The 72089-nt window shown below is 40.4% G+C and overlaps 2 protein-coding genes across 2 annotated transcripts; one reads left to right on the top strand and one right to left on the bottom strand.

Moving 5' to 3' along the window:
- Positions 1-28268: 28268 nt before the first annotated feature.
- SARAF (store-operated calcium entry associated regulatory factor) lies at positions 28269-41930 on the bottom strand. Its single transcript, XM_012784150.3, has 6 exons — positions 41664-41930; positions 36464-36642; positions 33505-33922; positions 31721-31862; positions 30907-31061; positions 28269-29073 (listed from the first exon to the last, which is right to left on the bottom strand). The coding sequence occupies exons 1-6, from the start codon at positions 41764-41766 to the stop codon at positions 29048-29050; spliced, it is 1023 nt and encodes a 340-aa protein (XP_012639604.1). The 5' UTR covers positions 41767-41930; the 3' UTR covers positions 28269-29047.
- A 7107-nt stretch (positions 41931-49037) lies between these two features.
- LEPROTL1 (leptin receptor overlapping transcript like 1) lies at positions 49038-59067 on the top strand. Its single transcript, XM_012784154.3, has 4 exons — positions 49038-49311; positions 55304-55379; positions 57711-57897; positions 58750-59067. The coding sequence occupies exons 1-4, from the start codon at positions 49296-49298 to the stop codon at positions 58864-58866; spliced, it is 396 nt and encodes a 131-aa protein (XP_012639608.1). The 5' UTR covers positions 49038-49295; the 3' UTR covers positions 58867-59067.
- Positions 59068-72089: the final 13022 nt, after the last annotated feature.

The following is a 72089-nucleotide window of genomic DNA, read 5'->3' as shown; positions in this document are numbered from 1 at the left end:
TAGAGATTAAGAAAGCTGGAGTCAGATAGACCTGGGCTTAGTCTTGGCTTCTGTGTTCACGAAAAGAAATTCCTGTGGTCTCAGCAATTTACTGGGTAACCCGGAAGTGTTCCCAAAGCAAGGAAGCGGTAGCCAGAACAAAGTGATTGTCTAAAAAGGTAGCTTTATACTGGGCTCTTGGAGAGTATAAGTAACATCCAGTTGAGGATTTGTGACAAAGATAAAAATTCTAGACAGGTTTTGGTCTCTTCCTGAAAGTTTGGGTTAAAGCCACCAGAACAGTCATAAGACAAATTTGAAATCCCATCATGCTCATGGCCGTAGAATTTAAAATTAATGATACAACTATCAAATATCTCCAAATACATGATATGGGGATAGAAATACAACCCAGAGAATGTTTCAGAAAGAGCCAAACCACTCAAAGGCAGAACAAAGAAATGTCAAGTACGTCCTTGAAGCAGTATAGACTATGGTTCAGGGACAAATAAATCAATCTTGGCAAATAATATTAATACTGTCATAAATGGTTTTCCAGCTGAATTTGTATGCAAATCAATTTGAGAGTAGAAAGATAAGGAAATGAAGAAATTTCACAATCAAAGTAAATGCAAAGACTTCATAATGATAAACATTATAATAGAAATAAACCCCTGGTGAAATACTTTTGGTTCAGCATGTAAGAATATGCATTCCACTTGCCACCAAAAACATTAAGGTCATGGCAAATGCAGTAGGAAACTATCACTGCAGAGTGAGCTGAATATCTGAGCTGGAGTTCCCCTTAACATCATAGTATAAAAATCGATATTGGTTATACCTGGGAGAAAATAAAGCTTTGTTTTCTTTTCCTGGACTAAATTCCACTATTTGCCGTCAGAAGCAGCATTCAGAGTTCTAAGCTGCCCCTCATACCTTCCAATTCCAGCCTTCTCTTTTTGTCCTTTTTCCTTCTTCTGACATCCAACATTTTAAAGAAGGAAGTCACAGACAGGATTGTTTCTGGGCAGACTGTGGTCTTACGAAAGGGCCTGGATCTTTTCAAAGTTGTTTTTATTGCCCTTAGATGACACCCTTGAAAGCTTGCTGGCACCCTAATGCTGGAAGGTGGATCGTGGTGGGGGGTGGGGAAGAACAGGTGTCCCCAAGACCAAACATGAGTGTGCATCAGAGGGAGAATTTAGACGGGAATGTTTTCTGTAGGGAGAGAAAAAGGCATCAAGATAGCTGGCAGAGATAAATCAGGTTAAATTAGTAAATTTAGAAGAAACTAAATAGAGCAGGCAGACCTTGTAGTAAGAGACAGGGGGTGGGGAAAATGAAAAGGCAAAAAGCAAAACTGTAGAATGATTTGCATGTCACCTCCAAAGTTAGTAGGGGATCCAACTAGGGCTGGACTCTGTATGTCCACTGCCAATGGCCCTGGTAGCCCACTCCCTTCTTTTGGCAATGGCATAGAGTAAGAAAAAAGCACATTCCAAAGAAGAAAACTGTAATGAAGTCTGGGCTGCATGCAGATTAATTAGCTCCATCCTGGAGGTGAAAGACTGAAAGAGGCATGTGGGGGGAATGTGTGTTTTAGACAAATAATGAACATGATGAATCTGATGTGTGTACTAGAGGGATGATGCGGACTTCTGAGGGCTGTTGGCTTGTTATTGCTCCTGCTGGCCAATCAGGGAACCCAATCATGTAATTACACATCCACATCCTCTTTCTGCTGTACACATCAGCATCACAGACTAGAAGGAACTGGGGGAAATGGTGAAAGATCATGCTTCCGGGGGCTTAAGTAAAATGGCCTGGGTGAGAAACAGTCTACACAGGCTGCTGTTAGATTGATTGCACTTGCTTTGTTAGGAGTTAGCTCAGAGTGATCAACAAACAGACCAAAAAGAAAAAAAAAATGGCAATGGCTTCTACAAATCCAAGGAAGTGACCCAAGTTTCACGTGTGGTTCCAGTGACAAGAACTCAAGCTTCTGCTATCTTGTTGCTCTCCCAGGTGGGGTCTTGACCTCCTGGTCCACGGTGGCAGCATCTGCCTTCCAAGCAGCAGGATGAAGAAAGGTTCTCAACATCTGCCACCGGATATTTCCACTGATGACCCTTTGGCCAGAATTCAGACACAAGGCCATCTGTGAAGAAAAATGAGAAGTGCGGTGTTTACTCCAGACAGCCATATGCTGAGCTAAAGATCAGAAGAAGGAGAGAATAAATCTGGGAGAAGATTATCAGTAAGTGGCTGCCTCCACCTGACCTGACTGTGATCCAGATGGAATGGAGGGGACAATAGGGAATAAATATACGTGTAGCAGCAAATGTATTGACTCTAGAGACATCAGTGTCCAGACTGGAGCTTAGAGGGTTGGCCCAATGTATATTTTAATTTTAATCATTAAAGTAGACCAAGAACTGATCTTTGAGAAGAAAGGCATGTCTTGGCCACCAGCCATAGCGGCAGGAGAGTGGAGGGCAGTAACCCAGGCAGCGAGAGGGAAGCAGGAGGGTACAGGGACCCTGATAAGGCCTTAGGCTCCCAGGAGGCAGAGAGGAGAAAAGAAGGGAATTGAGACAGATGTCAACAACAACACCATCGACACATTTGCATCACTTGCAAAACTGCTCTGAGAGTCTTAGATTCCCCATACCTGGTTCATTTTAAGCTCCACCGCAGGCATCCTTACCTCTCAGAAGCTGTTCCCAGTGACCTTGAACACCAGGCTTCCCCTTTGAGGCACCCCAGCAAACGATGTGAATCTGAGAACTGAAGAAGAAACCCAGCTTGATGAAGGCTTCCATGGCCGCAGACCAGGAGAGGACTCCTGTCATCTCCAGTGACTTATGGGTCACACAGCAGTCTGTTCTTATTTCCACCACCAACCTGTGTACCTTTGAGGAAGTCTCCTGGCTTCTCTGAGCTACACTGTCCTATTTACATAAATAGGAATACTATTCCTGCCCTCTGGCGGTACCCAGATCACTCTAAGAACCTCACTCTAAGAACCAAGATAGTCACACTGGTCACAATGGTCACCATGGTCACCATGTTGGGGCTCCAATGACTTGTATATATCATCTCCATCCCTGCCCTCCCCCATCCCCCATCCTACTCCCAGAGCCCAGACCAAGCGTCTTATAGACCCTTTATGTGGAGCCAAAACACCTACGACCCAAACTTCCAAGGAGAGGAAGCATTCCATATGCCACCAGATGCTTTCCATGAAAAGTGATCAAATATGGAAACGCATCTAGAGCAATCAAAGCTGACCTCTCCCTCTCCTGTCCTACCTAGGACAGCAGCTACTGCCCAAGTCCCTGGGCCGTGCCAAACTTTAGGGTTACAAATCCATGGCTTGTTATTTAAACCTCTGAGGTGAATGGCATGAACACGTGCTGAACACTACATCAAAAGAAGAGGAGAGTGCCATCCAAAAGCTTAGAATCAGGTTAGGAGAAGCAAGGGTGGCACGCATTTCAACAATAGAGGAAGAAATAGCATCATAGCATGTGACGGTGGAAATTCTGCAGCACAGGCTATAAATCAGTGTTTCTTTGGCATGCATCCAAGCAATTAAAAAACTCATTTAAAATGCAGACTCCTGAGCCTCACTCTGATATTTTTATTTAGTAGCTGTAGGGTAGGCTTGTGATATTTTTAAGAAAAATCCCAGGTGATTTGATGCTACAATGCCAAGGATATAGTGCAAAGACACAGCATAATACATATCACAGATTAGTTAAGGTTTTCATTGCAACTACCAAGTTACAACTAAAACTATGTAAGCTATCTGTTTTCTATACTAGCCAGTTCCATCACTATGCCAGGCACTACTCTTACCAAAAACCAATTGCTCTAACTGGCCCAAAGTATTTTTCCATAATTTAAAGACATCTGAAAAGGGAAGAAAAAAGCGAGTTGTCTTTGGGAGACTTGCTGAATTTTTTGGTTGACACAAGAGATAATGAGAGGGCACTTTTGGTGGCTTGCCATCTTGATCAATCTGGCTTAGCCTCCAGGGCCGTCAACCCTAAAGCCAGAAACACTTATTTGCCAGGCCAAACCTGCTGCCCTGCCCTCACCCTGACCCCAGCAAAATCTGGTGACCTCCCCCTAAACTATGGACAGCTACGTGTGAACTCTTGCCAATCCCACCTGCCAGGAAAGAGCCATGCAGTTTAAAGATGGAAGAGATCGTAGTCATGATTTCACACTTTACAAACCTTTTCACTTTACAAGTAAAGAAACACATGCTGAGAACCAAGGGTACAGAATTAATGCCACCTCTCCCAGAAGTCAGATAGGGAGAGGCCTCGTGCCAATCAAAATGCAGTCATTCCCGTTCTCCCTCTTTGGGAAAGAGGGTGACAGATAGGAGAATGGAGATTCCCGTTGTCACCCAACCTTCTCTGCGTTTCCAAATTATCCATCAATCCATTCAGCAGTTTGTCGTAGCAATATTTAAGCCCTGTTGGGGGCCCAAGAAACTTGTAGATGAGAGGGAACGGGGCTAATTGGCTTCTAAAGAGTGACAGTCACTTCCCAAGAGACAGAGGACGGAAATGCACATTCATGGAGTCACTGTCCCCCTGCACCGAGCTGAAGCTGAAGGGCAGAGGGAAGGCACCTGCCAAAGGAAAGCAAGCAGGTCAAGTTCAAGTTTTTCTTTAGAGGGGTTGTTTAGTTTTTCTTTAAAGCAGGTTGCAGGGGAAGAGGAGCTCACCGAAAAAGAGGGGAGGAGATAGATGCTTCATCTACATCTAAAAGGTGGAACACCCCAGGTTATTTCTCAGGAGCCCAAGTGACACCCAGAGTAGGTCTGGGCAGTCCCAGGCAGGCAGGGCAGGACTGGGAGGTGAGGCTGGCGTGGCTTCCAGTGCCGGAGTCACGGGCAGGCCGGCAGGGGGAGGCTCTTCCGGCTGCCACAGGCCCCCACCCTGCAGCTGCTCGCCCCTCCACTCCTACCCTTTTCCTGGTTTGGGTTGAAACCTTAGCAACTAGCTCCAACAGATGCGAGCACCTGCCCACTCAGCACGCTGGCGCCCAGTCAAGAGCCCGGCTGCACAGTCTACCGTTCTGACACAGCACCTTTTGTCGCAGCCAAGAAGTTTGAGAGGGAGAGAGGGAGGACACAGCCCAGTGAACCGGCTCCTGGAGACGTGGCTGCCTCCTAAGCTCACATTTGCATTCGCTTCCTCAGCCCCGCGGAGCAGCGGAGCGCGCAGAAACAGGTGGCAAGCATGGCGCTGGCAGATGCACCCGCGCCCGGAGCAGAGGCGACGTCACTTGCCTTGCAGGTTTCTGGGCACCTTCTGGGCTCTTCTGGAGCCAGCGCCTGCCTCCCTGGAGCTTGCTCCCTGGGGCCGGATCCAGCCCTTCCGCATAACCAACGAGGCTCTGCCGCGCACCTAGATCACAAGATCTAGGGTGTGCGTTTTTCTAGGTCACAGAAGCTTCTGCCCACCCTCCCTGTCTGCAGCTCGGGCCGGACCACAGAGCCACAGAGTCGAGGGAGGAGCCCAGCTAGGAGAGCCTTTGCGGAGCAAAGTCATCGGCACCCAGCAGTGGCAGAGACAGATTCTGGGCCTCTGAAAACCAGAACTCCATAACTAACCTCTTCCTCGCCCACTCTGGACAGGCCAACAGTGGCCCATTTTGACATGGCTCCCTCCACGTTCACACAGGTCTGATTGGTTAAGAAAAGAAGAAAATTGGGGGGAGTGCTGAAATGGCTACTGAATGTTAAATTCGAAATCACTAAAACTTCCTGTGTGTGAAATCAAGTGCCTGATCTCAAGACACCTACATTCTTTTTTTTTTGAGACAGAGTCTCACTCTGTTGCCCAGGCTAGAGTGAGTGCCGTGGTGTCAGCCTAGCTCACAGCAACCTCAAACTCCTGGGCTCCAGTAATCCTCCTGCCTCAGCCTCCCACATAGCTGGGACTACAGGCATGCGCCACCATGCCCGGCTACTTTTTTCTATATATTTTTAGTTGGCCAATTAATTTCTTTCTATTTTCAGTAGAGACAGGGTCTCTCTCTTGCTCAGGCTGGTTTCGAACTCCTGACCTTGAGCAATCCTCCTGCCGTGACATCCCAGAGTGCTAGGATTACAGGCGTGAGCCACCATGCCCAGCCCAAGCCACTTACATTCTAATAGGGAAAATAAGGCAGGCAGCTATGGGTAATAAATACATGTAATGGGTCCATGCAGCTCCGTGACACTGGGGATATAAGAAATGCCTCTTTATTTCTTTAGTCCAATTGAATCTAATGAGACCCTATTTTCCAAAGGTGATGGGAAGTCCATCATTTTGGGGGGTTCTGTCCCCTTCTGATAAACATAAGAACCCACATGGCTTACATGATCCAAAGAAAGAGAAGAGAACTGCTTTGCTCCTAGTCTGGGATGTGTGCTGCATGTGCTCAATGGCAGGCAGTTGGATTCCCTCCGTCCCAAGTTCAGCCACGAGTGAGAGTCCCTTAGTGACCAGTACTTGGGCAGCTCAGCAGCCCTTGCCTTTGGATGTCTTTCCAACCCTGAGATGTTGGATCCAAGGGAGCTCAGCTCTAGTCTCTCTGCGTAAAGCCATGCCTACAGCTTCCTTTTGAGCCAGACTTGCTTTTGTGGGTTCTTCCCCTCTGCACACTCAGCTTCTACTCTTCTCCAAGTCCTCCTCGTAGGCCTGGGGGTCTTGCAGCCCTCAGTTCATGGAGCTCCGTCTAGCACGCTATGTCTCGCAAACCTACCATATTTCCTTCGTAGAACTGACCACTCTCTGAAACAATCAGATTTATGGACTACGTGTTGGTTTGCTATGTTCTTTGGAACATAAATTCTATGAGAGCCGGATCCTTGCCAATTCTATTTCCTGATATATATCCAATGCCTAGAAAAGTGCTTGGCACGAGTTGGGGAAAGTATCTGTTGAATGAGTAACTTGATATGCCAAGTCTCCAACCTCCTCCTTTTCTTGTACTATTAAACATTCTTTCCCCAACAAACCCCGTTCCCACTGGACCCAGATCTTTAAAAACAGCCTATCTCAGGGATGGAGAATGGAAAAATGTCTATGGTTCTTTCAAGCCAAGTCCATAGCAGAAGAAAACTCAAGTTAGTCTTTAATGTCTTAATATCTATATAATGTCAAGGATATTTTTAGGGAATACTGTTGATCAGGGAATGAGCTGGACCAGATCGCAGAGCTGCTCTGAATTTGATAATTTTTAGACTAGGCTTAAGGTTGCTTTCACTTCTGTTTGCTACCCAACTAGCACATGAGCAGTGAAAAGAATATACAAGAAAAAGCAAGACATGGATGAGTAGACTAACCCTTGCTGCCTTCCTAAGTCCTTACAGTGAAGCCCCCAGAATTCAATGGCTTTAGCTCGTCATGTAGAATAAAGGAAAGACCAAGACAGAAGAGCCCATAATCTCAGTTCTTTGACTTTCGTAGGATCTTCCTGTACCGCTTGGGGAAACGTCTGTTGAACAGAGGTACATATTTCTGTGTTCTATTTCTAAATGCCCCAATGGGCTGGCTTTGGGGACCAAGTCCTGGCCTTAGTCCATGATAGGGATTAAGGTACAGTACAGCCTGGTATCATAAAAAAAAAAAAAATTGAAATAAATGATTAGGCTATTTGAGTCTTGATCTATAGTTTAAATGAGGAAAGTAATGTGCTACAGAAGACAGGTGGAAGAAGATGCTTTCAAACATATGCAGAGTTTTGTTTAAAGAGTTGGAGGAGAGTAGAAGTTGAGTGTGCAGAGGGGAAGAACCCACAAAAGCAGGTCTGGCTCAAAAGGAAGCTGTAGGCATGGGTCTACACAGGGAGACTAGAGCCATCTGGTGGAGAATTTTGAAAATAACCAAGAATAACGATCAGTGAAAAATCTTTTCGTGAAATCAACTCCCAGAGTGGTGACTGGAAGATGCTCTTTATTTTTACATATGATGAAATTGAGATTCAACCAATTGAAGTGACTTGCCTTAAGCTGAAAGAGCAAGATAATGTCATTATTAAATAGGTCACCCTCAGATATGATTTCAATCCAGTAGGAACCTAATAGGGGAGAAAGTGATTTTTTAAGAGCTTCATTTATCAGGAAATTTAGACTTCACTTTGAAACTTTTCAACTGCTGCCTCTTCCTGAAGCTGAGAGTCTATAAAGGATCAATCATGGCCTCTTAGTCAGTCTTGATTCTCTTTCTGCTTGGTGTCCAACAGCACACAGCTGTGTTCCCAGCTCTTTGTCCCACATGTCTGTTTGGTTATGAAACAAACTCCTCCTAGGGTTAGGATTGCATTCTAACCACCTGCTTATCATTGGTGGCAATAATGAGATTTCAAATAAACTTCTCTTTGGTCAAAGATTATATAAGACTTTCCTGCCTCAACTGCCCAAGAATGACAAATATTTACCTTGTTGTGTTGGACCTGAAACTTGCAGAATAGATTCACTATAGACAAGCTTGTGTACACATGTGAGCTGAGGCTTGTTCTTAACACAAGCAGAGCATACCAGCTATTATGCAGACAGAAGTAAACACCATTGCTTATTTCAGTAAAGATACCCTCCCTGAGGCCCAATCTCAAAAGCAGATACAAGTGACCAAAAGAAAAACAGACAAAAAAGAAACAAAAACACCCAGGATTCTTAGCTGGCACCCGTGAAATCCACTCAGACTCATCTAAGCACAAAAGGAACTTGCTCAAGGATGACAGCTCACACAATTGCTGAGAGGGCTAGAAAGCCAGTCATGCCAGCTACCTGGGCAAGAACAACACCTAAATACATTGTTTCCAGTGAACTATGCCAGCCCCCACTGCTCAGTCCCTATGCCCCTTGAGACACTAAAGAGCAGGGGTCCTCAAACTACAGCCCATGGGCCACATGCGGCCCACCAAGGACATTGATCCAGCCCACCAGGTGTTTTTGCCAACGCTGCCTGTCCTGCTCAGCAGCCGACTGGTCCCAGGCCCACAGTGCGCATGTGTGGAATGTGCGCCGCACTCTCCAACGGCCCTCCAATGGTCTGAGGGACAGTGAACTGGCCCCCTGTTTAAAAAGTTTGAGGAACCCTGCTACAGAGCTTTCCTCCAGGAACTAGCCCTCTGTCCCCATGCTAGCCAGAGGATCAATTGCATTACGTAGCAGAAACTACTGTGCATTCACCAAAACCCATGACTAGATCACACTTCCCAGCCTCCCCTACAGTTGGGTGTGACGTGTGTCTCAGTTCTGCCCAACAGAACGTAGGTGGAGGAGAAATGTACCAGTTCCAGGAAGAGCCAGTAACAACCTCCTACTAGTCATCTTTTCTTGCTTCATTCACTGTCTGAATGGAGAGGCCTCTGAGGACCTAGAAGAGGGCAGAACAAGAAGATGAAAAAAGCCAAGCCCTTGAGCAACTGCATGGAAGGCTGCATTACCAGAAACTCCCACATCAGACTCTGAAATGAATGACAAATAAAAGTACATTGTGTTTAGGGTGGAGAAGGTGAGATTGACCTGCTACAGCAACTACTATTACTCACCCTAAGGATACTAATCACAATGTTTACTTCCAAATTAAGCCTTACATGGGCCCCCCTGATTGGAATAATCTAGATTGTATGCTGCACCCTAGCTGCAAGGGAGCCGGGGGATGAAAAGTTTCTGACATCATTCTTGTGAAAGCAAGACTCTGAACATGGACAGTTACCAAGATGTAGAGAGAATATTTGCAACAGCACCAAATGAAGCATGATCCTTACAGAAAGGAACAAACAGTTCACAGAAAACAGCCCAAATAGCCAGTAAACATATGAAAGGATTGCCAATATCACTAGTAATCATGAAACAAAATTATACCCCAAGAAATAGATCATTTTATAACCATTAGGTTACACAATTTTTAAATCTTATAAATTTGGTAATGATTTGGAGAAATGGGCCCTCTCATATCATGTTGCTCACAATGTAGATTATTGCAACCATTTGGAGAGCAAAACTGGACACTATATAATAAAGTTGAAGATGTGCCTTGAGATGAAACCCAACAAATCTGCTTCTAGACATGTATCTTAGCAGTGGGAGTGTCTCACAGCAACAGTTAAATGCCCACATGTGACACACATTGCTTTTACTCACAGCTCACTAACTACAACTGGTCATAAGGCCCTCCAACCTGTTCAGAAGGGAGAAGAAAATTGGATATCAGTTGGTACTAGAAATCTCTACTGCACTTTTTTAAAGAACTTCAATATTGAAGCCTTTCTTCCATGAATTGGCAAAGAAAGTCTCATTACAAAACTGTCTCACAATGCAGAGACTTGTTGCCATCAAAGGATTGCAAAAACTTTTCCCTGAGACAGAATCCATAGTTGATGAAAAGGAAATTTTTGTAGAGCTAAATTTGGAAAGGTAAAAGTCAATTCCAATGATGAGGTCAGAGTGATTCATCCCTTCCCCAACTTACAGACTCAGATAGGCTGTGATGACATCCTGCCATCTGCTGTGTCTGAGAGTCCTCGTATTAGATGTGAAAGCACCTCTCAAGAACTGTCGGTCAATAGTAACAGCTCCTTGTTTGTTTTGTCCATCCCAGGAGGCATCTTGATGTCCACACACATTGGAAAGCAGTGAACAGTTAAGTGGTGATTAGGCCTATTATGGGTATAGATACAATTATCAAAATAGTCTAAATTCAGACAAGTCTGCATTGTTGAATCACACAATCTCCCGGACAATTCAAGCAAAGAAACAAACAAAAAATCTACTGCCTTCCACCTCTGTAACAATTCAAATGAAGGTGCTATTTTCATGGTGGGTTCTCACACCAGCACCTAACTAAACACCTGGCACATAGCCACCTGATAAATGTCTGTTCAATAAATGGAACAAGGCATCAATCGATCTGGATAATCATATGCATACCGTTGTTATCTGTTCTTCAAACTAAATTGCGGGATAAACATGCAACCATAAAGTCACTAGCAGAGCTAGATGGTTGTGTATGTAGCAGGAATTTTTGTCCAATTGCCAATGGGAGGCGGAGGAAGGAGATGGGAAGCATCCCAACTGGCATGACTCTACGTATCCCACTGCCAAAAAAAGCACAGAGGCGGAAACAGATCTTTGAGCCAACTCAGTGAATTCAGAGGCCAGGACATCTCATCTCATCTCTGTTCATGGATAACTGAGGCATAGCATTAATCCTATGTCCCTGCTTTGCTATCATTGACAAGCAATGTGGGACAGAGGAGACGAAGTTCTGATCAGTTTCTCAGACATGCAGAAAGATATTATCTTGCTGGATAATACTGAGATTCCACCAAATTTTTTTGCTTAACTTAGAAACTGAGATAAAGACCCATGCAGAAGAGAGATCTCAAACTTTCCCTTGTAAAGCATATACACACTCCCAGGTGTAAGTCAAAATCCGTCTTGATCCTTGGAGGAAGCAATCCTTGAAAATAATTTTTTTCAAATAGCTAAAACTCCCCAAATTGATCTATGGATTTGATTCAATCCCTATCAAACTCTAACAGCACTTTTTTTTTTTTTTTGGCAGAAATGGACAAGCTGATTCTAAAATTCATATGGAATTGCTAAGGACCTAGAATAGCCAAAATAATCTTGAAAAAGAAGAATGTAATAGGAGAACACACACTTCCCAGTTTCAAAACTTACAACAAATATACAATAATCACAACAGTGTGGTACTAGCATAAGGATAGGCAGATAGATCAATGGAATAGAGTTGAGAGTCTGGAAATAAATTTTTGCATCCATGGTCAATTGGTTTTCAACACAGGTGCCAAGACCATTAAATGAGAAAAGAATAGTCTGTTAAATAAATGGTGTTGAGACAACTTGATATCCACTTGCAAAAGAATGGAATTGAAGCACTACCTCAGACCATATATAAAAATTAATTCAAAATCAATCAAAGACCTAAATATAAAAGGACTAAAACTATAAAACTTTTAGAAGAAGACATGTCTTAGTCTTCATTGCCTTAGACGAGGTTTCTTAAATATGACACTCAAAGCACAAGCAACAAAAGAAAAAATAGACAAATTGAACTTTATCAAAATAAAAAGCATTAGCACATCAAAGGAAACTATTAAAAAAGGGAGAAAGATAACCTACAGAATGGGAGAAAATATTTGCAAATCATATATCTGATTAGAGTCTAGTATCCAAATAGATAAATTCTTACAACTCAAAAACAAAAAGACAAGGACTTTGGTAGACCCTTCTCAGAAGAAGATAAACAAATGGCCAATACGCATATAAATTAATCCTCAATGCCATTAATCATTAATCATTAAGGAAGTGCAACTCGAAATCACAATGAGATACCACCTCAATCCCACTAGGATGGTTGTAATAAAAAAAAAAAAAAGGAAAATAACAAGTTTTGACAAGGATATGGAGAAACTGGAACCCTCATATGTTACCGGTGGGAATATAAAATGGTGCAATCATTGTGGAAAACAGTTTGTCAGTTCCTCAAAAAGTTAAACATAGAATTGCCATACAACCCAGCAATTCCACTGCTAGGTATATATCCAAGAGATTGACAACATATGTTCAAAGAAAAACTATACACAAATGTGCACAGTAGTATTATTCATAATAGCCAAAAGGTGGAAACAACCCAAATATCCATTGATTGATGGATATACAAAATGTGGCCTATCCATACCATGGACCATTATTCAGTCATATAAAAGGTATGAAGTACTGGTGAAGGCTACAAGGGAATGAAACTTGAAAACAAGTGAAAGAACCGAGACCTGAAAGGCCACACATTATAGGATTCTATTTATATGAAATATCCAGAGTAGAGAAATCTACAAAGACAGAAAGCCAGTTAGCAATTGCCAGGGGCATATAGAGAGAGTAAAAGGGGAGTGACTGATTAACAGGTATGAGGTTTCTTTTTGGAGTGTTGGAAATGTTCCAGAATGAGATAGTGGTGACAGTCCCACAACCTGTGTATGTACTAAAAGCCACTGAATTGATATACTTTAAAATGGTTAAAATGATGAATTTCACTTGTTCACATAAGTGAATCTTATCTCAAGTTTTAGAATGTTATATGCTTAGTAAATGTCAGCAAGAAAGAGAAGAAAAAAGAAAAAAAAATTTTAAATGTGTGTGTGTGTCATAGGATTATGTTACTCAAATTATGAACAGTCCATTTAACACCCAGCTCCACCAGCTATTTGAATGAAGGCAAAAAAACCTAACGTCTCCAAGTTTCAGTTTCTTATGTAAAAAATGGGAATGATAATAATGCCTGTCTCGTAGAGTTGTTAGAATTAAATGAGCCGATGAAATTAAAAGAACATATCATAAGCTCTTGAATATAGTAAGTTCTCAATAAATAGTGCAAAACATAAATAGATGCACAGAAAATAGGTAGCTATGTAGATAAAGGCAGTGAGAGAGAAGAAAGAAATAGATGCCTACCAGGAAGAATGTGCTAATCAGTCCAGAGGAAGTTTCTTGTCTTCTTGAAACTTAACTAGTGGGAATTTTGCAAATTATCAATCATTCTCTTTTAGATTTGCCTAGCATGACTCAGTCCCTTAAGGGCAAAGCACCTGATAAAAAATGGCAAAATAAAGTGATTGAATTGAAATGTTGAGAGCCTGTTCCTTCACACACACACACACCTGAGAGCCTGCCTGACATGACACACTAGTTCATCTTTGAAACAGCTTCAGCGGTGACATGGGGAAAGCTATTTGGTGCAAGGGAAGACAAGAGTGATGAATTTCACTTTGCACAACGCATTTGCTACATACTTCTCGGGCTCTTCACCCATATAAATCTTTCCAAGGCCAACTCAAATCTCACTTCAATTAAGCCTTTCCAATCACCCCAGCAGAAGATACCTTCCAGATTCCATTGAGCTTCTTGGAAAAAAAAAGAAAAGAAAAGGCACCAATTAAAAAACCTAAGTTTCCTACCATCACCTGTGGACTATCAACATCACTTTCTCCATTTCTTCCCACACTGGGTACAACAGTGGTTTGACCTCATCAGCATCCCAAATCCATTGACTCTTCTACTTAACATTTTATGCAGCACGTCCCCTGCTCATCAAACTGCAATTCCATGGTCTAGCAATGCATTTTCTCTCTTCAAATGCCTTCAACTCCTTGGCCTTCTCCTTCCAAAGCAAAACCCTAACTCTGCACAGACCCCTTCTCCACCTACCTCCTCTGTGCCCGAACCTGAAACACTAGTTCTTGCTCAAGAAAAACACCCAGTTAGGCAGAATGGTAATAGGTCAAATTAATAGTGACCAATCTCAAAAGTATATTCAACCATGTCCAGAAATTGTCCTAAATTTCTCTCCTACGCCCTTCTCCCATTCCCCATTGTTATTTCATAGCTTTCTGTGCTGTGCCTTCATGAGGAATATAGAGTCCATCAAGAGCAAAGCCAGCTTCATATTTCAATAACTGGTCCTCCATTTGCAGCTACTTTCTTCTTTTTCCTTCTATTATGCACATGTCTTTCCCCTAATAGAAGTCACATTTCTCCATATCTTCTCCGGACTGAATCTTCTTTCCACTCAAAGGCCTTGCTGTATACATCAAGCTGTTAATGTGTCTATCTCAGAGTAATTATGGGTGATCTGGGTTTTTTTCCTCTTGTTTCTCTTTAGTACAGAAGTTGCTATGAATAACTTATATAATTTTCTTAAGGAAAAATTTAAGAGGAAGGTATAATCCATTGTCATCAAGAAGTTCTGACTTTAGGCTTAGAGAGACTCTAATACCCTACTGTCATTCAAGTCAACATTCTTTTGGGTGTAGAAATAGAAACGAAATTCTGGCTGGCTCATGGCCCCAATCCCAACATTTTGGGAGCCCAAGGTGGGAAGATAGCTTGAGGCCAAGAGTTCAAGACCAACCTGGGCAACATAGCAAGACCCTTGTCTCTGCCAAATATATGTGACTTTTCAGGTCATGTTGATGCACACCTGTAGTCCCAGCTACTTCAGAGGCTTAGGCAAGAAGATTGCTTGAGCCCAGGGGTTTGACTGAGCCCCTGCACTCCAGCCTGGGTGACAGTCATTGTCTTAAAAAAATGAAAGAAAGAAACCAAATTCTACCTACCCAAGAAGCTGGGTGAGCCAAAGTTTCAAAGCGATCATATTAAGGACCACAGAATATAATAACTATGTCTTGACAGGCCATATATCTCAAGCCTCTCCCATAGCCAATTTAATTGTCACTAATTTTCTAATTTACCGAAATCATGAAAACTGAATAGGAGAGGCTACCTAATAATCACCGATCTCCAAAAGAGGAGTGAATTCAAAAGGTGTCAGCATGGGAGAGGTTCACCTCCGCAGAGCACTTTTCTTGTCAGTGAATCACATAGTCAAATTACAGGAGAAAGTGACAGGAATTCGGCTAAATTCCAACTCCCTGTATCAGAAGGTTATTCATCAACCCTCAGGCAGCAGTTCTCATTTGGCAAGGGATGTTTCCTCTAATTATGTATTACTCCCTACGGGCCACCCAGCAGGACCTTCCATTTTCTCCGCAGTTATTAATCAGCCATCCAGTGTTAACCAGAAGATCAGATCTAAAAGTATGCAAATCCACTCTCAATGCTTTCTCCTAATCCCTCAGCGGGCCACCGTAAGAGCTCACTAATGAGGCACCGTGGCCAACACAAAGCCTAGTGCCACCTGACAAGCCGGCCAGCTCCTACCCTTAATGATGGTTTCAAAACGGGATATTTTCATCTCAAATGCATAGGCTCTTTCAATACCCTGAAATGTATGACTTCTCAGCAACTTTCCAGTAAAACTTTATCTAAATTAAGCAAATGTTAAAATTGAGTCACTTAATAAATTACAGTGAAATTGGAGAAAGATCCAGCCAGTGGGGAATTCAAGTAAGTTCAAATTCAATACCTAGGGACCTTTCTGCCTAACCCAAGAGACTGAGGCACCATCTGTGCTTCTATCATCTAAATCTTACCCTGTGAATGTTTCTTCCTCCAGCAATTTCAAATTTCATCATTTCATTTCATTTTGAACCTTATGAAATTGCCAATCTGATGATTTTAGACTTACAAACACAGCCATTTCATATGGTTCAACTTAATACACAGGCCCTCAGAGGTTTTCTGGAAGGTGGCTGAGTTTTTTAAAGCATACAAATAAATAATTATTAAATAGTATAATAATAATTGCAATAGCTAACATTATTGAACTCTATGTGTCAAGCACTATGCTGATATATATATTTTTTCCATTCATATATAAACATTTAACACTCTCATTTCACAGTAGTGAAAATAGAAGCATAAAGAAGTTGAGTAAAGTGCTCAAAGTCACAGACTGGCAAAGGCTAGATTAACACAGCCTCATCCGACTGCACAGGTATAAACCACTGTGCAGAAAAGTATTTGTTAATAATAAATGGGTGCTGGTTTCTTGGGTCATTTAAAATAGTAATAAGAAGAATAAATGGGGAAATAAAGTAAAAAGGCTCCCACTGATTCCATATCATTTTCTAGCCATTCAAACTTCGACTTTTTCCACTAAGACCCTATAAAGCATAAAGTTACACATAGATACCAATGGTGAGTGTATTGTATGCAAGATAGGTATCGTTTGGGTATGTACATGTGCACGTGCACCATGTTCCTTTGTAAGTGTGAGCTAGGCGTGTAAATTAGGCTGTGACAATGTGGGACAGGCAAAGACCCTTGATAAATTAGAACACTGGAGATTTCTGGTTTTATTAGTAGGACAGACTCAATATTCCGAATACTCTCTCCCCATTAACACAGAGGAATGCCAGATGAAACAATCATTTGAATGCATAACTAAGCCACAAGAAAGAAATAGAAACCCCCAGAGGTGAGCTGATATAGCAACTAACCTGGACTGCTGGGGTTTATTTCCACTTTAAGGAGTTCCATTTTAAGGAATTTGGTTTTAACATGCACCTGGTGATAAAGTAAAAGACCTCGAGACTGTGACAAGTAGGAAGTTGAAACTGAGATGCATCCACCCTCCGTCCCCTGACTCCACCAAAGCACCATAAGAGTGGCCTGGAAAAATATCTCTCTACTAGCATAAGATGACATAGAACCCTGACCCTTTTGGTCTACACTCTGAATAGTTCGAAAAAAATTTGAGTTTTCTCATTGGAAACTCAATGATGGGCCAATGAATGCCACGTGAGCATCCAGGATCCCCAAGCCAAAAAGTTAACATATAAATAGCTCCTAGGACAGTGACATCCCTGGAGCACAAGGAAAATTTTTAAATCTACTATCAAATTGGGATATTTTAACAAAATTACCTCAGTAATTAATAAATCCAATGGGGAAAAAATAGTAAGGATTTAGGTTTGGAAAATAAAACTATAATTAACAAGCTTGATGTGTATGTGATAGATTACCTATTACATAGGTAATACATACAATATAACATAAGTAATATATCAGGTTATATAATAGTATATACTATACCATAATAAATATAATATATAACAACTATTATAATATATAATAGACAGGGTAGATACAATAGTCTATACCCACAAATACTTATATACTAGATCAAGTTGATTTTAATTTAATAATATATATAAATATGTAACATATATGTATATACATGCTACAGACAAAAATTAGCAAGTGCACAGGCTGTTAAAGCATAAGTGGAAAGTTTTAGAGAATTTGAACATGTATTTGGTCTCAAAGCAAATCTCAAAAAGTTGTAACAAGCAAATCTTCACAAAATTCAAGTAAACTAGAAACAAATAACAAAAAGGTAACAAAAGTTATATATGGAGACTTAAAAACACACTTCTAATAACTCTAAATAACCTGTGATCCCAATGACTGGTAGCCTTCCCACATGTGAGAGGTGCTCATCCCCACTCAAGACCCCAAAGTCTCATTCAATCGTGTCATCAGACCCAAAGTTCATGACGTCTTGATTTCAAGGTTCGAACATAGCTAAGGCTTCTCAAGATCTTTTGATCCAGAGACCTGTGAACTAAAAAGACAAGTTATCTGCCCCCTCCCACACACACACACCCAAGCACAGTGGTGAGACAGAGATGGGATCACCACAGAGACATTGCCATTCAAAAGCATAAGGGAGGAATGGGAAGTATACAGTAACCACCAGTCCACAGCCAGACAAATTTTACTAGGACCCTGTATTGATTAACTTGGCTGCTATAACAAAACATGCAGGCTGGGTGGCTTCAACAACAGAAATTTATTTCCTATGGTTCTGGGGACTGGGAAGTCCAAGGTCAAGGAGCTGGCTGACTTGGTTCCTGGTGAAGGCTCTCTTTCTGGCTTGCACACAGACATAAAGTTCTGGTGTATCTTCCTCTTCCTATAAGGACACCAACTCTGTAGAATTGGGGCCCCATTTTTATGACCTCATTTAATCTTTATTACTTTCCCACAGGCATTATCTCCAAACACAATCACATTTCAGGATAGGGCTTCAGTGTATAAATTTGGGGGACACAAAATTCAGTCCATAGTAGACCTCCGATTCTAGAGGCAGGGACTGTTCTCAGATTAGGGCCCAGTTTTGCCTCCTGGGAATGGTCTCCTAATCCATTATTCTCCAAGCTATCTACACAACTACTTTGTAGGGTGAAAAATCTAGTGGGGTTGAAGATATACATAACCTGTGATCCCTCAATTTCACTTCTAAAAGATGGGCCCATCAATTACTAACAATAGGACCTTGGGCAAATAACTTAACCTCCCTCTGTGATTTAACTTCTCCCTGTGCCTTCTGTAAAATGCAGAAATAATACTGGGTCTTTCATCATCCTTTATGAGAATTAAATGAATTAGTATTTGTCAAGTGTTAATCTGGCACTTAACATGCACTCTATGTAAAACACTCTATATATAAATCTATTTTTTTTTCACAAGTCTGTCCAACAACAAGAAGAGTGAATAAAATAATTGGGTTAAAGTCATAGAAGAATATTACACAGCAATTGAAAGGAATGAACCAGACCTGCATGTATTAACATGGATAACAAAAAAATAATATTACGAATTGATATCATTTATGTAAAGTATTAACACATTTAAACTATTCTTTACATAATCATGCATTCATATGTAATTAAAATTTTTAAATGTTCATGGGAATGATGAACTCCAAAATTAGGCTAGCGGTCACCTCTGGGGAAAGAAATAGATTAATAAGATCAGGGAGTGACACACAGGGTCTGTAACTGTACCTGGTGACTCAGATTCTCCAAAAATAGAGATCTGAAATAGACATGATGCAAGGATATTTGATATACTCTTCTCTGTGCTCTTCTCATGCTTGATGCATTTTGTAATAAATTTTAAAATTAATAACTATTCACAAGAAAATATAACACTGAGCACTGAGGCTGAAATTTCCTGTTTTGGTCTCCACAGATGCCTGCCACAGAGCAGAGAGCGCTGGGAGCCCAGATGTCCACCCTGGTTCCATCCTTCATGATATTTCCATTGTGAGTGATGTCACTAGGTCAAGAAAACATCCTAGCAACTGGGATGGGGAGGAAATTGAATAAGAATGTACCTAAGTAAAGCAGATGTAGTATAAATTAGAGCAGGGATTCTCAACCCTGTTTCCTCTACTACATACCTGAGAAATGAAAATCACATTTGAAATTCACTCCCAAGAGTAACCCAGATATTAGCTATATTTTTTAAAATTAGCAAAGATTGACTATGGGTTATACATAGTACTGTGATCTGCTGATCTGCCAGCTATAAATCCACCTCTTTCTCCTCCTCGTATCAGAAGAAAACAAAACAAAATGTTTGAAGACAACAAGGCATTGACCTTGGACATCTAACCTCCTGGCCAGACTAGACCAGGGAAGCAGTGTTCCCCAGGCTGGAGCATGGTTTGTGGGTACTGGTGATTCTGTCTCCATAGCCTGTGCTGTTTCCTTACTGTTTCCTCTCATTCCCTCCCACAACTGCAGTTCTGAGAGTAAATCATTAGCTCAGAGGAGGGGAACAAATTAGAACCCTGAGAAAAGATTGAGAGACGGAAAGAGGAAGCCACACTCACTGCAGGAGCCAGTTATCAACAATGGCGGCCGGAAGTGGGACGCAGGGCATGGCCAGAGAGGTTAATATCCCATCTTCTCCTCCCTTTCCTTCTCTATCTTCTGTACTATGCTGTCAAGCCCAGTCATCTAAATTCCTCCAGAGCCTGCCCCGCAATAGTATGAAAGAAGAAGAAACAGGAGTGGCCCAAGTCAGGAAGAAGAGAGGGAAGGTAAGGGAGACAGGAGAGAAGTTTCCAGGGCTGTGGCCCATGCCCAAGAAGCCACACATACATAAGGGACATAGCGACCTGGGGAAATGGACAGAGGGGACTAAAAGACAGGATAAAACTAGTTTAGGATACGGAATGTATGTACATGATAATTTTTTTCAAAATACTAATGAAAGCTACTTTTGCAAATGCAGATTAGAGTTTATACTTTTCATGATGTTCCTACTCACAGTTCTTTTTAACTAAAGGCAAAAGAGATGTTCTATTTTTAAATAGCTTGTCCTATCAAAACTCAAAATTTTAGGCAAGGAGTGTTTCTGACACTCATGAGCATGTCCTGAAGATAAGTCATTAATAAAGGAAGGTGTTCATTAATTTGAGGAAATCTGGCCATTTAAAATTTTAACACTTACTCCAGTGGATACTGATCTTAATTTGAAAACACACACACACACACACACACACACACACACATTCTTTCTCCCTAAGAGAAAGAAGTTTCCAGGACTTCTTTGAAACAAAAATAACCATCAAACCTCTCCATTGTTCGACTATTCTTCCCTCCCATGCCCAGGCTTCCAGGGTGAGGCAGGAAGGGGAAGCGAGGAGATAAAACAGTTTCTTTATCAAGTTTCCCGTCATGATTTCTGAAAGGTAGTGTTGGAATGGCAGGGCCCCAGAATCACAGCCACTCGAAGGTGGCGGCCATCTGAGAAGTCGTCTCTGACTGTCGCCCAGCCATGCCGGCATTTTCCCCACAGAAAGGGACAATAGATCCTTTCATTTCCATGAAGTCCAATAGCTAACAAATAACCATGAATCGCTTTACAAATATCAAGTTAAGCGACACTGAACTGAGAATAAGAATGTGTGTGCAGGCTAAGCGCGGTGGCTCATGCCTGTGATTCTAGCACCCTGGGAGGCCGAGGTGGGAGGACTGCTAGAAGTCAGGAGTTGGAGACCAGCCTGAGCAAGAGCGATACCCGGTCTCTACTAAAAATAGAAAAAAATGAGCCGGGCATGGCGGCGCATGCCTGTAGTCCCAGCTACTCAGGAGGCTGGGGCAGGAGGATCGCTTGAACCCTGGAGTTTGAGGTTGCTGTGAGCTAGGCTGACGCCACTGCACTCTAGCCCAGGCAACAGAGGGAGACTCTGTCTCAACAACAACAAAGAAAAAAGAATGTGTGTGCAGTGAAGAGTTGGACACCATATTTTGATGTTTGACTGCTGACAGATTTTAAGCCTCACCCCTCCCTCTTCCCTGTGTGCCCCACAGCTGGACAAGCTGATAAGAAAGCCTGAGCCCCACGGTGTGGCCCAGCCCCTGCATGGGGGACACTCTCACCCTTAACACCCAGCCCCAAGGCCTTTCCTGGCCTTCTCAAAACACTGCAATCCTGGATGGCCCCCTGGTGGCTCATGCCTGTAATCCTAGCACTCTGGGAGGCCGAGGCAGGCGGATTGCTTGAGGTCAGGAGTTTGAAACCAGCCTGAGCAAGACCCCGTTTCTACCAAAAATAGAAAGAAATTAACTGACCAACTAAATATATATATCCAAAAATAAAACACTTGGGACCTCCTTGAGTGGCCACCTCTGCGCTCCCAGAGATTTTGATTGTGTACGTAATGCACCTTTTTGGCCCCTCCTGTGCGTGTATGGCGTCGTTGGTCTCAATGTCCAAACAAAACTTTAGGTGGGGGCATCCAGGGATGCCCATCTGCCTCTGCAGAAACCATAGCAGCATATATTTAAAATAATTGACTCACCATGACACTTTACATTGTGTTTATGGATCCAACTGTAAAGACAATACAGGGAACAATATCGTCAATCTGTTTATTGTCATGATGCTTTAGGAGCTCCCGGGTTCAAAAGAAGACTTCATTGGCCCCGTAAGACATCCTACACGCAAAGATTTTCTAAATACCGTGGTTTCAAGTAACCACAGAGTGTCAGTTTCTCTAATTCACGCCATCATTCCTCTCTGTCTATCCGAAGCCTATATGGTGAGCTATTGTATGAGTAGAAGAAAACTGATGTACAACCAGTTGGTTACTCATCATTCCATATATATATTTAGAATACCTGCTAGAGGCCGGGCGCTGTGGCTCACGCCTGTAATCCTAGCTCTTGGGAGGCCGAGGCGGGCGGATTGCTCGAGGTCAGGAGTTCAAAACCAGCCTGAGCAAGAGCGAGACCCCGTCTCTACTATAAATAGAAAGAAATTAATTGGCCAACTGATATATATATAAAAAATTAGCCGGGCATGGTGGCGCATGCCTGTAGTCCCAGCTACTCGGGAGGCTGAGGCAGGAGGATCGCTTGAGCCCAGGAGTTTGAGGTTGCTGTGAGCTAGGCTGACGCCACGGCACTCACTCTAGCCTGGACAACAAAGTGAGACTCTGTCTCAAAAAAAAAAAAAAAAAAAAAAAAAAAAAAAAAAAAAAAAAAAAAAAAAAAAAGAATACCTGCTAGAGACACTGTTCTAAACAATGTGGATATAATAGAAAATGGTAGGCTGGTCCGATGGTAGTGAGTTATCAGAGGTTATTAACATTATTGTCACTAAAGTTGGTATTCAACCCCCCACTGCTAAATTTGATTGGCTTTTAAAAAAAGAAAGAAAAAATGATACACAAGAGGTAGGAAAAAAATAATAATGAATAATCGAAGAAGATCCAAAGTTCTAGGGCAGAAATGGGGAGGCAGAGATTTTAATGACTATTGTTCACCAAATATATTTGGCTTTCATGTCCAGACTCATGCCAGGGCTGTGCTTCCCCGTCATATTAAGGATAGGTATAGGCATAAGACTTGCTTTGGCCTCTGGAATGGGAGCGGAAAGGATGTGTGTGATTTCCGGACCGAAGCTTTAAGAGTAGTGTGTAATTCCCCGAAGCCCTTCCCACTGCGGTGCGATTGTGCAGAAGCGGGTCACAAGGAAGCCTCACTCAGCCAGAGTCCCCGCTGATTCTTGGATGAGCCAAAGCCCCTGCCATTAGACACTTCATGTGAGCCACCTGTTGCTCAAGCCAGTGGGGTCTTGGGTCTTGTTTCTTCCTGCGGCTCAACCCAGTCTACACTAACTGATGCAAGTAGGCAGGGTAGATAAACCTCACTAGGATGACAGATGATAGTGGCTTGAACCTGAGTGACAAAAGCAGAAGAGATGAGAAGCCATCAGAACGTGGATATATTTTGACATATAGACCAGTTACAGCAGACCACACCGGTCCTAAGAGCATGGCAGAGACAGCTTGTGTAAAGAGCAACTCTAGGAGAATCTCTTATGTTCTGGTAACAGTCCAGGAGAAAATAAATAAACTATCTAGTAAGTTTACAACAGCATAAGCAACCTGCTAAATATTAAAAGTAAAAAAGAGATCTTACTGTCCACGATTATGTTTTCCTACTTGTATAGTGTAGCATTATTGCCCTCTAGTGACAAAAGGGAAAACGAACTCAGAGAAAGCTAGACAGTGACAACCAATGCTACCGGGAAATACACATTTTGAAATCGGGGTTCTCTTTGTGCCATGACAGGTTGATTTATAACACGTTTTAATTGGGAGATACCATGAGCAATTCTATAGCAGGGAAGATAAAATCTGGCATTAGGCCAGATTAGCATAAATCCCCTAGAAAGCAGAACCCAAGCAAAAATTAAACATGTTCAAGTACACAAGGGCCAGAAGAAAAAGAGACTGAGACCAGTAAAGATGCAATACAATGTCACACAGTGCATTACAGCAATGACTTTTGTGTCACAATGAGCTGTAGACACAAAGCAGGTCATTTTGGAGGCATGTTGACCTTGCACCCAGGACTTCTCTAAAAGAGTTGGAAGAAGACAACGGACCTTGTAGTAATTCCTGGAAAGATGGGCATGTTTCCCATTGGTCATTGTTCATTCCGCTGAGCTAATTCCCCAGACTTCTAAGTTGTGCCATCTTGGCCCCTCAGAAAGCCATATCCCATGCCTTACAATATGGTGTGTTATTCAAGCTTCAAAGTGGAGGGGTGACCTGGTGTGGGTGTGGCAGTGACCAAGTGAAAGTGAGAGCACCTGAGAAGGTGCACAAAATGATGCTAATATAGTGTATTGGAAGTTCTGGTGCCCAAGGAAGGAATGCTTCCATCAGGAAATGGTCATGATGGGTTAGAAACTTGAGACTGTCCTCTGGCCATTTTGGGTTTCTCATGCCACTGAACAAACAGGCAAAGAAAGGAGTCATTACAAGGGGTAATTCATCCTAATTACCAAGAGAAAATTGGGTTGCTGCTACTCAATAATGACAAATGAAACTATGCCTCTTAGTACTCTTCACCCTATGCCCTTTAGGCGATGGGTCTAACGGTGCAATTGTTACTTGCCCTGTTCTGTTCCACTAACCTTTGTGGTTTGCCTACATCTGCCCACATCTTCGTAAACAGTTCCTTTACTAAGCCCTCAAAGAATTCTAATTTGAGTGTGCCATCTATTTCCTGCTGAGACTCCATTTGCTGTCCTATGAACAAAATTAAAAAAGAAAATCACTCGGAAAGCAATCAAATGAGGAAGACCAAAGTTAAAAACAGAAGAAGGGGGTTAGGAACCATCTGGAAACTCTGACAGATGAATGGCAAGAGGCCTTACTGAAGTGATACTCGTGCTCACACAATAGCCTGGACCTGTGACAGAGCCACCTCTTGTTCCGGGCCCCATCAAAACTAGCAGCTTTGGGGTCTGTAAATAACACACCACATAAGGAATACGTTGCCTGCAAAATCCAGAGACCCACTAGGCATTGCACCTTCTTTTGTTGTTGTTGTTATAGGACGAGCTAGATGCAACAACTTATCTTTTACCTTAGGACATTTTGACATGCTCCATATACCACTGGACCCCTAGAAATTCTCCCTGAGGTGAAAGGCCCTTGAATTTTTTCTCAGATTTCCCACCCTCTAAGACACAGATGTTTTACCAATGCACCTAGAGTAGTTGCTACAGCTTGCTCACCAGGTCCAATCAATTTAATGTCATCAATGTCATGTGAGGAGTAGTGTGATGTCCTGTAGAAGGGAAAGGTGATCAAGGTCCCCACAGACTAAATTGTGACATAGGGCTGGAGAGTTGATGTGCCCCTGAGGTAGGACAGTGGAGGTGTGTCGCTGGCCTTGCCAGCTGAAAGCAAACTGTTTCTGGTGGTCGGTGCTAAGAAGTAAGAAGGGAAAACATTTGCCAGAACAAGGGCTGCAGATCAGGTACCAAGAGATGGGTTAATGTGTTCAAGCAATAAATGAACGTGGGACAGGAGTTTGCAATTGTCGTCACCACCTGATTAAGTTTATGATAATCCGTTAATACTATTATTCTCCAAGATCCATCTGTTTTCTGCACAAACAGGCAAGTTGAATGGGGACATGGTGGGATCGCCAGCCCTACGTCCTTCAAGCGCTTGGTGGTGGCACTAATCTCTGCAATCCCTCCAGGAATGTGGTATGGCTTTTGGTTTCCTTTTTGTTTTCTTAACAAGATTGTATTGTCTCACAGTTCTGGAGCCTGTAAGTCTAAGGATGAAGGTGTCAGCAGGATATGCTCCCTCTAAGGATGCCAGGGAAGGGTCTGTTCCAGGCCTGTCCCCCAGCTTCTTGTGGTTTGCTGGCAATCTTTGATGTACCTTGGTTCGTGGCCACATGACTCTAATCTTTACATGGTGTTCTCCCTGTGTGTGCATCTGCGTCCAGACTTCCCTATTTAATGACAGGAGTCATTAGCAGCTCACCCTGCTCCAGTGTAACCTCATCTTAATTTCATCTGCAGTGACCCGTTTCCAAATAAGACCACGTTCTGAGATATGGGGCACAGGCACTGTGTCCCTCCATGCCACCCCATTTCCTCACTCTAGCTCTCTCCCTAGCAGCCATCAACTCTAACTTAGATGTTCTTCCTTCTAATCGGGGCCCCCACAAGCCCTCTCAGCCCCTATGATCTAGTGTCCACATCACAGCTACTGTTGGTTTATCATTTCTGCAGGTAGAGGCAGTTCTAGTGGCTTCCACCTTTCCCACCGTAACAGCCCTCACTGCCCAGCTCAGGGAACCAAGCGAGGATTCTGGCAGTTGCTGAGTTGTCTATTCCAGTCATGGATTCCAGGACCCGGGTTGCTTTCAGGGGACCCACTCACTGTGAGATGGCTCTGAGCTAAACCTCTATAAGCTGCTACTCTGACTAGTGGACCACAGTCATGTTTTGGGGCCTCCTGGAACGAGTGTCAATTCAGAGACAGTGTCCGATAATCCCCGAAATGTCTGATTATCTCCCCATCTCCAATGCAATTACCCCAGTAAATAGCCCTGAGTCCACTGAAGGAAGACTGGGAGAAAGATGAACAATATGAACTTGTGGCTGTGTCACAGGCTCCTTCCTCAAGGGGACCCAGCCTCTCCTCCCCTGAAGGGTTCTGGGCCTGTAAACTGGCTCAAGTCTAGGAAATGATTCAAAGGCCATGACTTGATTTTGATGATTGAAGTTAGACTTCTGTGTACTCAACCTAGAACTCTTCCGCTTACACAAATCAAGTAACAATTTAGAAGACCGCCCATTTCTTTTCTAGGTACACCACCATCAAACAGCCAGGGCCCTGGGTCTGAGTCAGACAGTCCTGATTGCTGCTTTGGCTCTGCTGTCCACTACAGACACCACACCATGTTGTCTTTGGCCCCTACTACCCCGGGATCACATTAGCCCCTTTGCAAACTGTCCCAGTTTGAGAGCAGCAGTTCCCACTGGACTTTCTGACCTACAAAAAAGAGCAACCAAATTTGTGGGCCCTTCCCCTCACCAATGTATTTCTCAGTCTTGATGAAAGGTGTGGACTCCTCTACCGTGAGTGTCTTACATAATAAATACACTCAACATCCCTTCCCTTTACAGTACACCAATGCAGTTCTGGCATTTTTACTTTAGGCCACGCTTGAGCCCATGTTCAGCAAACCAACTAAACTGTTAAGAGTCCTTTCTCACCTCTCAAACATTGAGTTCAGAATCTCTACTAGTCTCTACAAAAAAATTAAAAAATCAGCCAGGCGTGGTAGCAAACACCTGTAGTCCTCGCTACTCTGGAGGCTGAGACAGGTTAGCTCAAGTCCAGGAGTTCAAGGGTACAGTGAGCTATGATGATACCACTGAAACTCTGAACTAGGCAAGAGTCTGAATAGAGCAAGACCCTGTCTCAAAAAAAAAAAAAAAACAGGAAAAAATATCTAAGCATAGCGTTTTAAGAATATCCAATTCAATATGTAAATCAATCACTAGCCCAATCTACAGCAGCTTTAAATTTTACTTTGCTCTCCAAGTAAAATATACTTCGTACAAGATTATCAACTCCTGCAGCAAACCATGAACTCAAACCCAAAACAATAAGCAAACGGGAAAAGACATTAAGCTGGATTCTCTTTTATTCCATATCCTTCTACTACGGAGAAATGGGGTAAGAATTTAGTGGAACATATCTAAAGAAAAACTCTTTCCTCTGTAACATAAATTAAAATTTCTACTAAATTTTACTGATAAAGAAAGGTCTACTAATAATACCCTTGCAACTATCCCCTAAATCACATTTTAAAGTCTCATGAAGGGTTGGTTTGATTTAAATTGGTTCCTATAGTATAAACATAAGGCTCTTCGGTTGCCACACTTACCTAAGAGTAACTAACTATGCAATCTCTGATAGCCTGGGAGGCGTGAAGATTTAATCATTTAATTATTTCTTTAAAAAGCAGTTTTTAGCAAGGTTCCACACCATTTTTAAATGACTTTTTGAAAACATTTACCAAATGACTAAGGTAGGACTAGCACATAAAATTATTGTCTAAGGAGAACTTCTGCATGAACCCCTTTTCCTTTGAGAAAAAGGGCAAAAGAAAGTAACACCAATTTGTGTTGAGGCTAACGAAGAATGAGACTAAACCCATTTGTTTTTATTTATTCTGTCATTTTAATGTAAGATTGAAACAGACTATCACAACAATATTTGAAGTTTCACAGAGAACTGCATGCTTTTGCTATTAAAAGACCTTTGTTGAAGTATTTGAACTTTAACTCTTAGGAATTGAAGAAATATGGAGATTTCAAGTATTTTGGTCAGCACACAATTATTCACAACAACCTTCTAGATACTTATTTTCTGCCTTTTCCTAAGAAAGGTAATTCTCACTTACCAGAAGGCTACCACCACCAGAAGCTCTGGAGCTCAAAAGTGATCAGAAACCACAAATTAGCATAATTAGTAGTCCAAAGCTTGGTTTAAGTGTTTAAAGAACAGCAAACACCAAATAATACAGTAACAAATAAAATATTATTGTCTCTATAAGGTAACAACTCATTAACTACAATCCACCCGAGATTGAAATTTTCTGTACTCAGTTTCTCACACCTTCATTCTTAATGCTTCTCATGGCATCACAGTTTTTAGAAATTAAACAATGTATTTTCAGCATTTCACAGTAATCATCACTTTCAAAAACTACAATATACATCTGCATGTTACACTAACATACAATACATAAGTACTTTGTCATAGAGCAACTCTTAGCCTCAAATAATAGTATACAAAAAGCTATACAGGACAAAACACCACAGGACTTCTGAATATCCTCTTTCACCAGTTGTTAGCAGGTAGTACTTTTTCTAAAGAGAAAGTGATGAAAAGTCAGAAATTCTGCATCCAATGTTTGACTTCAACTTTCTACTTTATCGTCTTCTGGTACCACCATATCCTAGAATTAGAAGAATAAAATTTTATATTAGTTTCTAAAATTGCATTAGAATTGCACATAAAATTACAAAAGTAGTATGTGTTTATTGTTAGCAAATGACTGAAAGAGAGATGAGGGAAGGAGAAAAAGTGGCTAGGTGGCACAGAACTGTGCGCTACAGTGCAGTGCCTCCCACCTCAACCTTCACAGTCATCGAGCCTATGACACACGGGATTGCTGGGAATGATCTTTCAGTCAGGACACCAAAAGATGTGTTCTATGGTGGGACCAACGTAGTACAGGAAATACTTAAAGTCTAAGCCAAAACTGCAGAGGTCAATGGAGCACAAACCATGCCCTGATACTTCTCCCAACTCCAGCGATAAAAAGAAGTAAGGAGGGGAGGCTTATGGACTTTCGATGCTACTTAGACACCACACACGTGTGCATCCCACACTAATAGGAAGGCTACAAGATGGTAAGTCTTCCCATTTGGAAAGTCTCTCAATTATTTTCAGGGGTTTTTTTTTAGGTTATTTGGTAATGTTTTATGATTTTCTTCATGTAAGTCCCACACAATTCTATTTGATAGTCATGATATTTTGCAAGTTTTGTTTCTACTGAGAAAGAGTTTTCTTCGCTCATGATATGTCTCACCTAGCGGTATTTTTATAGATTCTTCCAATCATTACCCCCCTTTTCCTTCTCAAAGGTAACCACTACTTAATATCTAATACCAGACGTTGGTTTTGGTTGTTTTTGAATATATATTTTATAAAACACAAATGTTATAACCATACTGCATATATTCTTTTGTCTGGCTCCTTTATATTTGGTAGACTTATCCATGTTATTTCACAAAACCGCTTATTTTCATTGTTGTATAATATACCATTGTATACAATAAATATAACTCAATTTATTTACCCATTTTATTACTGATGGATACGTGTGTTGCTTCCAGTGGAGGCCATTATGAATAGGGATGCTAAGAACATTCTCGTGCTTATCTGTCAGTGTACAAGTATATGCATTTCTGTCACTATCTGAGAGTGAAATTTCTGGGTTTTGGGTATGCTTAGGTTCAATTTTAATAGGCAATACCCATTTTTCAAAGTGAATGTATCAAATTATATCCAACCCAGCACTATAAGAATTCCACTCTCACATTTTAAAACATATTTAAATGTATTTTTCAAGAATCAATCATTGTTCTGTAACTTCCTTCTCCTAAAAAAGATAAATCTAATTAGCACCAATCTACTACCCACTTATTACCTACCACTTCCCTTTTTCTGCTAATTAGCTTGATGTTTAACTCCAGACAGTTATTATTAGTACTTTGTTTTATGTTTGCTTTTTACAAAACATCCTCTTAGCCATTGCAGGAAACATTATAATCATAGTTTGGACAATTATTTAAAGTATAGCTCAATACATTTTTGGAATTTTGCTGAATTTAAAAAGTTTAAGCTTCTACTTAGAAAATTGTAATTTAGTGCTTAAAGGATCCCTAGAGATAGATCATAGAATTAAACATATGTGGAAACTAGCATCCAGGAAGATTTAAATTAAAACCTTGGTTAATGATAGAGCTGAGCCTAAATCAAATCCTTGTTTGATTTTCAAAGAATGCTTAGAAGTAGGAGGAAACAATCAAATTGAATTATATTTTAATCTCAGTTAATTATGCTATTAATAAAAATATTATTGATGTGCTAGTAATAAAAATATTATTGATGGCTGTACGAAATAAAACCATGATTGCTGAATATATAGCTCGTCCTCTTAACTTCCTATACTTTTCTGAATTTTACTGCTACATAAGAGGAACTTCTACATTTTTGCTCTTACCTGACGCAGTTCTTGTTTTTGTATCTGAGTTTGAATTTGCCGAATAGCCACCTGAGCCTCCATGGAGTGGTGAGTAAGCGCGGCTATTCCAGGTGCTGGAGTAGGGTGGAGAATAGGATGGGTGGTACCACGAGTTTGAGAAGGGTGTTGCTGCTCTTTAAATACATAAAAGCGGGTTAGGCATTTTTCTTGCAACTATAATTTTTAAACGCCTTCCTGTTTCTAAACTATCAGGAAAAAAATATCTTTATCAAGTATTTTTTCCCTGATGTTCTGGTACATGAGGGCTAGCATAAATTATTTTATATTTTTGCCACTGTTATGGTCATTGCTATGGGGGAAAAGTGACAAGGAGTAAATGTTCTTTCTTTCTGAATTTGCACTCAAAAAAATATATAAACTTACATTATTAATACCCTTAATACTCAAGACATTCCAAAATCAGGTCCCAATCTCTTTCTAGCCTTACTTTTATCACTCTCCTACCAAACCAAACAGCTAACTATTCCTCAAATCTTTTGTTCCTTCCTGTCTTCTCATCTTTTCAGATATCAAGTAAACAGTCTTTTTCCTACCTCGTAATATCTATAAGAACTACATAGGAAGAAATACAATGAAAGAAAATAACATACAATATTGATCACAGCACATACAGTGTATCTTCCTCATCCCCAGAGAATCTGATTTAATAGGGTAATGTCACCATAATTTATTTTTCTTAGTAAAACCAAAGGCAGTCAAACTGTAAGCAAAACAAAGAAGCCTACAAAAAAAAAGTTGGATTAAAGAGCAAGTAAAAGAAAGCAAAGCCTACCTATTGCTGCCAAACAAGTATCCTAATATTCCTCCAGTTCCCAGGCCAGTCCAGAATCCTGGTCCTGAATTTTCATATCCTTGTTGTCCTGTGAAAGCACTACCAAAACCAGAAGTCGCACCACGGCCAGTATTCTGCGGTCCTTAAAATAAAAACGATTTGTTATGTATCCTCACTTAAATATAACATAGCCTACAAAAGATAATACAGCATTTCAATTATTTCATCTGTACTATTTATTAATAACACTCAGGCCTTAACTAATGAACAAGTTATATTCAAAAAGGTATTTGCAAAATATTGGTTTATACCTAATGAGTGCATTTCCCACAGATATGGGAGAAGGAGGGATATATTTTGGGACTCGAGGGGAGAAGGAGTCTTCCTAAAATTCCAAATAGATACCCACCTACATCACAGATTAGCACTACTTGACTTCTCTCACCATACTTAAGTTTTGTCCATTCTTGAATTTTTCATAAATAGGATCATACAGTATGTACTAAACATGACGCCTATTTGCGTCAATCCTACTGCTGCATTTATCAGGTTTTTTTTTAACCAAGTGTAGTGTTCCATTGTGTGAAAAATTCACAATTTGTCTCATTCTAATGTTTATGGATATTCTATTTCCAATTTTCAGCTATTATGAATAAAACTGCCATGAACATTCTTGTGCATGTCTCTTGGTATGCATAAGCATTCACTTCTCTTAGGTATACATCTAGGAATGGAATTGCTGGTCATAGGGTAGGCATATGTTTAATTTTAATAGATACTGACAGTTTTCCAAAGTGTTTTACCATATTAACTCCTATCCACAAAGTATGAAAGTTCTAGTCACTCCACATCCTTGCCAATCCTTGGTAATGTCTTTTTAATAATAGCCATTATGGTGGTTATCTGGTGGCTAAATATAATCTCGTTATGGTTGGGGTTTTTTTGTTGTTGTTTTGTAACTAGTCAATTGCACTAGTGAGAAGGGGGAAGATAGTAGAACAAAGGAGTTCAATCTGTAACTGACTGGGATCAAGTGAGATAACTCAGTACCTTCAGACTAGCCCTCATTTTGGTTTTAATCTGCATTCCTCTGAAGACTAATGACGCTGAGCACCTTTCCATATTTTTATTTGACCATATGGATATCTTTTTTTATTATAAAATGGCTGTTGAAATCCTCTGCCCATTTTTAAAATTGGGTTGTCTGTCTTTTCTCAGATTTGTGGGAGTTCATTATATATTCTAGACACAAGTCCAGAATATACATATATATGTTGGAAATAAGTTTTACAAATATTTTCTCCCAGCCTGTGGCTTGCCATTTCACTCTCTTAATAGTGCTTTTTCATGAGCAGATGTCCTTAATTTAAACAAAGTCTAACTTATCCATCTTTTCATTTATGGCTACTAGTCATGACAAATATTCTCCTGCTTTATTCTGGAAACCTAATTGTTTTATCTTCTACTTTGAGATCTATAATACTTAATGAATTAATTTTTACATATAGTGTGACACAGGGGTCAAGATAAATGCTCATTACCAAAGCTGGTCAAGTTTTCCTGATTAAGATGATCTACAATTTAACTTGTATCCTTAAAATAGTAATCACAGTATGCCCTTATAGAAAAGCAAACAGAAGAGATAAAAGAAGTTGAAAGTTAAAAAAATTAGAAGACAAATCTACCTTGGTTTCCCAATGCAACCATTTGCTATTTCAGAAACAAGCATAGGATTTACCTCTTCACATCAACCCTATTTACTGCCATTGACAAGGGAAACATACCTGTGAATTGAGACTTAAAGCCTGGAGGAGGAGGTCCTGCTGAGTTGGTGAATCTCTGATAATGGTGGGAAAATGAAGGATACTCAGAATACGGTGGAGGAGAACACTGACCATCGCTAAGGAACAGCTTATACACTGCAAAGGCAATACCAAGTAGCACCACGATGGTAATCAATCCACCCGTGCTACAGGAATCTGCCGAGTACCACTTGTTATAATAATCAGAGAAAGAAGTAAAGCCAGAGTGTTTTCCAGACTCTTTCAATTTCTTCAGGCCAAGTTCAGTGTAATCTAAATTATACTCCAAGCCACAGGAACCTCTTAGTACATACTGGTCTTCAGAGGATTCATAGCCCTCACAGCTCACCACAGTTTTTCCAAATTTGTATGCAACATCTAGATCAGTCTTACATTCCCACTGTGATGAAAAACAGAAATAAGTTATTAGAAACAAAATTTTTTTTCATTTAATATATATTATTCGGGCTATATCTGTCATAAAACTACAAAACGAAACAAGGGAATAAATTGATCAAAAAAATTCAGGACAATGGGCATTTATGTTGAGGGGAGGACAAACTAGGGGCTTCAAAGATAATGGTGATATTAGTGCTCTACTTCTTATGCTAGCTGGTGGGTACACAAGTGTTTACTACTTTTACACATACATGTCATACGTTCTTTTGTACACATTATGTATTCTATAATTTATAAAATTTAAGCAAATTTTCAAAATGTCAACTCTTTGCCCCTGTTGTTCAAGATGCTTTCTTATTTAAAAATAGAGATTTTTTTTTAAAAGATGTTAAGACTCAAAAATCAGCATCATATATGATAGATACACCTAGCATCGGAGATATGTTATAACCTGCTGGGAAAAAAGCCTTCTACACAAATTTTATGTAACCATGGACTAACTTTCCAGGGACCAATCCTATGTAATCCTCTTACATTTTTTAAAAGATATTTATAAAAACACAAAAAGAACCTATGCTAGCCTGAAAAATCTCCACCTTAAAAAGCCCAAGTTTAGTTTAAATTATATAACTATGTTTTGTGCTGAAAAGATAATATACTTCTTTAACAATGAGATACAAGCTAAAGTAAATTTAATTGGTTCTATTGCCTTTCTGTAAGTTTTTGTACAAATAATTTTCCTCTTTCAAAGTTGATACACTATTTTACTTTTTTTATAACAGCTGTATTGAGATACAATTCACATACAATTCACCCATTTCAATGTTTTTTTAGTATATTCAGAGTTGCATAACCATTACCACAATTTTAGAATATTTTCATCTCAAAAAAATCTTGTATTCATTAGCAGTCATTCCCAACCTCCACCCCAAACAATCTCCCAGCCCTACTATCAATCTTTCTGTTTATATGAATTTCCCAATTCTGGACATTTCATATCAATGGAATCATACAATAGGGCTTCTATCACTTGGCACAACATTTTCAAGATTCATCCATGTTGTAGCATGCATCAGTACTCTGTTCTTTTTTATGGTTAAATAATATTACATTGTATGGCTATACCACATTTTGTTTATCATTGATCAGTAACGGACATTTGAGTTGTTCATTCTACTTTTTGGCTATTATGAATAATGCTGCTATAAACATTTACATACATATTTTTATGTGGATGTTTTAAATTCTCTTGGATATATACCTAGGAATGGAAGGACTAGGGCATGTGGTAATTCTATGCTTAAACTTTTGAGGAAATGCCAAAGCTTTCTAAAGCAGCTGCACCATTTTACATTCCCAACAGCAGCAAATGAGGGGTTCCAATTTCTCCATATCCTTGCTAACACTTGCTATCTTTTTTACTATAGCCACCATATTAGGTGTGAAATGGTATCCTTATTGTGGTTGTCATTTGCATTTCCCTGCTGGCTAATGATGAACATTTTTTCATGTGTTTATTGGTCATTTGCATATCTTCTTTGGAGAAATGTCTATTCAGATGCTTTGCCATTTTTAATTTGGTTATTTGTTTTCTGAGTTGTAACAGTTATTTAATATACTAGATATAAGTCCCTCCTCTCAGATATGATATGCAAAGCTTCTTCCCATTCTATGGATTGTCTTATCACTTTCTTGATGGTGTCTTTTAAAACCCAAAAGTTTTTAATTCGGATAATATGCAATTTTTCGTATTTTGTTGTTGTTACTATACTATTTTACTTTTTAAATATTAATAATTTTATTTGGAGGAAGATTTATTTGTAAGTTTGCTGAGTTAGGTAAATAAAACAAGCTAGATCTATACTGATATTTCACGTAAACTGCTACTTCCTTAATAGTGTACACTAAAAATGGCTTCTAAGTACTATATTCAAATTTAAACTCTTGGAATTAGAAGCAGCTCTCTCCTGATACTAACCATAAGCCAATATATGATATGCTCAATACTACTTCACCCATGCTATTCCTTCTCTATCTCTTCCTCTCTAAAAGCCTTATCATTCCTTCCTAACACAGCACAAATACATCCTCCTTTAAGTCTTTACACTGCCCCCAACCAGACAGTCTTTTTTTCCATCAAGACTGTAAGAGTAGGGCTGGGCACAGTGGCTCACGCCTGTAATCCTAGCACTCTGGGAGGCCAAGGTAGGCAGATCGCTCAAGGTCAGGAGTTCAAAACCAGCCTGAGCAAGAGCGAGACCCCGTCTCTATTATAAATAGAAAGAAATTAATTGGCCACCTAACATATATTCGGAAAAAATTAGCCGGGCATGGTGGCGCATGCCTATAGTCCCAGCTACTTGGGAGGCTGAGGCAGCAGGATTGCTTGAACCCAGGAGTTTGAGGTTGCTGTGAGCTAGGCTGATGCCACGGCACTCACTCTAGCCTGGGCAACAAAACGAGACTCTGTCTCAAAAAAAAACAAAAACAGTTTATTGAATAAAAATTCCATCTAGACTGCCACCAAAGTAGTGGATATTACCTGTACGTCATAACCATCCCATCCTTTGTTCTGACACTGTATGACTTTCGGTGTGTAAGAATCACAACCAGCTGTGCCTCCAACACATTTCAACTGTGGAATCGGATCGAGCCTACGAGAGGTGGTATAGCGGTCGTAGTGGAGGGTAAGCGCTTTTACATCCCGTAGCAATATTCTGTCTGAAACGGTAAGAACACAGATGAACACAAAGTGAACACCTTATCACAGGAACATCGAAAGATTCAACATCATAAAATTCTTGCCACAGGAAATAGTTTCAAAAGCATCTTCCTCGCCTTTTGAGGAGGACTAGGAAAGAGAGGATGAATCTATTTTTCAAAGCCATCCCAGCAATATGCAGGCCTTTTGCACAAAATTCAGATGATCACATCTTTGAGACCTCCCCTTCATTTCCGGCAAGATGCTTTCATAACACAACTTCTACATAATTTTTGCTAAATCAGAACAAAGTTAATTAATTTGAAACACTGTACTATTGTGTAATAATATTAGCAAAAAATAAACAAGCCTGTCCTTAAAGTACATTAATGATTTAAATGTCTATGAACAGGTGAAGAGATTAATAAATTCTGATGTACAGTGAAATATTCTACAGCAGTTAAAATGAGCAAGCAACCTAGATCCCTAGTGCAGACTCCTGTGAGAATCTAATGCTGCCGCTGATCTGACAGGAGGCGGAGCTCAGGCAGTGATGCAAGTGATGGGGAGCAGCTATAAATACAGCTGAAGCTTCACTTGCTCCCCCTTCCACTCACCTCCTGCTGTGCACCTCAGTTCCCAACAGGTCAGGACAGGTACCACTCCAAGGCCTGGGGGTTGGGGACCTCAGTTCTAAAGGACAACTGGCCCAATCTCTTCAGCAAACCAGTAGCACAAAAGAGGAACTGTCCTAGATTTTTTTAAAAGTTAAGGGGTAATATAACCAACCAGATACAATGCAGAGTCCTGGATTGGGTCCTGGTTTGAACAAACTAGCTACAAAGGACACTTTAGGAACTATTAATACGTTATCTGAATATGGAATGAATAATTACTTGATATTAAGAAATCAGGATTTCTGTCAAGTGTAATGGTATTGTCACCATATGAGGAAAAGTTCCTTTAAGAAAAAGATGAATACTGAAGGATTTAGTGGTGGTCTGCCTTAATGTCTCTAATTTACATTAAAATACTTCAACATTGAAAAACAGAGTTGAAAGACGATAAAGCATATAAAAGGATTGATAACTTTGCATTAAAATTTAAAATCTTTCCCAGAAGGACACCAGTAAACTGACTAGAATGCCTAGCTTTAAGAGATTCTACTAAAATGTGTATTTAGTTTTTCCAGTACTTATATGGTGGTAAACAAGGAAGATAATGGCTTTAACTAATCTTCTGACAGTGTCTGTCACACTTGGCACAAATAGTAGATGAGATAACAGTTTAGAGTTTCTGAACCTACAAAATCTAAGAGAACTTCTCAAAATACAACCCTGTTATAATAAATAAGAGAATCTGACATCAATTACCAAAAGTCAACAGCTTTTTCTATACCCGTAATATCCAGTTAGAAATAAAAATGGAAGGCCTATCTCATTAGGCCTACCAAATTATGGACAAAACACATACACATACACATAAAATACCTGGAAATAAACTTAAGGTCAGTACACAATCTAAATAAGAAAATATACATATAAAAAGACCTAAACATATTATCGTCAAGATATAAGGCTAAAAAAATAAAATAAAAAATATAAAAAGACCTAAATATAATGTACTTTCAACCAAGAACTCAATATGTCTTTTTGAAAGTGGAAAGAAATTATGTTAAAAATCCTATGGAAAAATTGATACTTATAAATAGCTATTTTTTTTCATAAAAGAATGCACTGCTTTATCTTACAGTAAAGCTTACTATATTTTTATTACCATCAAAATAGTAGGGAATTGAAACAAACAGACAAGGGAACTGTGAAACACAAGAAAGTCTAGAAATAAATCCAGATACATGTGGGAATTCAACATAAGATAAAGCGGTCACCTTAATTCAGTAGAAAAAAGATGCCTTCTTCAATAAACGACACTGGTATAATTGACTATGCAGCTAGAAGAAAATCTACCTAAAGCTATATAAAAACTTAATTCCACATGGGCTAAAGATCTAAAATTTCCAAGAACCATTAAAATAAAATATGCTATATTAAGCCAAAACTACCTCTTCATACACAAAAAACTAAAACATATAGAATGTTCAATGGTTTAAAAAGTATTAATACGTCTAATAAACTAATAAAAATAATAAATTGAACTTACTGTAACAGGGTTGAGATTATGAAAAGAACACTGAACTAAGCTGGCCTCACCAACTTGCTATGACTTTGGCCAAGGCACTTAATTTGTGTAGAAGTGTCCTCACGTAAATTAAAATAATATCAACCATGAATTTGTTGTAAAGCTTAAATATCATTTACTAAAATTATCTGGCAAAGTACCTGATGCATTAATAGGTGATCAAGTATGACGAATATTACTGAGAATGTTTTAAGAGCTATACACATATGGGGTATCATTACCATAACCCTACAGCACCTTTCTTTCCTGGAGATCCTTAAGGTCTATGAACAAAAGGCTCATATCCACACCTATTACATCAGCCAAGAGACATAGGAAATTCCCTGAACTCTAGACTCATAAATCAAATTCCACTTGTTGCAGGTCTCAAACTTAAGATAAACAAAACCAAACTCCCCCAACGCTGATTCTCCCATATTCTTCCACACTCCATGATTCTAGTTGCTCATGCCAAAAACCTTGGAGTCATCCTTGTCTTCTCTCATCCTTGTCTTCTAGGACGGAAGATACGAGGGTTCAACAAGGGTGTGCTTTTTTTGAAACTGGACATTCTCTTTGATCTTTCAAGAATAAAGTAATTGGATACAGAGAGAAAAAAAAAAAAACATCTTATCCCAACATCTAATCCATCAGAATTATTTCAGCTCCACCTTCAAAACAGCTGAGAAGAGAATCCAGCCACATTCACCAACTCCATTGATCCTCCCTCCCCTGGTGGGGGGGAGGTGGGGAGGAGTGGGGGGGGGTGGTGTCACCACTCTCTTTTAAGACTCTCAGAACTTACAATACAAGCTGCCTTCTCATGGGCCCCCCTGCTTCCCTCCTGCCTGCTTCAGTCTGTTTTCCATAGAGCAGCCCAAATAAGCCTTTAAAAATATAAACCATGTCAGGTCATTTACTCCTCTCCTTTCAGGTTTTTGATCAAATACCCCTTTAGCAGTGAATCACTTCTTTCCTAACCAATGTCTACTTTTTTTTAAGTCCCTACTTCTGCCTACACTCACTGTCTTCCTTACCCTGTTTTCTTTTCTTTTTTTTTTTTCCGGCATATTATGGGGGTACAGATTTTAAGGTTTCAATAAATGCCCATTCCCCCCCCCCTTACCCTGTTTTCTTGCTGTCCATACCACTTTTCACCATAGGGCATGCAGTTTACTTGCTTATTGTCTATTTCTCAACAGATGTAAATTTCTTAGGGGCAAGACACTCTGTTCTATTCACTGCTATATTCCCAACATGCAGAAGAGTGACAAACATAAGACCACATTCAATAAGGAATTCTGAAAATTCCTAATCTCTTTAAAATGGTGTTTTTTCCCAAATTATTGCTCTATGTTAGCTAAAGACAAAGTAAGTACATCCAAAGTCAAACAAAAGATAAATCTGGCAGTGATTATTGCTTTACTGAAGGACTCAATAAAAGATATCCCAATAAAATACTTTCATAAAACAATTCCTCAAAGTAAACTTAGAGTTTACATAAATCAATTGAGTTTACTCTGCAAAATATCTTGGTGCTTTTTGATCCAGAACAATAGTTTCATAGTGTAGGTAAACTAAGAGCCAACAGGAAGTGGTTCACCATTAATTTACATTTGGTTCTTTTTTTTTTTTATAGTTCTTCTGACTCTTCAGCTGTAAACTTCCTTTTTCTTTAAGAATTGATTGAGAATCCAACAATTAACACTTGTTGAGTTTATTAAAAAAAGAGAGAGAGAGAATCCAACTAATGAATTGTTTCATTCCAGGTTTTAAATTATAATTTTGATCAAGTCTCCGAAATAAATGAGAATGTGTAAACATGTAAATCCAACTGGGCTTTTTATTTACTGGTAATAAAACATCCACAACAAATGGGCACTAAAATTGCCGGCAAACAGCACCTTCTCTCTTATTTCAGCATGTAGGAATAAAATAAAATATTACAGACATAAACCTGTTGCTTAAATTTTAAAATGTTGGCATTTCCAATCATCAAATCACAAATGCAATATTGATATGCTTTCCATGCCTTAACAGCTTTACTCCCCAAACCAAAAATGTCATTTTAGTTGTTGAAAGAAAAATCATTTTTTAACATATTCCCAATTTAACAGCATGCACCATTTATTAAATGGAAAAAGCCAAAATCGGTCTGTGTATATACAATTTAGACAATTTTAATAACATAGATACGTAATAGACCCCTTCCCTAGAAATCACTATGTATCATCACCCAAAAATAAATAAATAAGGCAAAATTTTTTTTAAATTCTTACATAAACCAATGGGAAAAGCAGGTGTAACGCAATGTACTTCACTGGAAAGACCAGAATAAAAAGCGGGAGTTCTGCTCACAAACACCGTACCATCTATGATTCTGCTAACCAACCAACAAGGTTTGCAGCCCTGTCCGCTAAGTGTGACTCAGAAACTGCCGGTGGCATGGCAACTGCCAGCCATAGCAACAGGCAGCCATGACAACACTCAGCGACGATTACATCAGACAACCATAACAACAAAGCAAGATGCGCAGGTGAGTGTTGGGCTTTGCAGCCAGAATCAGAGATGGGGGCTGAAAACCGAGAAAGAAGTAGATGGGTAAATTCTGGAAGTCCAGGGAAGGGAGTAAGTGGATGGTATGAACCCACAGTCGTCCCTCCCCGCCCACTCCCGAACCGTCCTCGTAGGATGCCTGGGAAGAGCAAAGGAGCCAAGCTGGGCACAGATGAATAGCAAAGAGGATAGAAACGGGGAATTAGGGCAAAATGACTCTGGGGCGACGAACGGAAACGGTCGTCTGCACCCGCTGAAGGCGGCAGGAAAAGCGAGTGAGGTGCCCGAGGAACCCGACAGCACTCACCGGGGTCGTTCCGGCCCAGTACAGGACCCGCAATCAGCGGAAGCAAAAGCAGGCCGAAGAGCCGGCAGCGCCCGGCAGCTCCCAGCCAGCCCGCTGCGGCCATGGCGCTGGGTGAAGATGGCGCGCAGCTGCCCAGCGCCGGTAGGCCTGAGGCGGGCTGCGGAAGTGCGCCAGCTGCTGCGTAGGGACGCCCGGAGATCCAGTGGCGGCAAGCGGAAGGTCTGCCTGCAGAGCCGCAACTGCAGCGGGTCCGCGCGCCTATGTGACGTCACTGGCGCTGCGGCGCATCGGGGGCCGTGAGTGGTCGTTGCCGGCCCCGCCTCTGGAGCGACGCGCAGATGGGGGCGGGGCCAGGGGCGGGGCGGGATGATGTGGGCGGGGCCGAGGTGGGGCGCAGCCTTGTTGTGTCTGGTCTCCAATTCCAAGGTACTGCGTGTGGGAGCTGCGATTTGAGAAGATGAAATCCTCGCAATGCGAAATCTAAGAAAGGTAGTCAAGTTATATATGTCCAAAACCTTAATAACCTTCCCAAGGAAGTTACTGTGGTTTATTCAACTTTATGTGTTCAGCATCTAGTATAGCGTCTGGCACGTGATTGGTTATTCCATTACTGTTTGCTAAATGCAGAGAAGATTCAGGCGAAAGGTACCATGGAAATATATTGTCTGGTCTCAGAGGTAAGAATCTTTACATAGTTCCTTGCACGTGGAGGCCATAAGAATGTACAACATGTCAGGAGGAGAAAATACTGCCTGAATAAAGAATCAACCAGAGAAAACAGCCCTCTAAGCTTTGAGGTCTGACAGGCCTGGGTTTCTCTCATTCATTTATTAAACAAATATATGTTGAATGCCTAATATGCACCAGGCACTGTTTTAGGCATGGAGGATACAGACAGTGCCCCTCATGGAGTCTACATTGCAATACAATATGCCAAGCAACATAAAAATAATTGGTGATAAGTGCATTGATGAAAATGTAACAGGGTGATATTACATGATAGAGACTGAGAGGCAACTTCAGGGAGGGCCTTGCTGAGGAACTGATTTTGAAGCTTGGAACCTGAATGATGAGAACCAGCCATACAAAGATCATAAGACTCCTAGCACTCTGGGCAGCCGAGGCAGGAAGATGGCTTGAGCCCAGGAGTTTGAGGTAGCTGTAAGCTAGGCTGATGCCACGGCACTCTAGCCTGGGCAACAGCAAGACTCTTCTCAAAAAAAAAAAAAAAATTCAGGGGACTAGGCTTCACAGCTTTGGGGACAGTGGATGCAAAGCTGTGAATTTTGAGGAGCAGTCTCTGAGTCAGATCCTTCAGGTTAAGGGCTCAGTCCTGCAAGATTTCCCCCACTTCAGACATCAAGTACAAATCCCAGCTTGCAACCTGTGCTTCTGACCCACCAGCTATAAATCAGGGTTCGATAACCCCCCTCCTTGAGTTTGATAATTTGCTAAGACGGCTCACAGAACTCAAGGAAAGATGTTATTTATGTTTACACATTTATTGTAAAGGGTACAGATGAAATGGACAGGGCTAAGGTGGAAGCCATGGGGCTTTCTGCTCTCTCTGGTATACCAGTCTCCCAGCACTTCTGGGCATTCAGCAGCCTGGGAGTTCATAAAATCTTTTTATTGTTTGTTTGTGGGGTTTTGTTTTGTTTTTTGAGACAGAGCCTTGCTCAGTCGCCCCTGGGCTCAAGGGATCCTCCTGCCTCAGCCTCACCGGGTCTCCCTCTTGGTCAGCCTGGTCTCGAACTCCTGAACTCAAGCAGTCCTCCCTCCTGGGCCTTGCAGAGTGTTTGGATTACAAGTGTGAGCCACCACGCCCAGCCCATGAAATCGTTTTGTCCAAGAGTTTTTATGGAGCTTAACTCCAGCCACTCCCTCCCACCTTTCTTGGAGGTCGGTGGGGCTCTAATCCTCTAATCACTTGGTCCTTCCAGTGACTGCCCAAAGCTATCTAGGGCCTGAGCCATCTCATTAGCATAAACTTAGGTGTTATGAAAAGAATTCATTATGACAAAAGACACTGCTATCAATCAGAACATTCTGAGGACTTCAGGAACTAAATGGCATGAGCCAGAGACAAAGACCAAATATATTTCTTATTTTACCACAGAGGCAGTGTCTTAAAAACCTCTGAGACAGGCCGGGCGTGGTGGCTCACGCCTGTAATCCTAGCACTTTGGGAGGCCGAGGCGGGCGGATTGCTCAAGGTCAGGAGTTCGAAACCAGCTGAGCGAGACCCCGTCTCTACCAAAAATAGAAATAAATTAATTGACCAAATAAAAATATATATACAAAAAATTAGCCGGGCATGGTGGCGCATGCCTGTAGTCCCAGCTACTCAGGAGGCTGAGGCAGTAGGATCTCTGAGCCCCGGAGATTGAGGTTGCTGTGAGCCAGGCTGATGCCACGGCACTCACTCTAGCCTGGGCAACAAAGTGAGACTCTGTCTCAAAAAAAAAAAAAAAAAAAAACCTCTGAGACATACCAATAGCCATGGGTGAACAAGATTTGGATCCTGATTCAAACAGACTGTGAAATATATAAAATAAATGACATCTGTGAGACAGTTGGATTAGACTAGATGTGTATGATACTAAAGAATTATTTTTTAGGTTAAGAAAGTTAACCAAAACCTAACCTAAACCTAAAGGTTAGGTTCTGATTACTGGACAGTTGGCCCTCCACGTCAGTGGGTTCTACATCTGTTAATTCAACCAACCGCAAATCAAAAATATTTTTTTAAAAAATGGATGATTGCATCTGTACTGAACATGTATAGACTTTTTTGTCATCATTTCCTAAACAATACAGTAGAACAACTATTTGCATAGCATTTATATCATATTTGGTACTATAAGTAACCTAGAGATGATAATAAAATATGGGGGAAGATATATGTAGGTTATATGCAAATACTACACCATGTTATATCTGAATATCCGTGAACTTGAGCATCTGTGGATTTTGGTATCCTTGAGTGGTCCTGGAACCAATCCCCATGGATACCAAGGGACAACTATACTATAGGTATGGTTTTTAAAAACATATTGAAATATTTATCCTTTTAGAAACATACTGAAATATTAAAGTTGAAATTATGTCTGGAATTTGCTTTCATCTTTTATGATTCCAGGAGGGATATGAGGTTCTTTATTTAAGGCAGACTTATAACCATGCCAATATCCCAAATAAAGTCAAGCACTTCTACCAAAAGGAGGGAGGCTTGGACTGAGAAAAGATTCACCAGGGCAGAAAAGGAGGGCTATGGAGGTGGAGAGCTCAAAGGGCTCAAGTGAGTACTGCACATTAGTTGCAAAAATCATCGATTTCTTCCCAAAGTGATCCTATTCCAGATTCCACTTCTGACACCATTTATGCCAACCTAAATAACAAACAGAGAGGCTCTCTAAAGAAAACGATATTTATTTGGGAATAGGGTACTGCCATGGGAACACGTGTCATAAAAAGTTATGTGTGTATTCAGTGAGGTATAGGAAGACAAAAGTTTTTAAAGGGAAAATGAAGAAGATTACTTAATGGTTTTGAAATAATTATCCTTAGTTACAAGGATCAATAACAAGGGTGACCCCAGTCCAAATTTGGACAAGTAGTAGCTTGGCAGATGTCTTCACAGAAGAATTTTTTGTCTAAGGTTACAATGGCCTTTGTGCAAGGTTGTGGTTTTTGCAGAGCCTTTTATGATAGTTTTTATCTTCAGGCATTTATGCATGAGAACTCTTGTCTTTATGACCTTCCCTGGCTCTATTTGTCAGAGTGTTTTGATTTTTTAACACAAGTGACTCCATTTTTGTTCTGACAGGCTTTCACAAAAATAATACGGGAGGGAGAGGGGAAGTAGATGTATAGATAAAACATCATTGACTATAATATATTTCAATTTTCCATAATAAAATTTTTTTAAAAAACTAAAACTAAAAACATCTCTGAGGTTTTTTTACTCCATCTGTAAGTAATTCCCAATTTACAAAATTGTAGAAAGAATGAAATCAGATAAATATGAAAGCACATAGCAGCTGCTCAGGAATTAAGAGTTCTTTTCCTCTCACCCCCATTCCCATCTTTGTAAATTATCATTGGAGAACAGGAAACCATCTGCATAAAAAGTGTTGGAACTGTGAAAGGTAACACTGATTAACTATTATGTAACAATACTTAGAGAACATTTAAAGGATATGATATTAACTGGCATTTAGGACTCACTTGAAAAACTGGTGAACAAACCCCCTGACATATCCTATGTTTTTTCAGACAATGATTTTTCAAGCTTTAGTTTGAATAGGAATTGTTTGAGGTGCTTGTCAAAATTTTAGATTCCTGGATTCTGCCTACCAAAGTCTAACTTGGAAGGTCTGGAAGCAGGAATTTGCAAAGTGCCTTAAGGAATTCTGTTGTAGTGTAGGTGGCCTTTGAAATACATTTGGAAACACTGTTTTTAAGGTCTCAAGTGACTGTTCCCTACATAACATTTGTAAACCAAAAATAGTCCTTAGAGTGATGAGTGTTTTTGTGCTAGAAACACTATGAATCTCATGGGAAACTTAAAAGAGCATAGTCTCTTAGGATTCCATGACCATGAAAGACAAAGAATATAGATTCCTCTACCCTGACGAACAAGCCCAGTAGCCCATTAATGTCATCAAGGACATCTGTAACACTCAACACATTTTTGTTCGAAAGAGGAAATTAGGGGATTACCACTAATTCAACCACTGGAGTTTGTGAAAGTCACCCCTAAAAAAGCTTCCTAAAATCTGATCTTTTCTCAGGAGCCAAGCTATGAGCCTTTGAGATGTTAACCTTCTTGTATGTATCACTTCCTACCACCAATACCACCACCATGGATCAGCTACCTCTGCTATGTCCCCTCAAGACATCTCCATCTTCAAAGATGGAATACCATGGAACAAAACAAGAAAATGGTATTGTGACATTTGGGATGGAATTTACTTCTCTAGGAATTCTACCTACTGTGTTCAAGATGGCTGGGGAGGAGGGTGCATATGCCTGCTTTAGAAAAGGAAGCTAGTAGTTCACAGATTCTGTCTAAACAGCTCACATTTCCATGGCATGTGGTCAAGTGTACCTTGTGGTTTTGCTACCACATCCTTAAATGGAAACTCATTTTATCATGGTACAGGAAAGAGATGGTAGATCTTTTTGTACTAACTTGAATAGAAAAAAATTCTACTGTCCTACAAGACACCTGTAGATTTATATGGGGCATTATGCCTTAAGAAGAGACCTGTTTTTTACAAAATTGTAATTCAACCCTGGAAATTGCAGAGGAGAACAGGGTGGACAATGCCTTAAGCTTCCCAGTAGCTCTCATTTTAAAGCATGTTGGAAATATTTCTTCTAAACATTCACTCAGCAAAGTCTTGTGCCAGTTTATCTTAGTCTGATGAGTAAAACAATTAAAAAGTCAAATCTTACCTCCACCCACCTCCTTTTAAAACCTTTCAAAAAGGCCGGGTGCTGTGGCTCACGCCTGTAATCCTAGCTCTTGGGAGGCCGAGGCGGGCGGATTGCTCAAGGTCAGGAGTTCAAAACCAGCCTGAGCAAGAGCGAGACCCCGTCTCTACTATAAATAGAAAGAAATTAATTGGCCAACAGATATATATATATAAAAAATTAGCCGGGCATAGTGGCGCATGCCTGTAGTCCCAGCTACTCGGGAGGCTGAGGCAGAAGGATCACTCTAGCCCAGGAGTTTGAGGTTGCTGTGAGCTAGGCTGACGCCACGGCACTCACTCTAGCCTGGACAACAAAGCGAGACTCTGTCTCAAAAAAAAAAAAAGAAAAAAAAAACCTTTCAAAAGATTCTCATTGCTTAGAGAAAAAACCAAAACCCTACGGTATGTAGTACTCTGCCTTATAAGCAAGCTGCCCCACCCCAACCTCAAGCAATCCCATTGGCTACCTCTCCTTTCTCCAACTCACCAAGCTCTTTGCTCCATTTATTGCCAAAGCTCATTCCCCACCCCCACCCCCACACACACTCACACACAAATACAACACCCCATACCCTTGATGACTTTTTCCTTTTCTCCTAGTAACAAAACCTATTCATCCCTCTGTTGTCCCTCCCTTGGGGAAGTCTTCCCCAGAAGATCTAAATCAAAGGTTTTTAAGTATTATCTACCCATCATTCCTAACGTAAAAAGGATAAAAATTTCCTCTACCCTCTTAGAGTCAGTAGCTGGAACCTGTAAATTAAATTGACAAAAAGACAGATTGACAGGGAAATAAATTTATTTTGCATGCACGAAGAGGCTTCACAGAAAAGAAGTGAAAACCCAAAGAAGTGGTTAGGCCTTGAAGCACACATCTTAACCAAGAGAGTGATAGATTGTGGAAAAGTGACTAGACAAAGTACAGACGTTTGGACTTCTAGGGGCAATGAATTGTGAGAAGGTAAATATATGGCGAGAAACTAATAGAAGATAAGGGTTATTTTAGTAATGTTTATGATGGTTTATGAAGAATCATATGCTGTTTACAGTGATAATATTCTTTGAAAAATGGAACTATTTACAAATAAAAAATTTTGTTACAAATTTTTTTTACAAATGGAAATGTATATTAACCTTTCAAAGGGAACTTAAGTGCTGCTTTTCGACAGAAAAGGGGAGAGCAGCGTTCCTCTATGTCTGCTGCTTCTTAATTGCCTTCAACTCAAAATAATCCATATGCCAATGTGGCATATTTTAGAGTGGCATATTCTGATTCCACTTACTAGCAATTATCGTTTTTGCAATTTTACACATTTTTGTGTCTGTCTCCCCCACTTGTCTGCAAGCTCCTTGAGAGCAGAAACTACACCTGGTTTTGCTCACCTCGGTGCCTGTCCCTGTTCCCAACATATAATAAATGTCCAATATTTGTAGAATGGCTAAATAAACGTCCTGGACCTCTGTGCGTGCGCTGTCGCTCTCTCTCTCTCTCTCTCTCTCTTTTCTACCCTTGTTACTACTAAGAACACAACCGATTCTCAAACTCCCAAAGGATTGGATGTGTGTCAGATCGATCCTGCACTGGGCCCTGCTGCTCCCATCTCTGGAGGTGGGTCCCCGTCAGAACCCCAGTTTTGTGTAGGAAACCAAGAAGCCAAGTGCAGACCACCTTACTGCCCCTTTATTACAAGGTGAGGAGCGGGTAGAGAGAAAAAGCTGTCCTTTAAAGAGCGTAACATTGTCCCCAAAAGGCACCACACGCGCCTTCGCCAGGGCGGCCGCGCCTCGCGCTCCCCGGGCAAGACGGCGGGAGGCTGCGGACCGGCGAGGCCGCCGGCTGGGGGAGCGGGGCTGCGGCACGGAGCTTCCGCCCGACTCTGACGGGAACCAGGGGCCGGCGCCGGCGCGTCTCCCAAGCCGGGGCGGGGGCGAAGAGCGCCGGCCGGCCGGGATCCGCGGAGTGCCGAGCAGAGAGCACCGAGCCGGCCAGACCGCCAGAGCCGGCGCGCCCCCCGCGCCCTCGCGCCCCCGCGCGCCGCCGGCGGAAGTGCTGCGTCGCGCACTTCCGGGTGTTGTCTGGCCGCGGCCGCGCGTCTCCGGTCTCCCGGCCGCCGCTTCGGGTCGCGGAGCCAGGAGCTACGTCACCACCATGGCCGGCATCAAAGGTGGGCCTGGGGCGCAGGGCGCTGGAGGGCCGGGTGGCCGCCCGGGGAGAGGGACCGGGGGGGCCCGCGCGCCGCCGCCGCCGGCCCGGGCGCGCGCGGCGTCCCTGCGCCTGGCGGGGCGACCCCGGCCCGCGGTCCCGGTCCCTGCCCCTCGGGGCGCAGGTGGGCGCGGCGCCCTCGGGGAAGCGCGGCCGCCGCCGCCGCCGCGGCTCGGCTCCGGCAGCCCGGCTCTCCGCTGACGTCCGCAGCCTGTCGCCCCCCGGACCAAAACACAATGAGGTGAAGGCTCGCGGTCTTCAGGAGTCGGGTCGCGACTCGGGCCGTCGCGCGCGGGGTGCGGGAGTTTGCAGCCGACACGGAGGCGGCGCGGTGTGGGCTTGAGGAGGTCGCGGCGGCTGAAGGTGCCAGTTACGGAGACTCGGAGTCCTTTGCCACCCAAAGGCACAAGTGCGGTCTCCGTGTGCCGGCGCCGCGCGAGGAGCTGAGGGACGGCTCTTCCCGAAGCCCCAGCGACCCACGTCCACGGCCGGACACCTGCGCTCCGAAAGCGGACGCGTCCCGGTTTGTGGCGTTTGTGCTACTGAGGAGACCCCGGGCGCGGCCCCACAGTGCTCCTGGCTCTCTTTCTGTTCCCACAGTTGCACGTTGAGGCGTTTTCAGATTTCAAGAGTTTTTATTTCTCTTCCTTTCGGAAGACAAAATAGTGTGTTTAGTGAGTGAATGACCCGTTTATTCCTGTATTTTCTTTAGAAATAAGAAACGTTGCATTCGTTCCAGCCGGTAGTTTTGTCGTCAGTGCAATTAGAAGCAAAGTTTTCAGCTACTTCTTTTTTAACAAATTACGTTAATTTCTTGACCTGCCGCTTTTATGGAAGGGACAGGCAAGCAGGAAGTGAATAATTTTGATTGCAGTGTTTTTCCGTGTGGTTTTTCTTCTTTAAGGATTTAGTTGAGCTTCTTTCTCGGGGTCACATTCTCGTGTTTCTTGTGTGTTTTCAGTGTCCGAGAACATTTCATTTCCCGTATGAAACCTTGTCATTTGAGCAACTGGGGTACTTTCTAGTCTCCTTTTGAACTATGTAGACTCTTTTAAATCCTTATGTGAAAGGCATTTATTGTGAAATGCTGTGGTTTTTAGGATATTGCCTGTTTCTCTGTCCTTCCCCGATTTTTCAGTATCATTGATGTGGTAGCCTCTCTTAAGAAAAGAGCTTTGTAATTTCCTTCCCCAACCCTAGGGAAATACTGTATTAAACAGGTGAAAGTGCCGCAGATGCAATTGTACTTTTGATTTCAGTAGCATTTTGTGGTGGTTATGATTGTTTATCAGGATGTTTCTTCCTCTTGGCCTAACATCTTTATATTGGGAAGGAGTGTTGCTGTAATTAGAGACCGTTATGTATTTTTTGAGCCATTTGTCTATTACTTTGTGATATATTAGACTTTCTGGTAACTCCCAGGTTAGGGAACTGTTCCCTCCTACTCTTCATTTTTTTGTAATCACCGAACCAGCATCCTGTCTTTAGGGAGTTTTGCTAGATAATTGGGCTGATCCATCCCTAGCCTAGAGGCTTTGGGAGGAGAAACCAGACTTACCTAAGTTTTGTCGTCTAAATGTTGCATCACTCAATTACTGTATTACTCTTGCCTTGTTGATGTGTCATTTCAGACAACAGTTTATATACAAATGATGAAATTTGTATATAAACCAGCCTAGTTGGTGATTTCATAAGACTGGAAAAAGTAGACGTTTTGAGAACAGTTCTGAGCAATTTATTTCATCTCAAGGTGGCTATCTTATCCGGTTTGACAGGGAGATAAGATGTCACATAAAACTGTGTTTTGAATGGAAGTATTATCTCCAGGTATCTTTATTCCCTAAACAATTCCAAAGGCCTCACTTTTTCATTATATAATAGCATTTAAAAAGAGTTGGAAAAAATAAAAGGAGTTGGACTCTAAGATGTAAATAAATGCATTAAAATTTTTATTCCAATATTAATATTCATAGCAGTTATAATAAAACAATCTTGGTTTTTGTTTTTTGATACATGAGCTTTACCTCATCTTAGTCCTTGATTTATTTTTTAAGAAATCATTTGTCATTAACTTTTTAAGAGTATATTCAAAGAACTTAGACTTTCTTTTTTGATAAGAACATGAATGATTGTTCACTGTCATAAAACAGGGCTACCTCAGAGGCCATCAAGGTCCTAAGGCTAAGGCCACTTGCCTCTTGCCAAAGTTATTACAAACATGCTTTTTGAGAGTTTTCTGCCTGGTTTAAAATTTGTTCAGTTTCCTCTCTCATGTCAAAGTTCAGCTCTTGCTTGTATGCAGCTATTTCTCATTTGTTTCCATGTGGGAAACAAGATAATCTTACAAAATTGTGTGTTGAAAGATGCAAGTAACAGAGAATCCTTTTGGGAAGGGAAAGTTCCTTTTCACTTAATTTTCTGAATGAATTATCTATTTATTACATGAATTATCTATTTTTATATATGTATATATATATATACACACATATAAATGAACATAGATAATTTTTTTTACTCTAAATTCACACCTAACAGTTGTGTCATAAAAATGAATTAACAGCTTCTGAATCAGAGCTTAAGGGTCTGTTTATAGAGAATGTTAGCTTTAGTGTATGGGCTTTGTAACGCCTATTTTGTCTCTTTTTAGTGACCTTTGTTTCCTCCAGGATCCTAAGCTATGTTCTACATAAATGGCTTTTGAATGAATGAGGTGTTACTGCGTAGTATTTATAGTAATGAACTTAGCTGGCTTAACAGAATCTTTAGTGTTTAGAAAATTATTTGCATTTAAGATCTAGTCCAATTCGTTTTTTTGTTATTGTTGTTTTGAGACAGAGTCTCACTCTGTTGCCCAGGCTAGAGTGCCGTGGCGTCAGCCTAGCTCACAGCAACCTCAAACTCCTGGGCTCAAGCAATCCTTCTGCCTCAGCCTCCCGAGTAGCTGGGACTACAGGCATGCACCACCATGCCCAGCTAATTTTTTTCTATATATTTTAGTTGGCCAATTAATTTTCTTTCTATTTTTAGTAGAGAAGGGTCTTGCTCTTGCTCAGGCTGGTTTCGAACTCCTGACCTTGAGCCATCCACCCACGTTGGCCTCCCAGAGTGCTAGGCGTGATTATAGGCGTGAGCCACCACGCCCGGCCTAGTCCAATTCATTTTATAGAAGAAAGAAGTGAGGCTTATAAATTATTTGGACTAGTTAGTGGCTAGTAAGGATTAGGATGCAGCCCCTTCTGACTTCCACTCTGCTCCATTCATTCTACAAACATTTGTTAGTGAGTGTAAAGAGCTGGGGCATGAGCATCAACAATGATAGAATCTGCTTCCTATCGTGACAGTTGAGAAGGAAAGACAACTAATAAGTAGGAAATTGCAGCTATAATAACTGGGCAAAGGTGAGGCATCCGGTGCAGAGAGGGCTTCTGCACATGCTCGGCCTCTGCCTGGAATGCTCACCCCCAGGTGTCATGTGATTTACTCCCTTGTTTCCTGTAGATCTTTGCTCAGGTGGCACCTCATCAGAGACTCCTTCCTTGGCCAGTGTCTAGACTACCACTACCATCCTTTACCCTGCTTTTCTTTCTTTTTTCATCACTTGACAGTTACGTCCTTGCCTTTTGTTTTTTAATCAGCTTTTCTCCCACTAGAATGTAAGTTCCATGAGAACAAGAGCTTTGTTTTCCTTTTTCTTTTTTCTTTTTTCTTTTTTTTTTTTTTAGACAGAGCCTCGCTTTGTTGCCCAGGCTAAAGTGAGTGCCATGGCATCAGCCTAGCTCACAGCAACCTCAGTCTTCTGGGCTCAAGCAATCCTTCTGCCTCAGTCTCCCGAGTAGCTGGGACTACAGGCATGAGCCACCATGCCCAGCTAATTTTTTCTATATATATATTAGTTGGCCAATTAATTTCTTTCTATGTATAGTAGAGACGGGGTCTCACTCTTGCTCAGGCTGCTTTCAAACTCCTGACCTCGAGCAATCCTCCTGCCTCGGCCTCCCAGAGTGCTGGGATTACAGGTGTGAGCCACCGCGCCCGGCCAAGAGCTTTGTTTTTGCTGTCTCCAGTAGCAAGAACAGTGTCTGACACACATTAGGTGCTCAACAGATATTTGGTAGATGAATGAAAACGATGACGGGGAATTATTGTAGTGAGTAGGTTTGGAAGAACTTCAGAGAGGACTAGATGATTGAGCTGAGATCTGAAGGAAAAGTAGAAGTTCGAAGAAAGAGGAAAGGATGAGGCGAAAACGCAAGTCCTGGAGTGTGAAAAGGCCATGGTGTGTTCGTTGTCATATCCCGGGCGCCTTTTACATAGTTGGCGCTCAGTAAATGTCTCTTAAATGAATGAAAAAATGTCTGAAGTAGAAAGGACAACATGTGCAGAAGCCATGTGGGTGAAGGAGCCTGCTGATTTCCAAGAAAGGAAAGAGCCGTTGTAACTGAAGTGCTTGAGAGCAAGGGGCAGTCTAGTGGCCCGTGTGACATGCAGCAGGGGAGGTAGGCAGGGCCAGATCATGAGGACTGATTTTGAACTGAAGAGAACAAATGGTCAGTGATCTAAGGGAAAATCAAAGCTACCAAGCTACTGTGTTAGTGGGTGTCCTTGGTTTATGACCATTTTAGTTCTGAGAAATATATTAGTAGTATTTGCCAGCATTTAGCCCCTTTATTTTTAATTCTGGTTTGTATGTGTGAGCTTTTGTCTTGGTAACTTTTAGACCTTCTAAAACCTTTTGAATTTTAACTTTTCTGTTAAAGTTAATGGACCATATTAACAATAACAACATAAAAACCTAAGTTATTCTCTTAGCCACTGTAGTTGTTTATACTCACTAGCATGTGAAAACACTTTAAAATATACTGCTGTGTATGACTATGTGTGTGTGTGTGTGTGTGTTTGTGTGTGTGTGTGTGTGTAGCTTTAGAAACTATATTTCACCTGCAGACTGCATCTATTGCTTGTAATGATGCCTTAAATTAGGGATACACAGAAGGATGGTACCCCTTATCCTTCAGATTTTTCTAATGTGTGGGAGATTATGGGAGGAAACACAGCTATAGTTTAGCAAGCTATTGAAAGATCTGTAACACTTAATTGATTAAAATTATTAATTACAGCTATCCTTTTTTTTTTTTTTGAGACAGAGTCTTACTCTGTTGCCCAGGCTAGAGTGCTGTGGTGTCAGCCTAGCTCCGAGCAACCGCAAACTCCTGGGCTCAAGCAATCCTCCTGCCTCAGCCTCCTGAGTAGCTGGGACTACAGGCTTACGCCACCATGCCCAACTAATTTTTATATATATTTTCAAGTGGCCAATTAATTTCTTTCTATTTTTAGTAGAGATGGGGTCTCGCTCTTGGCTGGTTTCAAACTCCTGACCTTGAGCAGTCTGCCCTCCTCAGCCTCCTATAGTGCTAGAATTACAGGCATGAGCCAGCGCACCCAGCTTACAACTTTCCTTAATGTTTTTTCTTAACTGTTTTATGCGCAGTCAGGGTGTGTGCGCAAGAAGCAGAAGCAGATCGGGAGAGGTTTCCCCATAGGATGAGGCTTCTAAAGTCCAGTAAACTTGAGAATGTGGAGTTTCTCCACTTACTGCTTTTCAAAACTGTAATGATCTGTGAAGTAAAGATAATACGAATGCCAGAGGAGCATTGATCCTGTGCACTGCGATGCTCATTAGAAATGCAACCAGCAATTGAGGAATGTGGTGGTGTGCTTGCAATAGGCCAGAGCTTTGAAAATCAGTGTCGCTTTATTTTGCCTTTGAAGATGCCACAAAAGACTTATTCTAAGACTAAATGACTTACACTTTTGAAGACAAAACACTATTAATGCATTTGAGGTTTTTGCTTCTAGGATTATAGGTAATGTAATCTGCTAATTTTAATATTAATAAAAATAATATTAACTTTAACTAATTGATATTTCTGTTGGACTTTTTATTTGTTTTGCAGCTTTGATTAGTTTGTCCTTTGGAGGAGCAGTCGGGCTGATGTTTTTGATGCTTGGATGTGCCCTGCCAATATACAAGTATGTAAATTTTGTCTTTTTGAGTGTTTAAGGGTAAAATTTTTCTACTTTTAAGGCTTAAAAAAAATTTTTTTTACTGCTACTGTAAAAGTAATGCAGAGAAATGTTCATTTACCAAACACGACCCTTTTTAAAAATCATCCCTTAAAATTTGTAAAGATTTTAGGACAATAAGATGCAAAAAATATTTTTGGCTATAACCTGCTCTTTCAATACTGCTGAGTCAATAATGGCAAAATAGCAACACAGTAACTTAGCCCTTCTGCTCAGTTTTGAACACCTATTGATAATATTAAATATAAGAAAATCTAAAATGCCTTTTTGCAAAAAATACCATAGAGTCAGAACACAGTTAACTAAAAAAAAAAAAAAGTGATGTGAACAATTACTTTCCTTAGGATAGAAAAAACTTTTAAAACTTAATATTTAGATAAATTAGTAAAAGAACAATGGACAACGCCATAGAAAAATGAACAACCAATATGAAAAGAGAACTATATATGCAAATATACTGAATCTCACTCAAAACTAAACAAAATCCATTAGTAAAGATAAAAGGTATGAGCAAACTGCAGTTTTCTTGGAGACCAGTTTGCATCTAGCTCTCAAAATGTATTTATTCTTTGAACTAGCTCTTCCACGAACTCTTAGACTTTCTCATACAAATTCACTTGCAGATGTTTGCTAAGATATATGTAGTGGGAGGAGAGCATGGATGTTCATAGTAGACTTGTTCATAATAACAAATAGACAAACCCTGAAAATGTCCATCAAAAGAAAAATGGTTAAATTATGGTATATCCATCAATGGAAATACTAGGCAGTCTTCAAAAGAATAAGGAAGAGCTATAGGTGCAGATACACAAATATGTTCAAGATATATTGTTAAATGAAAAAAATACAGTGACCTGGGTTCATATTTTTAAGTTTCCGTATATGGAAATATGGAAGGGTCCATAAACTCAGTAGGAGAGTGGGAAAAAGAAAAGCAGGGGAGATTTGGGGACTTTCAGTTTTCACTTTTTGTGCTTTTGTACTGTTTAAATTTCTTTTTCATAAGCATATATTCCATTTTTTATTTTTCTTCTCTTAAGATAGGAAAGATTTTTAGGTAAAACATAAATAGCTATTTTATCATAAGCCTCTAAGTACAAGTAAATCTCTAGCATGATATGTGTTTTATTCTGTGGTAGTTTATAGGCTATCTATTTCTTTTTAATTTTTATTTGGAAATAATTTTAGACTCTCAAGAAGTTGCAAAAACAGCACATGGAGTTCCCTGTACCCTTCACACAGTCATATCATTTTTACATAAATGGTCATATCATTTTTACATAAATGATATGACTGTAGTTTATCAAAACCTGGAAATGACATTGGCACAATACTGTTAACTAGACAATAGGCTAAAAGCCATCTGTTTTTATTGTAATAAATTCTATATTTAGAAACTGAAATTCTTCAATACTACTTTAAGTTAGTGTTCTATATTTTGATTTCAGTATTTTGGGAGTTTCTAGTGACGTAAGGAAACATTTGAGATTGTTTCAGCTTTATACTAAGGTAGAGTATCATCCATTAGAAGTCAAAGGCATGAATCCGGAATTTTAGAAAGCATTGTGTTAATATTCCCATTTTCCATTTGCCTCTTTATTTATAACCGAAAATGAAAAATATTTTGAATTTTGGGCCTTGATTCCAAGTATTACGATTTATAAGGCATTTTATTTTAACAGAAGAAAAATTTAATCAGTATCATAATTGAGTTTAAGGACACTGTGACTCGGAGTATTCTGTTTTCAGTGTCCAGGTTATACCTTGTTTTTAACCACTTCGGTACCGCACTCACCAGCCGAGAAACCTTGCCCACAGCGGCACTCATGGTACGCACGATAGTTTGTGCTGTGCATTGACAATGACTCAAAGTTTTACTCTTGTGTAATGAGGAACGCTTTAAAGCACTGAAAGCTTGTTTTACTTTACAGGCAGCTTTACTTGTAATGTAAATCAGAATAGGTAACATATACATATATGTTTTCATTACATTATTTTTAAATGTTCACAATTTTATTTTGATAAATGAAAAATTAGAAAAGTCGTATCACAGCTGTCAGCTAAAGTCAACGCTCGGCTATGCGCCGTCATATCACGGCTGTCAGCTAAAGTCGCTGGCTATCGATTATAGTCAACGCTCGTACCGAAGTGGTTAAACTGTACAGTGTTTTGTACCTTGCCATATTCCCTTGGTCCTTAAAAAAAAAGAACATATTTTGAGTGTAGGAAAATGACACAGATTGCAAAAATTACATTAACTTATTTTTCTTTTTCTAGCCAATACTGGCCCCTCTTTGTTCTGTTTTTTTACATCCTTTCACCTATTCCATACTGCATAGCAAGAAGATTAGTGGATGATACAGATGCTATGAGTAATGCTTGTAAGGAACTTGCCATATTTCTTACAACAGGCATTGTTGTCTCAGCTTTTGGACTCCCTATTGTATTTGCCAGAGCACGTCTGGTAAGTAAATATATTCTTCTAGTAATGATTTTATATTGGACTGTGTTAAAGTTTTCTTGAGGATAGTTTTTATTAATGACATGGAAAAGAGATGAGAGACATAGGAGCCTAAGAGATAGAGATTAAAATCTTATGTTATTATTTATTCTTGTTAACTAATAAAAATGATATTGGAGAGCATGGCTTGGATCTGCAGCAGCAGCTGGCTTAACTAGTACTTAACTCTCAGAGTTGGGCATTGGCAACACTTCTCATGCAGAACAACCACAGGCTCATCTGGTAAAACTTAAAACATGAAAGACCTAAAGGTCTGTGCCCTGCAGGTGGGACTGTATAAAAGAGGAGCAGGGGCTGAACTACATATACTCAGTTCTTTCTCCCAAACCCACCGATCCAAACTCATGCCTTCCTCTCTGGGGTGGCAGAGAAGTCAGCAGAGAAGATAGCCATATTATTCCCCTGTTCCTTTAAGAGAATGTATACTAGTGTTTGCATCTCTGGCACTTTAAAATCTAACCTGCTCTCTAATAGACTTTAGATTCACTAAGGAAGAGTTAGAAAATTTCTTTATAAACAAAAAATTATAGAGTTCTATGCTGCTTCATTATAGCCCAGAAGTCAAGCTTGTTTTGGAATAATTATCATCTGATGACTGTTTTTAAAGGAACCAAAGGTAAATAAAAACAGCAGTATGAAAGTACTATTAAGTGTTCAGCACTGTGCAGTTTATTGTTACAAACCATATTTGTTTTAGATCACAATTGGCATACAACTGGAGCCTTGATTTGCTTTTCATTTTCCTTTTGTTTTTCATATGTCTGTTAACTGAGTGTTTGTATCTTATTTCCATAGATTGAGTGGGGAGCTTGTGCACTTGTTCTCACAGGAAACACAGTCATCTTTGCAACTATACTAGGCTTTTTCTTGGTCTTTGGAAGCAATGATGACTTCAGCTGGCAGCAATGGTGAAAAGGAATTACTGAACTATTGTCAAATGGACTTCCTGTCATTCTTGGCCATTTACGCACACAGAAGAAGGGGCAGTCATGCTAAATGGTATAGCAAGCCTCTTGGGGGTATTCTAGGTGCTCCCTTCTCAATTTTATTGTAAGCATACTATTTTCACAGAGACTTGCTAAAGGATTAAAAGGATTTTTCTCTTTTGGAAAAGCTTGACTGGTTTCACGCTTATCTATAGTATGCTTTTTGTGGTGTCCTGCTGAATTTAAATATTTATGTGTCTTTCCTGTTCAGTTTTTTAAAAAATCAATATGCAATGTTAAACATTTTTTAAATGTAATAACCATTTGCATTGGTTAGGAATTCAGAATTTTGCTGGCTGTATTACTGGGCTAAAGTACATCTTTTCTCTTAAAATTATTTAGCCTCCATTATTACAAAAAGATAGAAAAATAAGTTTTCAATCAGTTAGGATGACATCATTCCCAATGTTATGCAAACTTGCAGACCGTTGGCATACCTTATAGACTATATGCTCAGTGCAAATATAGCTGCAACTATACCTCAGAGGGGCCAAGTATTAATGCCCATGCCCTCCATAAGGGTTGCTGGTTTTACTAGTAGACAAGTGTTTTATGAATTGAAAATTATTTTATGGAATTGCTATAAAAGAGTGCTTTTCTTCTCAATTGTTAGAAAAATTTATGTTAAACTTTAAGGTAAGGGTCTAAAAACAGATTTTTGAGATATGGTTTTTATTTGTTTATTACAGTTAAAGTAGGGTAAGTTGCAATATGGGAAGAAACTACGCCGAAATTCCATTTTTTGAATCCTGTTTCTATTTATAAGTGGAATTTTTGATCTTCTATCAGCTTTTCATGTTTTACCCTGAGTAAAATGGATATACATGGAACTGCTAACTGATGAGGGACAGTTGTATGTGTGCATTATATATACAGAAAACCTTCCTCTACTTCCTCCTTTTAACTTATTTTGTATGTTGTATATATAAGTAAAATAACTTTTCAAATATAGTTTAATAACACATAGAAGTGTTTAATTCACCTGGAAAATAATTGCTATGCCATACATTCTGAGTGCCCCCTTCCCTGCAAGGCCTTGGCGTGATTAACAAGTGACTTGTTAGTCTTGCAGATAATTCATGCATTAACAGTTTAAGATTTAGACCATGATAATGGTAGTTCTTATTCTCTAAGGTTATATCATATGTAATTTTAAAGTACTTAAGACAAGTTTCCTGTATAACTTAGCTGTTTTCATTTTGATTTCATCATGATAGGTCTGCTATTTCCTTATAAAAGGCAATTGTGTGAATTGATGCAAAGTAGCCAAATCCAGCTGTGTAGCAGCTTCAGACCCAAACCTGACCAAAAAATTCCCAGTAACCAGGCATGATCAAATTGTAGTGGTCATTTACATCTCACAGTTATCAGGACTTTTTTTCAGGAGCTGATTATGAAAACATTCAGGTTAGTCTGACAGTATTTTGTTAAGGACATTTGTTTGTATGTTTATTCAGTATACTTAACATAAAAATTGTTTTGCCCTCAGCCAAGCTGAGGAATCATGACAGCTATATTTTATTGTTTTATAAGGTTTATTTCTCGAGAAAATGGGAACAAATTTTGGGTTTGTTCAGCTTTTTAAACTGAAGATGCCTAAAGCCACGGGTTTTATTGCCTAACCGAAACCATTACTTTTAGCTGTGAGATGATGGGAGGCAGGATGAAGTATCAGCATGTGGCTGTACCCGTCACGCGGGTTGAAAATGGCTTACGGTGTTATGATGTTCCAGACCTAAAAGGGAAGGTACAAGTACACGTGAATTAAACAGCTGGTGACACAGGTGGGAACTCTTTGTGCCTGTGATCTACTGGACTTTTTTGCAGGAAGTGCATTCTCTGGTCCTTTCCCATTTTCTGTTCTTCTAGATGTCAGTGCAGTGCACTGCTACTGTTTTGTCCTCTTGGCCCTAGCCTCTTTTTCTAACAGCTGCATATTCTTTCTGTATACTAATTGCATTGGCAGCATTGTGTCTTTGACCTTGTACACTAGCTTGACATAGTGCTGTCTCTGACTTCTAGGCTAGTTACTTGAGGTATGAATTTTCCATAGACTATGCACTGATACAGCATTGCCATTCTTCTATGGAAGGAAAACTTTTGATGATGAAACAATAAAGATTTTAAATATCTACTTTAGTTTGTGGGTGTTTTTGAAATGAAAATGTACTGCACACTTCGATTTCTGAAGGGCATTAACTGTTTTAATAATGTGATATAAAGCAAGTATGAATTATGTAGTGTTAGGCTCGCAGAGCCTAAAATTGAAACCATAGTAACAAATATTACCATGAAGCTCTATGATTTTGAGCTTTAGTAAAAGGACTGATAATCTGGGGAAGTAGAATTTTTAACTAACCTTTTACAAAAACAGTTATAGAAGGTTTTGTTGACATAAAAAGACTACTACCGAACTAAAATCAAGATCCTACTTGTTCTTAAATTTTCCGAACTTTTTTCTGACTGCGTATTTTATTATGTATTTATTACCATTCATTGTTAGAGCATTTTGCTTTTTGCAAGCATGTTAAACAGTTAAAAATTTTTTCTGTCTGGCAGAATGAGAACAAAGAAAAGTACTATTCTCTTTTTTTCAGATATGAATCTTGTCCCAAATTGTCCTAATTGTAATCTCACTATATACTTTAAAAAGTTTAAGTCAAAGGTTCTTATTGTCTTCTCTAATATGATTTTTTGGACATTGTCAATCCATATTTCTAAAGTAAATTCTAGGATATTTATACTGAATGTGACTAGATTCATAAGTTTCAGATAACTTTAAGGTTTCTCCCACCTCTTATACAAACGAAATCCATGGTGACAGGTATTCTTCCTACTAAAAAGGTTGTTTGAAAATCAGTACATCAAACTTTAAAAGCAACTGTGTAACATTACTGTTAATTGGTACATATGATTTTGATCTCAGGATGCTTTATGATGCTTACAATTGGTGGGAAGTTCAAATTCATATTTCTTCCATATAAACCTGTATTGTCCTTTCTCTCAGTTAAGACTAGGACCTCTTATTTTATTGCAAGCCTTCTCGTCTTATGGCATTTCCCAGGAGGAAGACATGTTCTATAGGTAAATATTTTATATAACTAAAGCTGAACCCATTAAGAACTAACATTTGTTTTATTTTAATCATTTGACAAAAGTATTACATGCATCATACACTTGTTCTTTCTTAGGATATCCTGAAACATTTTAATTTTTCCTTGGTAATTTAAAATTATTATCATAAATTATTTTTCCCTTATCTTTTTTTTTTTTTTTTCAGAAAGCCACAGATTATATAATATGATTCCATTCATATTACCAATAAAAATGTGGGGGGCTAATGACCTGGCTGACCTGCACCTTCTCTACCTTGCCCTTCAGTGTGAGGGACATGTGGCCATTCTAGGGTCTTCCTCCCCGTCCCTCCCATACGCATGTGCCCCTTGGTCAGGGATGCAGTTGCGCTGAGGGTTTCGCGCCAGTGTTCCCAGGGCACAGCACAGAAAATGCTTCACAGATGCACCCCAAATGAGGTGGGGCTGGTCTGGTCCTGGGGATGGTCTCCTGGCACCAAGTCACCAGCTGTGCTGGGGCCCTGTTGCCACTTCTGTGGTTCTCATTGCCTCTCTCAAGCTTCTCTGCTTCCTTTGCTCGCAGCTCTTTTTTTTTTTTTTCTGGAATGGTTTTTTTTCTTGGCTTTTCTTGCAACTCAGTGTTTGTTCCTAGCACCCCTTCTTTTGTTTCTAATTTGCTAATTTATATTAGTGGAAAGTTGTTAGGGAAAAATATGAGATAGCCAAGCTCACTGAATCAATTATGTGACATTTCTGTATACAGTATAACATCAGTGGATGTAATTAGGGTTTCTCCCACCTCTTATACAAATGAAGTGCTCGGTGACAGGTATTCTTCCTATCGAAAAGGGTTTTGGTTTTGGGGGAGGGGGTTGAGATAGAAAAGGAGCACCAGATAAGGGAGCTGTTACTGTGTCATGCAGTAGGAGAAGCCTTACGATTAAGTTTTCTGCACAGTAATGTAGGAGTTATTCTGAGCTTAAGATACTCAGACTTTTATCTGATTTCTGGGGTCTTATATCTCTCTTCACCATTTGTTTTTAGTTACAAAAAGTCTAGGGATGAAGATACATTTACAGTTTATTTTTTACAAGAAACTTTGTACTGAATGGTTTGCTTCCAGTCTCTTGATTATTGGAATCCATTCCTGGGTTTAGGACCATACCCTACGTATAGTCACAACAATTCAGATATTAATTGTTAAACTTATAAATTCCAGTTGGCAGGAAAACAGAGAAAATCCAAAAACTGTTACCATGAGTAAGAGTTTATGACCATAAAATGTTCCATTTTCAATTATAAGTCTGTCTTCTTATCTGTATTTAGAGTCAGTACTAATGGGGGGATCAGGAATTTTTTTATTTCAGGAGCCAGTAGAATGGCACATAATATGAAAGAGAAGAATTTTGGCAATTTACAACCATAGAAACCATCAAATAGAATAAAATATTAACGAATAAACCTGAGTATCCCATATCTGTTTATAAGAGCATTACTATTTAATAATTAAGTTATATTGATTTGTAGTATGTCTGGCATTTAATATCAGAAGTATCTTTTTCTCTTGGCAGATCAATTTATTTTGTATTATAACATATAAATAAAATAATAGCTATAACATAAAAGTAAGTGAACTTGTTTTCCTAGAAATAGGACACATATTTTCCTGAAAGCTAGGTTTACTTACATCAAACATTTGAGGATTGTTTCTAAAATGGTTTACAACTGAAACAACTTTCTAGGATTAAACTAAGAGAGATGGATTTAATTTATACTTGTCATGGTCTCAATCATCAACTTCGAAAACATCTGTAAAAATTGGCTCTAAAATCTAATTATGAGTATAGCAGTGAAGACAAAGGTGTTAGTCCCTAACAATTAAAAAAAAAGATGGTTTTTAGCCGTACTTCATACTACAAGTGATGTTTGTCATTTACCAGTGTAAATGGCCTAGTAATTATTTTCACAATCTAGTGCTTAACACAGTGATTTACTCACCTAATCAAAGACTTGTGACTAACGTAAACCAAAAGGAAAAAAAAACAGAAAAACACAGTGATTTACTTTTTTTTAAATCTCTTATCTTTTTGATAATAAACACAGTGGTTTAGAACATATTATTATAAAAACCCAACCCTTTCAGTTGTTGAGAAATGTCCAACTAATTAGGTAGAAACTATTTGGTTCACACTTGTGTATTTCACCTTGGCTGTGCCACTGAGATAGTTATGCTGAAATTCCACATTTGATTCTAGCTTTTTATCTAGAAAACGTCCTTGTTCCCAGTGGCAGTTGTATATACCACATGACAGCACCCTAGGTCCTGTTGGGGGACAGGAAAAAATGGAGCACATGGTTCCTCTCTGAACTAGCTAACTAGGGAGATAGACAAAGACACAAAAACATTTCAAAGGAAGCTGATTCTTATGGATGCCAAGAGAGATGCGGAGGCTCACGGGACAGAGAGATTTGGGAAGCAAAAGTGAGGTGGAGGGTGATTTCACGTTCTACTTTTTCAAGTCGTATGCCAGCAGAGTCCTGGGGATGTGAGCACTGTGGCATTCTGGTGTGTCCTTCAGCTTCCTGGGATTTAGGAAGCAGTTGGGGCAGCAGCACCGGTGGTGGCAGCTTCTTGATTCTGCCACCAGATCTCTCTATCCCAGATACCATGGAGATGTGAAAAGTGGTGAGATCCAGGCTCTATGTTAAAGGAATAACCAAGTAGATCTGCTAATGAGTTATATGGGAGACAGAATAGACTCAATGGCGACTGTCAGGTTTCAATTGTCTATGTCAATTGGGTAGGAGTGAAAAAGTGGGAAGAGTTTGAAAAAAATTAAGTTCTAGATCAACATGTCCAAACTATTGGTTCATCATATCCATGTGTTACCTAGAAATACCATGATTTGCATGATTTCAGACTTTTACCAAACAAAGCAATACTATTTGGGACTTGAGAGGCTTTATCTTTGTAACTATTTTATAAATTCCTTGGGGGTTTGTTTGCATTGTAGCACACATTGTAGCGTGGCAGTTACACGATGGGCTCTGGAATCAGACCAGCTGACTTCTAGCTCTTTCTTATGTTAGCTTAGACAAGTTATTAAACCTCTGCCACACTTCCACATCTGTAAAGTGAAGATAATACCTACCTCATAAGGTGTTTGTGAGGTTTGAATGTAATATGCAGAGGGCTTACAGAGATAGTGATTGTTAGATATGAGCTATTACTATCAATGTTTCTTACCAGTTTGTACTGCTAAGGAGTTCCCTTTTCTCATAAATGGGTTCTTATTTTAAATCCTTTAAAAATACATTTTTGCAATCCAGTCTGCATAGAATATCATGCAGACAGCGAGTCACTCTGTGAGTCTTGCATTATCTTTTGGAAATGCCTTGTTCCTGGTCGTCTGTAGCAATACTTCAAGTTAATCAGGAAAGCCTTTTGGTTATGTAATAATCACCGCCTGGCTGCTCTGATACGTGCTTCCAGTGGACTGAGTGCACACGATCAGCCCTACCCCACTCCTGCATGAAACCTTAGAAATGATACACATTTTTTAAAAAAAGGGAAATACACTAGCAAAGTTAAAACAAGAGGGGGAAGCTTTGGTGAGTCTGAAACTAAGAAATCTCTGAGAAAATGAAAACGGGATCACATTGAAGAGAGGAACTGCAGCCTGAAAGGCAAGCATGGGAGACTACTACCATCAAAGGCAGGAGCCATGCGCCTAATGGGTCTGTTATCACTGCAAGTGACAAAACTGTGGAGCAGAAGAGGGCTTATAGAGACAACTTCCAGGACTTGGGGTGCAGCCAAGCCCGCAGGTCTTGGTGCATCTCCACGTACACACCCTTCCCCATCTCGCACCCCATTCTGGGTTGGGGCGAACATGTTTCCTGCCATAACAAGGATGAGAATAGCAAGTCCAGAAGACCAGCCAGCTCGGCAGCACGTCTTTTTCATCCCTAATGCACGGAAGACACTGCCTCTTCCTCTGGTGAGGCCACCCACGCAGGGGCAGCAGGCAGTCTGGCCGGGGCATCTCAGTGCAAAGATGAGTTCCCAGGCAGGGGTCACCAAACAGTTCAGGAGTGTCAAATGGAAAAAAACAGATGCAGAGAATTTGCAAAGGAGGAAACAGTTAATGGAGCAAACAGCTCCATTTTGCAGTTTGAAGTATTAGAGCCATCCACTGGCCCAGGGAAGACCATACCAAGTGCCATACAAAATCAGGCGGATGACATTAAAGTTACAGAACATTTTACGTTTGCACCTGAATCCAATTAGGATTCCCCAGAACCAAATCCTGGGCAAACACTTCCTTTTGTTTTTCCTTAGAGGCTCTTCATCCTACCAGAATGGATTTGAGTGAGACACATAGTATTATCTTAATATGGATGAACCTCATTCCACAGTGTATTCTCCCTCCTGTGACACTGGCCCTGAGACAGTGACTCCCAAGCCTGTCATCTGCTTGGGTAGGAAGGGAAAAGCTATGCCCAGAATTACTCATCTTCTGTGACATTTTGGATTCCTACCTAGAATTCTGCACGGCCCATCATAGAAATGTATTAATTCCACAAACTTTTGATAACCAGACATGGGGACTACAAAATAAAGAAAAAGGAATGTGGAGTGGGAACAAACACAAGTATATCTCTTAAATACTATATCATGTACAGAGTTGATGTGTGATTGTAGAGAAAGTGGGCAATAGCAGAAAGGAGAGAGGAATGCTTCACAAAATGATTTTTGAGCTTGGTCTAGGATGAGTATAAGTAACCATTCAAGCCCCCAACCTGTGTGACAGTTAATGTTCTGATGTCTATCCTGTTCCTCTTCCAGAGGATTTCTGGGAACCCCAAGAATGTTTACATGTTACGTAGGTTAATCCTGGTTGTTGCTTGCACCTCAGCCAGTCTCTGGCACTGGGGCTGACTTCCACTTTTCTGCAGGCACCTTTTACCATTTCTAACTACTTTTCCAAGCTACTTTCATATTTCCTGTACCCCCACCATGAATAAGACCCTCTTCTTTAATCCTACAAAGCATATCTAAAATCAGACTAACTTTAAACAAATATTTTACTAAAGGCTTGAGGAAAAGAGAAATTACTACACAACTCCCCCCCTGCACACACACACACACACACTCGAAAACCACATGTAAAACTGAGTGTTGGACTCCCTTGGCTAAACAATCTATTGGCTACACATCTGCTTGACAGTTGCCCCGGTGGGCCGCCTCAGCTCTGACCTGCACCAGGTTGCAGGTGCCATTTTACACCTTCCCTAAACAGGAGTGATTCTTAGATGAGGTCCCTCACATGAGTCCTGGCCCCACCACCAAAGCAGCAGCATCCACAGAAATGCAATGCTGCCCACAAAGAAGGCAGGGAATCTTCATAATTAAGCAGATTATCTTTTCAACTCTTCTAATGTAGAAGGAACATTTTGTTTTACATAGCCAAGAAGCTCATCAAAGTTTTTCTTTTGTTTTACCCCTGAACAAAAGCAGACTTATTAAAGATTGATTCAAAAATTATTGATAATTTTAAACAGCAGTTTCTCATTCTAGCCATCAAGGTATTAAAAATGTCAGGGTCTGATATCAGAACATCCCCACCCCGTAGCATTAATTTACCTATTGGAATGTTCATTGGTGGTATGGAGTGAGGGTGGGAGAGGATTAAATTCCAATGTTGATGGTTGATGATAGAAGCAGTACCAGAATGTGTTGAAAACCCTCTAATTGAGTCAGGATAGGCTCCATTATGCAGCATTAGAAACAATTCCCAAATCTCAGGGCTAACAACAACTTAGGTTTATTTCTCACTCACTGCACGTGCATCACAGATTGGCTATGACTCTACTCTTGGGATTATTGTCTCAGGAACCTGGGCTGTCAGGAACATTGTCGGTATTTTGGCAGAGACTTGGCCACAGGGGTGTAGACCCATGTGGTGGCTCTTAGAACTCCTGCCTGGGGCTAACACACACCACCTCTACTCTCATTTCACTGGCAAGTCATGTGGCCAAGCCTCATGTCAAGACGTGGGGAAAGTAAACTCAACAGGACAGTCCACCACCCTTCTGTTTACCATTTTCCCACCATTTCTCCGAAACCTCATGTCCAGTACTTAACTTTTTTCTGATTTAAATATTCTGGAGCTAGTGTTTGCCATTAATATCTCCTTTATCTTCATTTTTCTCTTTTCTCATTTTTAGTCCTCTCCTTTGATGTTTACTCATCAACTTTCTACTCCATTTCCATCTCCAAGAAAGGCTTGGTTCCTATTTGCTGTTAGGAGCCAATTCTTGAGGCTGAGTCATGTTCAGCTGGTGATGACCACTCAATGGCCTGATGACTTACTGTCCCATCCCCCCCCTTACAGTCACATGGAGGAAAATAGTATCAAATCAGTTTTAAAAATTATTTGCTTGATAAAAATTACCATCCACACTATTAAACAGGGAAATGGCTAGTTTCAAGAATAATTGCTAATTACATTTTCTCCTGTATTAAAGTCTTCTACTGTTTCCTTTTCTTATAACTTAGTGTTCTCATTTAGTATCAAAAAGTCAGTAGCTTTAAAGCACACTGTTGAAAATATTTTATATACAGGCCTACACCTGAAAAGAGAAAATCTGACTCATGTAAGACCCCAACTCATGAATGTATATTGGTTTCAAAACTTTTAGGATCTGTTCTAAACGCAGAATGCATTCGTTCACAGTAACACTGTTATCTGTGGTGGGTACCTGTCTTAGTCTGTTGGTGCTGCCATAACAAAATACCATAGACTGGGTAGTTTATAAACCATAGAAACTTATTTCTTACAGTTCTGGAGGCTGGGAAGTCCAAGATCAAGGCACCAGCAGGTGTTTGGTGTCTGGTGAGGGCTACTCTCTGCTTCCAAGATGGTGCCTTGAACACTGTGTCCTCCAGAGGGGACAAGTGCTGTGTCCTCACATGGCAGGAGGGATAAAAGGGCATTTTATAAGGAACTAATCTCATCGATGAGGGCAGAACCCTCGTGGTCTAATCACCTCCAAAAGGCCGCACCTCTTAATACTACTAAACATCACGTTGACAATTAAGTTTCAGCATATGAATTTTGGGGGACAAACCATAGCAGTAGTCAGGTACCAATTTCACCCATGATGTACTAGTAATATTCTAGACCCAAACCTATAGGAGTGCTCTTGGGGTGAGGGATTAGAATGGAGATACAGACAATTCCCAACTTCTTATGGTTCCGTTCATGATTTTTCAACTTTACAATGGCATGAAAGCAATCTGTGTTCAGTAGAAACCGTACTTTAGGTATCCATACAAAAAGTCTATTTTTCACTTTCAGTACAGTATTCAATAAATTACATGAGATATTCAACACTTTATTATAAAATAGACTTTGTGTTAGATGATTTTGCCCAACTGTAAGCTAATGTAAGCATGTTTAAGGTAGGCGAGGCTAAGCTATGGTGTTCCGTAGGTTAGGTGTATTAAATGCATTTTCAACTTAACGATATTTTCCATCTGCAATGGGTTTATCAGGATGTGACTCCGTCATAAGTCGAGGAGCATCTGTACAAGAACGGGTCTGGAGTGGAAGAGGACTGAGAGGTAAAGGTTTCCTTTCCTCTTCTGGAGCCTCCTTTCTGATCCCGTTTCCCTCACAAGTGAGATAAACAGGACCAGGAGAACAATGGAGAGGTTAGGAAAATGGGGCAGAGTAGGCAGGAAAATGGGGTTTTCCTCCCCATTCCCTCCTGGAAGTGATGAGCCATGGAGAAAGCCTAGGCCAGAATGAAATTTCCTGACCCATTGTCCTTTCTCTTCCCTCATTCCTACTCTCCCCATTACGGGCCACAGATTCAAAGATGGGAAGGGGAAGGGCAGAGGTGGTGGTGGTCCTTTGAACATGAGGATGGAGAGGAAGACAGTGGTGGAGTCAGCAGGAATGCAGTAGGAGGAGAGATTGGGAGTTCTTGTATACTTGTCCAAGCAAGGTTAACTTCTCTCAATTTTTTAAATTGCAGTATCCCAGCTTCTCAACCTGTGGGCTGCAAATGGGTTAAAAGTGTGATATGAAGTATCGATCCTTTCAGCCCTTGGGATAATCGGACATGGTGTAGGGCTTCTAGAGCCCCTAGACCTGAAGCCACTGGTCAACAGCAGCCTCAAAGAGGGAGACTGAGCAGAATTGGGCATGATGGGCATTCTGAGCTCTGTGGCTGTGGACTGAAGGGGGTGTTTAGCTGGTGCTGTGCTCAGCATGTTGCTGCAGAGCAGCAATGTCTGTTGTTCCTCGTGCTTGCTACCTGCAGGAGCCAGAGAATGTGATGACCCCACTGCACTGTAGCCCAGGGCAACAGAGGAAGACCCTATCTCAAAAAAATAAAGGAAAAAAGAAATGGGGGCCAGGCGCAGTGGCTCATGCCTGTAATCCTAGCACTCTGGGAGGCCGAGGCAGGAGGATCACTCAAGGTCAGGAGTTTGAAACCAGCCTGAGCAAAAGCGAGACCCCGACTCTACTAAAAATAGAAAGAAAGTAATTGGCCAACTAAAATTATATAGAAAAAATTAGCCGGGCATGGTGGTGCATGCCTGTAGTCCCAGCTACTCGGGAGGCTGAGGCAGAAGGATTGCTTGAGCCCAGGAGTTTGAGGTTGCTGTGAGCTAGGCTGACGCCACAGCACTCTAGCCTGGGCAACACAGTGAGACTCTGTCTCAAACAAAAAAAAAAAGAAAGAAAGAAATGGGGAGGAGATTACCTTTGCTCTTTTCTTTCTTCCATCCTGAACAAGATATTCCCTTGAATTCAGATCATTACCATGAGTGTCACCCATTAGGAGTAAACATAATGTTTTTTCTATAGGGAAATGCAATCTAAGTTCTCAACAGACAATTTAGAAGCAAAGTTAAGGAAAATATCCCGCTAGTAAGAGGAGGATGCCAGAAAACACCACCCCACATGCGTTCCAGCCGGTGGATCCATCTAAGGTACTGGATTTAACACACTCGGATTGACCATGAAACTAAACCAAGGTGACACCTGAATTATATGAACTGTACAAATTCCCTGCAAGGAAAACATACATATTTAATTATCTCCATTGTTGTAGCTTAAAAGGTGTTTCTGAAAAAGTAGATGCAGGAAGACCTATTTGTCAATCAAGGCAAAGACACTTCCTTAGAAATAATCTGGCATCTCCAGCTATTGTTATCAATTGTTCCTGGAAATGAGGCCCAAGGCAGATTAATAAACTGTTGACAGTTATCAGCTGCCAAATATAGGCTAAGAAATTAAACCTATTATTCAGGAAAGAAAGAGTCAGAAGTTAATAGTGTTTTCTTAGTACAAGAGAATTATTGTTTACTCTCAGTTTTGTAATGAGCCACAAAAATATCACTTTGTTCTTCTTATACAATAGGAAACAAGTGGAATAAACATAATAGAAAATGCTGGTTGTTTATAAAGAACTTTGAGCACTGAGCAGATTTTCTTCCATTTCTTTCTCTAAAATTCTTGGCTGGATGAATAGAGACAGGTTGAGAGACAGAAGCTTTACTTTTTCTGCTTAATGTGTTGAAATTTGATAAAGCGCATACACAATCACAATGCCTTCAGTTTTAAAATTAAATACTCTAAAGGGATATTTTTTCCACCCCCATTTTGGCACACGGAGGGGAATTTCTCGGGCCCCATAGCTGGTTGGTACTACAACCCGGACTGACCCAGTCCTGCCTCCCAAAAAGGGCCTCCACCTACTTCCCTACTTCCCCCACAGAGCGACTTTGCTAACATCAGGATCAGTAGTTATTAGGAAGAAAATGCTAAAGTAGTAATGGCCATTTTACTGCTTCTTTTGAAATGCTTTGGAAATAGGTGCAGTTGGACATTTGGGGAAAAAGTTCACATAAAATGTAATCACTATGCCTTCACCTCTCAATGCTGAACTCTGACACTGCAGAGAACCAAGCTTCCCGCACCATCTACCATGTTATAAAACTGTCAAGAAGCCTCTGTTGTAAGTGATTTGAATGTACTATCTAATCGTTGGCATT

The sequence above is a fragment of the Microcebus murinus genome, chromosome 24 (genome assembly GCF_040939455.1).
Source record: "Microcebus murinus isolate Inina chromosome 24, M.murinus_Inina_mat1.0, whole genome shotgun sequence".
In the NCBI taxonomy this organism is placed as follows: Eukaryota; Metazoa; Chordata; class Mammalia; order Primates; family Cheirogaleidae; genus Microcebus; species Microcebus murinus.
Note: the sequence above shows the minus strand (reverse complement) of the source record. Positions and strands in the feature narration are given on the sequence as shown.

What these genes read in the sequence shown, in the direction of transcription:
- SARAF (XM_012784150.3), bottom strand. Translation starts at nt 41,766, where the DNA reads ATGGCCGCAGCGGGCTGGCTGGGAGCTGCCGGGCGCTGCCGGCTCTTC. An exon ending in ACTGGGCCGGAACGACCCCG is followed by an intron (nt 36,643 to 41,663) that starts GTGAGTGCTGTC and finishes TTACCGTTTCAG; the next exon opens with ACAGAATATTGCTACGGGAT. An exon ending in GGGATGGTTATGACGTACAG is followed by an intron (nt 33,923 to 36,463) that starts GTAATATCCACT and finishes TTTTCATCACAG; the next exon opens with TGGGAATGTAAGACTGATCT.
- LEPROTL1 (XM_012784154.3), top strand. An exon ending in TGTGCCCTGCCAATATACAA is followed by an intron (nt 55,380 to 57,710) that starts GTATGTAAATTT and finishes TTCTTTTTCTAG; the next exon opens with CCAATACTGGCCCCTCTTTG. An exon ending in TATTTGCCAGAGCACGTCTG is followed by an intron (nt 57,898 to 58,749) that starts GTAAGTAAATAT and finishes TTATTTCCATAG; the next exon opens with ATTGAGTGGGGAGCTTGTGC.